Source organism: Epinephelus moara, chromosome 4, assembly GCF_006386435.1.
Source record: "Epinephelus moara isolate mb chromosome 4, YSFRI_EMoa_1.0, whole genome shotgun sequence".
NCBI lineage: Eukaryota > Metazoa > Chordata > Actinopteri > Perciformes > Serranidae > Epinephelus > Epinephelus moara.
Window position 1 is genome coordinate 34491310 of NC_065509.1, and position 72089 is coordinate 34563398.

The window sequence follows — 72089 nt, forward strand, 5'->3', positions numbered from 1 at the left end:
AGCACCTCTGGTTGTGACACAAGATGCAGTCTGAGAGATAAAATATAGCACTGTAATGTATGATAACAGTGAATGTATCATCAAATGAGAAGTTACCGATAAAGGGCATCTGTCACTCTCTCCCAAACACACACACACACACACACACTGTAACATACCGCACACAAGCTCCTTTTTAAGCTGAAGCTTTAATCCAAAGGGTTTTGACATCTCCGGCTGCAGAGAAAATATATGCCGTTATATCATGTTGGACTTTGTTTATATCTCATTTCAAATACAAGGTGGCTTTTTCCTTTTAGCAGCAGAGGGGAGAAAATCAATAGGCAGAATAATGATGCTGTTGTCTGTGCTGCTTCCACGCCTTTACATTCATTGTCATCAATTTACGACACAGCCTTTAGACCTCAACCTCGGTTTTTATTCATCTGCTCTCTTATTTATTTGTAACAGCTGCAGGTGTGGGGGCGAGGGAACGTGTGTGTGTGTGTGTGTGTGTGTGTGTGTGTGTGTACGAGGTGGAGGAAGCAGGAGATGGCAAGAACATGAAGAAACTATTAGAAAATTAGAGAGGAGGAGGAGTAGGAAAAAAGAGAGGAGGTGTGAGAGAGAGAGGAAGTGAGAGATCACAGAAGATAAAGCGTCTTATGAGGTGAGATTTTCTGACAGACCTTTTGAACACGCTACATAACTGTAGCTACAAGCAGGAAGAAAAAACAGGAAGGCTTTGGTTCAAGAGGTTGGCTAGTGGTCCTCCTGCTTGCCAGCCTGCATAATGATGGGAAAAGAGGAAATGTTCTTACTCCGAGCCGAAGATAAAAGGATTTGTAAGGGTATGTAAGTACAGAAGAGGAGTCGAGAGAGCGATCAATAATTAATTTACTTTCAACAGTCAAGGGCAATTAACACGCTTTTTTGCCCATTACCCGCCTAAAAGGCCCGACACTGTGGCTCTAGCCCATAATCTCGCTGACCATTGTCACAATCGAGGATTACACAGCTAACAAATCGATGCACACACACGCACAGGCACAGAAAACACACCCGCTCCCCTAAACACTGGAGACTTGGATTAGCAGCAGTTTTGTATAGTTACAAATGTCGAACATGCAGGATTTTGTTGCATTAACCTCCGTCTCGAAGAACAGGACGGCTGAGCGTCTCGCTGTTTGTTTGCAAAAACAATGAAGGGCCTCTGTGATCCATCACAAAAATGCAATTGCTAAAATGTAATAGCATATCAATATCTGATGTGGCCTGAATATTTAGAGCAGAACGCGGAGAGTCACTGCGGTGTGACTGTATGTGTCCAAGTACAAACACATTTTTGGGGGGGCTGAATGGACTTTTTGCATGGATACTGGCTGCAGGGTGTGTTGGAGTCTGAGAGAGCTTCCCTTTCAGGATAATGAATCTGGGCCAGCCAGTGGATGTTTCACTCTGTCTCTTCTTTATTTACACTGACTCCCTATATGTTCCTACCGATGCCTCCCCCACTGAAAAGGTCTACACATTCAAGAATGTAGTTTCGTTTCAACACTGCTGGAGATCCACATGAAACACAGGGATGGGGGTCCACTTAATTTCCTACATAGTGAGTTTTTATGCATCAATATTTTATCAAAAAAAAGTCTTCTGCTACTTTGATGTTTTTTTATTACGGGGGCACGAATGAATCACCCCACCCAAACTCTATGCCTATGTCAAGGGCGTAGACAAATGCACATTAAAAGGGGGTTTGGGGTCCTCCCCCAGGAAATTTAGAGTATCTTACACTTCAATGCATCAATTTTTGCTGTTTCTGCATTCATTTTTGGTGGTAATATATTTCATTTTGTCAAAATAAAAGTGCCCCCCATATCGTCTTGTTTTTATTGAGGGGGACAAATGCACAAACTGGGGGTTTGGGTTCCTCCCCAAGAATATCAAACATCTAATTTCCTGCATTCTGGTTAACTTTAATGCATCAATTTAGGTGGAAATGTCTTCAATTTTGTCAAAATAAAAGTGCTGAACTACCTTCATGTTTTGCACATGTCTACATAAATCTGAATCTACTCCTATGTCAAGGGCACTGGTTTCATGTCAACACTGACGGAGACACATGTGAAATAGCGGGTTTGGGGTCTTCCCCTAGGATTTTTTTTTTTTTTGGCATCAAATGACTTAATTTCCTGCATTCTGGTGAATTTTTATGCATCGATTTTTGCCTTTTCTGCATTAATTTAAGGTGGAAATGTCTTCTGTTTCATCAAAATAAATGCTACTTTAATGTTTTTATTGGGCGGTACACGAATGTATTTGTTGTATTCCTGCCCCCCAAAATCTAAGCTTATGTTTCGTTTAAACTTGTATGTTTTTTTTAATCACTGTATAATAAAGATGGATGACATGATAACCCCCTGGTGGCTGGCTGCAGTATAGGTCATAATCCCATTTGCAGATCACAGCACTGGTAAATGTTTATCTGTAAAGCAAACTTCCAGCCGACCTCTGCACCCTTCTGTGTGTCAGCTCTGGTAGTTAGCAGCTACGCTCCTCCAAGTGGTTACTTTGTAATGTACCGTGGGTTTTAACAGATCAGGGAAAATGCATTCTCCTACTCTGCAGCTTGGACGTGGAACAAGCTCCAAAAAGATCTTAAATTAGAAACACTTATATCCATCGATGAATTTATGGGCATCATAAAGAATGTGGTGACAGAGACATGTGCTTGTTTTTCTGCAGAGGCCACTAATGTATGAAAAGTCGTTGTTTTATTGTGGAGTTTTGTATCATATGTTGAATTTGCTGCACTTTAAATGTGTTTTGATTGGCTGCTACCTCAGCCAGGTCTCTCTTGTGAAAGAGATTTTCACTCTCAATGGGACTTTGTGGTTAAATAAAGGTTAAATGAAACATAAATAATAATTCTTATCACGCTGGTCTGTTCAAGTGTTCATTTTACTTAGAAGTTTTGTTTTAATTAGTTATTTGATGGCATAAAAAGGGGGTTTGATGTCATGATTGACAGCTGTGTGAGCCAATCAATGTGCTAACGATCCATGGTGCTGTCCGTGGCTGGTCGGACGGATGTTTGGGTGGGAACACGATACCACAGATATTGCTACTGCGCAGACTCTAGCTCCAAATTATGTAATGAGGACAAGATGGCTGTAGCCGTATCCAGGATATTTTGGCTTCAGTTTTGTACAGTGGGAGTAAGCAAAGACGCATCATCCATCTTTATTCACGGTCTAGGGGGAGGACACATATGTTATATGAAACAGGGCGTTTAAGGTCCTACCCCTGGTAATTTTGAGCATTAAGTACCTGAATTTCCTGCATTCTGGTGAAATTTTCTGCATCATTTTTTACCTTTTCTGCATCAATTTATGGTGGAAATGTATTTAAGTTTAGCAAAATAAATGTCCTCTGCTACTTTCATGTTATTATTGGGGTTGGGGGGCCAAACGCACACGTTCTAATTATAGAGGGGAATGTGTCCCCCCAAGTCATCTATGTACATGATAACTGTGTGTGTGCTGAATTACAATACTCCATAAGTCAATTATGTCCTATACTCTGAAGTATTAGTCCTATGAGATCGTCATCATAAGCTCTCGCAGCCAGTGAATGATTTTCTAGATACAGATCTCCACTCCACTCACTCTGCTGCGTTCATCAGCATTTCTCATATAGAATATGTTGCCAGGGAAACACCATTTACGCATGATGAGCTGACCTCAGAGTCAAGATCAAACTCTGCCTAAGAAGCATATTTCAGCAGCTCAGTATTACCTGATGTAAATGTGTTGCAGATTTTTTTTTTAAACTGGGTCAGAAAACCCAACTTGTCCAGGGAGGCAGACTCAGAGATGGATGATACCCAAAGCTTTGGGGAATAGATTTAACATAGACCAGATTCTGGAGCTGTGACACCAGTGATTACTGCTGAACCGACAGGAGGGAAAGCTCATTTAACTAAGTAACTGCCAGGGGATCTTTTTCCTGCCCAAACTGAGCATGTGTACTGAAACCGACGAAGGGGAATGAGATGCTTTTTTTTTTTTTTTCCAAAAACAACTTACTCGCTATGTTACACACATACGCATTGCCGTTTCACCAGATGGGTCAGAGCACAAAGCTGCCAAGAGCAGGTAGGAGTTCATTGTCTTGCTCAAGGACAAATCAGCATGGATGGAAACATTGCTCAGAATATGGAAGAATCTCTGTTTATTTCTCCGGTATAATAAAGACCTGAGGTTGTTTGTTTTCTAACTACTTTCTACCCATTTTACAAAGTCTCATTCCTTCCCTCGGAGACTAATCAGATTTTGTTAGTGTTAATTACTGGCTGTTATTCAGAGGGACGTTTCTTATTACTAGTGGCTCTTTTTCAGCAGGCATACAAAAATCAGTGCTATCGCATTTCATTACAGTTCTTAATGCATATGAAAAAAGGCAAAAGCAAACTGTAAGACCGATTTTGTGGTTACATTTGGTTAATGATATGAGTAAAAGTCTGCACTGCAGAGGAAATTAAAGACTGATTTCTAACATTTAAGATGATTTGTGGGTAAAATATCTGAACTAATTAAAGGATTTAAAGACAGACTCAATGAAGAAGCTTCTTACACTCTTTATTGAGTCGAGATCTATAGAGGCTTGGCCCTGGGCTGCTCACGTGTTGAAGGCTGACTCATAGTATTTTTTTCCCCACTTTGTACTTCACCAGTGTGCGATTTATTTTTTCTTTTGTCATGTAAGTTGTAGCATGATGTTTGTCTGCAGCCTGCTGATTATGATGCTGCTTTCTTGGCCAGCTCTCGAGACAAATGTATTTTTAAATCAATAGGACTGCCTGGGCAAGCAGTGGAAACATACATAAAAAATAAAGCAGCTCTCCAACACAAAATCACTTATAGGGAGCAATACTGCAGTTATTTTGAATCTAGTGGACCTCACAATGAGCTGAACAGACAAAGGTTGGTACTGACGAATCCAGGAAAGTATCGGAAGTAAACAACACGCTGTTACGGTGGCACCTCCCTACAATACGTGCATGTTTGCTGTCCTCAGAGGTTTCTCCTTTTACCTTTACTTTCGATGTTACATCACCTTTAGAGATGCCCCAATAAAAACCATTTTATTGATCCCAGTACCTGACCTTGTGTATCAGCCAATAAAGTATCGATTTTGATACTGCTGCCTGGAAACAAAAAGACATCCTGTATGGATGTGAATTGATCTCTATCATTGTTGTACGGCATGACTCAGGCTGAACCTTTATAAAACATGTGGACCAGTGGATTTGTTCTTTTCGCGACAACACAACACTAATGGAGTACAACAGCAAAAGGGCGGCCATGTCACATTCCATTCGGTACAGTAAACCCTATTTCCACCAAACACTTTCAGTATGGTACCTTTGGAACCAACAGTAACCCTTCAGACATGGTACCTAGACCCTAGAGTTTCCACCGCACACAGTACTCTTTCATGTGGGTGGGGTTGTTGTCACTCACTGCTCCGTCCAACATTCACTGTATTTCCTCATCAGCGGTGACACCGTTGAAAGTCTTGTTTATCGTCCACAGAACGAGGCTGAATGCCGACATTTTCATAACAAAATTGAGCAGGCACAGTGAGAGTCTCTCTCCATGGGATATTTAAAAATAGAAGGTTTATACATTTAGTCCTTCTTAGGAAAACTCAGGATTTGACGTTGATAAGCTGAGTCGATTTAGAAAATCGGCAATCTTTGCTGCTGTCACTGTCAGCAGGCAGCAGTGCGTCGCAAGATGGCAGAAGACACAAAGCAGTCATCAGATTCAGGTATGAAGTTTCATGATGAGCCACACAGACGAATTGAAAATTAAGTTCAACAGCATTACAATGCATTGTATTCTAACTCACATTGGTTTGCCATGCTGTGTAGTTATTAATCAATTTCCCTTTTTAGCGGATTTCAATTACATGAATGATTATGTTTATCAACTCTATGCAGAAGAAAGACTTAATTACACTTAATTGCAGCTGTTTTTTGATGCGTGACAGCCGTGTAGGCGCACAAGCAGCTGTCCGCGTGTAAGCACCAAAGAGGGACGGCCGTCGAGGACAAGCATACTGTACTCTCACGCTACAACTCAGTGAACTGCCGTATAGATTAGCTTACAGTGGCTGTTCACTTCATTGAGCAAAGTCATTTTGCAAGCACAGATACACTTAGTCCATCTTTGTGGTGCAGGGCACAGGCAGCTGACGAACACTACTGCCAGGCTCTGGATTAAAGACATATTAGTGTTTGCCGTTTTACAGTCTGTTCACAGAGGAGGCTGAGATATCTGTGAAAGAACACGGCTAATTTTACCCTACTTCACACATTAGGTTTATTTGTGATTAAAAAAAATATTCAGGGTCTGTGATTAACCATTACTGTACTGCTGACACACACGAAAAACAAGAACTATTGTGGCATCTTCGACAAAATTAACAATGAAGTGCGACACTAAGAAGTGCTTGAATGAACTGAGATCTCGGAGCACGAGACACGGGCAGCACCGACAGCAGCACCAGAAGCTGAGCCTTGTTTGGGTAGCAAAATGCCTTCTGCATACTTGAACATGGCTCTGTTTGAAGCAATTATGAGTGTAAATATGAGCCACACATCCCAGTGTTGGCTGCTTTTAGCCCTGCAGCCTTTCCATTTCCAATGAGTCAAGAAAAAGTTCAATTTATTTGCGAAGCCTTTGCTATCAAACAAGTCTGCCACAAAGTGGTTTACAGAACAAAGCACATCAGTGCAGATTAAAACGAGACAAACATGGGGAAGAACAAGCAAAGTGCACATTTGGGGCGAGGTTCACGGGCTTTTGTACATCGTTTCAAATCATCTGCTTTAATACCAAAATCATTTCACAGTAACAGATGTAACAAACCACATGAATATTGTTTTGATAGAGTAACTGTGACAAATATTTGTTATGCCATGTCTATTTTAGTTTTGAAATGTAGATGTCACTAGACCTGTAAAGTCGCCTGGCTTTTCTTCTTCTAGAAATCCTCAACGATATTGCTGCTCGGCCAAGCGGTCACAAATGTCCATACATGACATCTCAGGTAAAAGATGCAAGATGTGACTATCCTGACATGCACACCAATAGCTGAATGCTTCCTCAATTAAAATTTTGACTATTAACATTGTTATGTAAAGGTCCAGTGTGTCGGATTTAGGGGGGTATATTGGCATAAATGGAATACAATATAATAAGTCTGTTTTCTTTGGTGTATAATCACCAAAAAACAAGAATCATCCAGTTTTCGCTACCTTAAAAAGAGCAGTTTATGTCTACATGGGGAGTCGGTCCTGGTCCACGGAGTTCGCCATGTTTCTACAGCAGCCCAGAAAGGACAAAACAAACACTGGCTCTACATAGGGCCATTTGTGTTTTCGCGTCAGCCACTGTAGTTAGCAGCCCCTCCACGACCAACAAAGGGAGAAAAACACTGATTTTTTTTTTTTTTTTAACATGGAATTGCTGTATTCTGGTTTTCTACTGGTTTAAAATCACCAGGGTTCTCATTTATAAAACAGTGTGTAGGATCCATACTAAAAATGTAAGGACAGACAAAGCCCAAAAATGACGTGCCAAAAATATTCGACAGTTTCGACAACCAGGCTTCCACCTCACCATCTGCGTCTCCAATTTCCTGTCTCCGAAATGTTCATAAGCACAGGTCAAAGTTTCTCCCGTCAACTCTGTTTATACAGATCACAACTTTTCTATGGGAAGTGGCGTACACCTCTTTCAGGCCTCATTTTGTGTGTATGCAGTGATTATAGATGAGACCCCAGGTCCATCTGTTTTGGAGAGGAGGAGACTTCTGCGGATAATTTAGCTCCTGGTAAAAACTTCCTGAATGTCCGGATCTTAAGTTATCAGAGGGAAAAGGTGTGCACACATTAGCAGGTGCTGGGCTAGCAGCCTTACTCTGATGAGCCGAACGTCAGAGAAACACCGATTTGTGATGTAAAACTGCTTTATGCAGTGTTTTTATCAGTTTAAGTTATTTGTTTTTGGGAAAAGGAGACCTCTGCAGATAAAATGGCTCACAGTAAAAACCTCCTGAACATCTGGACCAATTTATCGGAGAAAAATAGATGAGCACATGTTAGCAGTCGTTGCAGACAGGACAAACAACACTGGAGAAATACTGATTTATAATATAAAGCTGCTTAATTCCATATTATTACTAGTTTAAATCACCAAGTCTGTTTGTTTTAAGAGGAAGACACCTCTGCGGATAATTCGGCACGTCATAAAAACGTGAAACCTGAACTATGGACACTGAAAGAACTTCAGAATTTTAGCAGGTTGCAATCTGCAAACTTCGCCGCTAGATGCCTCAAAATCCCCTTAAATTTTACACACTGTTCCTTTAAATAAACCATGATTCAGAACTCTATATTCTCAGTTTATTAGCATATAATTCAGATTTGGGGACTGTCTGAGTCATGTGTCAAAGGTCACCAGATGTCATACTGCAGATGTTGTATTAACAAAACACGGTGCTGTTGACTGCCAAGTAGCAGAATGATTATGTGGTATATAAGCATATTTATGAGACTAATTGATGAAGCGAACCATGAATACATAATCAAAATATTGCATGACAGTGACAAATAGTAGTAATCTATGTTCATGTGAAAATATAACAATATATTTCATACGAATGCCCATGTACTACTTCTACCAGAGAAGAGACAGAACTCCATGCAGCTTCTTTCTGCTTGTTGCACTGATCTGAAAGCTTTACCACATGCAGTGAGAAGCCCAAAGCTTGTGTGTGTGTGCACACACAAACGTGTCTGTGTGATATGAAGGCTCCCTATATACTATTAAATGAGTGGATTCCTCCCTCTGGTTCAGACAGAAAGGTGACAAGATCATTATTGACTCTACGACACGGTCAGCAGCGCCATGGATAATAGCCTACCTACTGAGCCTAGCTTAAGACTCCACAGAGGCAGCTGCTGGTGAGGTACTGCCAACGAGAAATAGTTAAGTGACACGTCCGTCACGAGGCACAGAGGGAATCAGCACCTCCTGCAGATTCAAAGAACTATCTGCAACCTCTTACGCCGCAGCCTAGTCCGGAGTGGTGTCATGTCACTGGGTTTATAACTCCTGCACTTGTGCATAGGAGGTGGTACAAAAACATCAGTCAAGTAGAGGGTTCACGGCTTGACTCTCCCTGTCCCCTTTTGTGCGCCGTACAGAGGCTGGTGAGCAGGAGGTTGACAGTTGCCTCAGGCGATAGGGGGGGAATTGTAATGTGGAATTTTTTTTTTTTTTGGGGGGGGGGGGGGGGGTTAGTATATAAATAAATAAGACACAGCTGCTATTTACAGATATCTTCTTTCCCTAGTGTGTGCAACAGACACACTCACTGGAATCCCAATTTCCTCCACCAAAACGTTTGTGGAGGACTGGAAGAGTGGAGGCTCGAGTCAAGTGTGTAGCTATACTGCCTCCCTGTGGACGGTTTGTGAAAAGAAAAGAAAACCACTGGCACAACCACACAAGGATGTACACTGTTTCATGAATTATTATCTATACCAGCAAAGGTGAGTTGAGATATCTGAACTGACAGATGCTCAGAGTGCAGTAAGGGCCTGTTCTTTATTTATCAGAGGAGGGGGTGGCTGGGGAGTGTCATGTTTGAAAGTTAAAATTTAAGTGCTGAAAAATCCTGGAGAAAAACGTTTTATTAAATCTTCTCATGCATGCTTTTAAGTGCAAATAGTATACTGTCAGTAAAATTTTAAATAAGACATGTAAAATAAAGTCATTTTGATCAAATGTCAGTATTTTAAGCTTAGATTTGGTTACGTTTTTTTCTGATGCAAACGTTCATCCCACATCCTGTGTTCAAGTACCATCAGGGATTTGAAAATCCAACAATAATTTTATGATTTCTTAACAATTTCATGCAACAATACATGGTGTTTTGGCAGTTTTTAAAGACAACATGCCTTCCGAACCTGCTGCTTTAAAGATCAGTGGTAAAATAATAACAAAATACAGCCGTTTAAAGTTTTATGCCCCTCTCCTAGGCCAAGATAAAAACACAAGTCTCTCCCCAGTGCTTAAAATAATATTTGACATGCCTCCCCCTCTTTGCACCACCCCCTCCACTCTCATAAATAACAAACAGTCCCTAAAGGACTTGTTCTCCAAGTCTTCTGGGAGAGAAACTGCAGAGAGGCCTGACTTCAACCACACAATATGTCTAAATTCAAAATGCAGACTGTGAACAGTGGCGTAATGAAGTTACGCTGGGCCCCAGTGCACACTATTATGTGATGGGCCCTGGTGCAAACCATTGTGCAGGTATTGTCTTGACACAAATAGAGACTTGACATTAGACAACATCAGCATACATATTAAATCATCACTGCATAGCTGACACACGTATCAGAGCAAGTAAGAAATGAATCATTTAACTGAATGGTTTTCATAGTGTATTTACAGTTCTTACAATACATACTTATAAGCATATCATTTTGTTTTAGATAGCTACTGACTATTTAAAAAATAAAAAATAAAACCATGACACAGACCAGATCGCTTTTAATGACATATACAGCTTTTAGTCAGGTCTTTTAGAGTATTTTGATTTTTCTTAGGAATTAGTATTATTATAAATTATTATTATCTCCTTTTTTCCAAGACTAATGATAATAGTACCGTCTTATTTTATTTGATTTTATAATATCCTGCTTGTATTTATATATGTAATACTTTATCATCTTATACGATATTTTATGTTTGTCATGTATGGTGTATCCTAAGCACGTTGAGTTTACGCTTATCATGTGAAATGTGCTTTATAAATAAAGTTGATTTGACATGACAGTCTATTTGATTTGATTTATTTCTGGAAGACGATAAGACGAGGGATGAAGGATGACATGCTAAAGTAAAATACTTAATACTTACTGTAATTTGTCTTTGAACACAGGTATATGTCCAAGGTGGCAATCTGAATCACTTGCAAGGGCCTGCCCTCTCTACGGGCCCCTCCACCCAAGGCCCCAGGGCAACCGCTATATTTACACCCTGAGCATGGGCCATGCAGGCCTTGCCGCCCAACACCAGTGCCCATAATGTTCTTGTGGTCAGAGAAGAAACAGTACTTTACTCAAGTAGTAGCCTACAAGTTGTGTAAAAAATCTACTTGGATGAAAGTATGTAGGTCATATGAAAATTGAAGAACATATTTAGGCAAATACTGTGCATTAACATGTCAACATACAGCTTCCATATCACACCACAGTCCTTATGTTCAAATCAACACCTCCTTGTCTGCAGACACTTTGCAGCCTGTGCACACAACTGATTATAATGATACCAGAAAAGAAGTCAACATTCAGAACATAACACAAACATGACAGCAGTAAATAAAAAGGACACCACAGCGGGTGCATGATTAAGCCACACGCTTCTTATATAATTAAGAGCAGAAAGCATCACCAAAGCAAACAACAGAGTCTAACGATGAAAACTCTTCAGCAGCAGCAGCCACAAACACACACATATGAAACACATGAGAGCTGCACAGTTTGTGCACAACGCTTGTGCACACACACACAGTCCTCTGGAGAGTTAACAACCATCACAATTAGTGTGTTATTGTACTCACCCGTCTGAAGGGCTTTCTGTGAGTCTGGTGCACCGTGAAGTCTTCCAGTGTGCTCCAGGTTCAACCCGCGGCTTCATTACTGGTCCGTAGGCTAATAACCGGTCCACTCATCCTCTCTGTCCCACTGAGGCCTGGAAAGTTTACACACATGTTGGGCTGAGTGAAGCTCTGCGGTCACGACGTCGCAGATAAACAGTTATAAACATGAGAGAGGCCTCACACACCTTACTGAAGGCTGAAGCTCCTCTGTGACCGGAGAAACCACCATGACGGTTTTAGCAATTAGCATGTTAGCCACACCCCTGATGCACCTGTTAATCACGGGTGTGTTATTTCAATAGTAGGTCACTTAGCATGCTCGCCCGCCAGGTGGAGCACGAGAGGTCGAGAAATATACTGTCAGAAACTGAGTACAATGTCCATAACTATGTTTTCATTAGTGTAAAATCACCTGAAAATAAGAATTGTCTTGTTTATCCATTCACTAATACCTAGATACCGAAGTCAAGATGGCGCCTGTTCATTCCAATCCAGGCTTTTACCGTTAGCAAACAGTATGACGTTTTGGTGGGCGGGGCTTAGCTGGAGGCAAATCACATACTTCCCTTAGTATACTTCTATGTAGTATACTATGTGTACTACTCATTGGCGTAGTGCGCAAATTTTCAACCAAACACAGCCATTGTTCACTCACCAGAAATGACTACCGCAAATTAGCTAGTTAGAAAACTAGTATGCGTGTTATCGTTCGCGGTACCAAATCATTACAGACTATTAATAATTAATTAACCCAATAAACATACTGCTTATACCCGACAACAGTATAGTGGTGCTTAGTGCAAAAAACACATGTACAATGTAGCGACGTTCACAGTCGCACAGTCCTCGGCCGCCATTTCCAGTTTGAAAAGTGGTCCCTCCCCTTCAGCTACGTAGCCAAGATGGTGACCATTGAAGGGGAGAAGTGTCCATAGTTCCACACTCAGCTTCTTGACTGTTTTGAGTGCACCATCCGGGTACTCATAGTGCACTGCATTTTTCCATACTTCTCAGTGTGAACGCACTTATTCACTCAAAATATTAAGTGTAAGTACAGAGGTACGCGATATGAGACACAGCACAATTCTCCACAGACATTAGCTAGTGCTAGCTAGCAAGTTATGATGGCTTGACAACAGATAAAGGGGAACATGATGAAAGTGGTGCGTTCAGAAATATTCAGTCGGAGTGCCGGAGCGTACTCTGGCACAAACTGGACCGTTCGTAAATTCAGAGCACTTTCTGAATATACCGTTCCGTTATCCAGAGTACTGCACTCTCAGCACTCTGTATTAATATTCTCAGAATATTTGTGGATACGGCCCCTGCCGCATACGCCAAAACAGTTTGTAGCTTCTAGGTTTACTTCCGAGGTATGCGGCCCACTGAATATGAGCAGTAGTGTTTCTCCTATTGTGATGACATCACAAATTTGGAAAACGCTTTTCTTGGCTTCAGGAAAGTTTTACCGCTATCAATCAAATATTCATAGTAGAAAGAGTCATAATTGACCTTGTTTGCAGTTCGAGGTGTCCGGTAAACAGTTTTACAGACATCTATTTCATAATGGTGGCAATGGGGAAAGTGGCCACTGGGATAAATTGGCTGCAAGGCTGAGTTGCTTTTCTGGGGGCCTGAGCAGGTTCTCTTCATGGATATATAAAGAGACCTGGATACAGCATTAAAGGTGGGACCCGTTCATTCTTATGAAAGGTGCTCAGTAGCACACAAAGCCAAAACACATGGCGCATGAAGCCAAAACAGGCAACAAGAAATTACCTGGATAATCAGCGCTGCTTCCACCTCATTGGACCCATAGAGCAAGCACACCAGAAACCTCCGCAGGCCAAGCCAGCTACTTCCTGTTTAGCTATCAACTAACTTGAATGGGGAAAAAATGAAAATGATTTAATCTTGCAGCTCCACTAGACATTCCAAATGTCATTGGACTGAATGGTTTAAATCCTGATAGCAGAATGAATCATTTTGTGGGGGTTGTGACACTCAACAAAATGTATCCACTGATTTACAGACATCTCTATCACAATGTAATTCTATGAGAAAAAGTCATTTTGGGACCAATGGCATTATGTGATGGATCCCGGAGTTAGATTTCCACACTTTGGCCACTACAAAAATTGGCTTGGATGTATTTTTGAAATAAGATATTCAACAATCACATGAGGTCATGAGTATGTGGTCTTGTATAACTTCACCCTGCAAGATATTGAAATGATCAGCTGACCAAACAGCAAAAATGTCCATTAGGGGTCAACACTGCGACCAATCTCTTTCTCCAAGGTCACAATGGCAATAATACAGCCAGCATTAAAGCTTATGTAAACTCCAGCATGCCTGTCAGCCCCTTATGGTTCACATAATTCACTTAGTATGCGCATATGGGAGGAAAACATCATATACAGCATATCCTACGATTGCTTGTGAGCATGTGCTTTTGATCCATGCAACATCCAATGTAAACAGACATCAAAGTATTCTTTGATAAGATGAGCAGTGAACCCAAGCCTCTCACTGTAAAGTCACACATAGCAGCATTAAGTGTGACTTTACAGCAAGACGTGTTAGCAGCATTAGCTAAAAGCTAAGTGAGAAGTGACATACTCATTTACCCATTCCTCTGCTTCAACCCAATTCTGAGGTAGTGGGACCTGATTATTACAATTCTGTGAGACTTCCTGCTCTACTTAAACCCACCTGGGCCTGCTGCAACATTAACAAGCTGCTTACATATTAATGAATTCATAATTTTAAGCCTTAATACACACAATATCCGATTTTACTTTGGTAGAATTTTAATGGAGATTGACATGCTCCTTTACTTATGAAGGATCTGAGTAATACTTCTACCTCTGGCTAAAAGCCCAGATAAGCTGAGGAGTGCGTGCACCTTAAATCAGCCACATGAGAACTAAATGTTTTTCTTGCATTTGCTTATCTTTTGCAACCTAAAGAGAAGTATCACATTCATGTTGCCTGTCAATTACAGGTGTCAGCTCTGGTTAGCGCTTCCATCTGTCAGGACATCAGGGTCATCAAATCCACACACCTCAGATGTCAGCTCTTAACACTAAAAGGTGTTAATCGGTGAAAAGGGGCCAAGACAGGAAGGGAAGATTTTTGCATAAATCAATACATACAGACGCTGCCAGTAGTGGATTGTGATCAGTCTGCATCATCGTCTTATTTAAAGCTTTGAAGTGGCAGGTAGATGCAAAGACAAGCGTGTGTAGGGTGAAATAAGAACTAATGCAGCATGTAGTCAGAGTGTAAAACAACTGGCATCTGTTTTTACATCTCCTTGATGCTACAGCTGAAATATATTCTTGTAGGAGCCATTACATCATGAGAGAAACTAATCAAATTATCCATCAGAAGATGTTATTACATTATCAGACAGTTAATTACATTAACATATTTTATCACATTTTGTACTCATCTAGAGGGGTGTATAAATCTGAAACATAATTGCTTCATGTAACACGCACACACACACTGTGATACAATAAATGGACAAATAATTTCACTGACCTGTAGCAGGAGGGCGTCTGAAAACAACTGAGGCCTGAAGGATTTACTGTACCTGCAGTAAGTTAATTTACGTTAGCTTATGTTACAGGCAAGGTTACCCACACTACGTTGGATTGATTTTACGGTTGGCCATCTGTTAACGAGATACCCAGCACCACATAATCTTTACACATGCAGAACTAATGATAAATATAAGATTACATGGGATTTTACTGACCTTTAAGAAAACAGGATGTGTGTGCATCAATAAAAAACATTGAAACATCTAAAAATTTGTCTCAAGTTTGTTACTGAAAAAAGTCAAATAAATCTAAATAATGTTGTTAAGGGCTAGGTTAGATCTTCTAAAGTAGGGTTGAATGAGGTACTTATCCATAGATTATTACATAAAGTAGATACATCACGACCCCGGCATGGAGAAGCAGGCTGGAGTCCAACAGGAAAGCTAAGCAATGTACTGCTGTGGAGAGGTCAAAACATGTTTTAGTCACCTAAAAAAAATCAATATTGGTTGAAGTGTATGTTATATTTTGAATAATTTTAATGCTTTACCTGACAGTAAGACAGCCCCGCTATCAGGGGGTCAAAGGATGGGATGACCCCAGCCTAAGGTCAAGGGGGGGCCCATGAGAAGGTCTATGGTTGACCTTTCAATGGGATCAAGTACAACAATTTACTCACTGACTTATGTCACTGGAAAAAACAATGGGAAGATGCACCCAAGGAGTCATTTTTAGCAAATATAACCTGCTGAATTGGGCTCACTTTTAAAGCTACATGAAAGACACAGGTAACATATTAAACTAGAGGACTGAAGTCATCTATTGGTATCTTGTCAGAAAGGTGGCCAAATAACGCTCCGATGTTATGCTAAACTTTGGCGTGGAAAAAAGGAAAATTGTGTTTTCAGATATTTCTGCATATAGGGGTCCCTAAACAGTCTTGAAATTGAGTTTGACTGGAAAACTGAGAGTAGACAGTCATTAACTCTTTACACTATTATAGTTCTGCACACAATTTGACTAATAGTAGTTGGAGTAAACATTCAAAAGTGGCAAATAACAAAGTGTGAATTACAGACAGCAACACAACTAAAAAGGCTTTCAACAGAGGCTGTTTGTTGTGTTTTGCATCGCGAGGTAAACCCTTAACCTTACAAACCTCTCGAGACATTTCTGCGGCTCTCTCTTCTAATTTCCTCTGAGTTGTCTCTGGTGTGAAAATGTGCTTTGATTGATCGTGTCAATTACAGACAGGCTAATTTCAAAGGAACAGGAAGGGCTGCGTGGCTATTGCTCTCAAGTAAGCAGTCAATGGATGTCATAGATTACTTTAAGCCCCTTTAAGTCCAACTGCAATTTGTCCGGCCTAATAAAGGTGGAGACCAGCTGAGACATAAATTACTGTAGCTGCAACAGAAATCCCTTTATCTCCCTTAAACTGCTAAGAAGCAAACAGGCAAAAAATCAGATTACAAACGTACCACATACTGACAGTGTAACAAGGAGAGAAGATACAGTAGATAGTGTTAGTGATGATCATCGTTTCAAACAGCCTCCAGAAAACATGTGATTAACGCAGAACATGATTTCCACCTCCCATTACTCAACACGAGCTGAGAGTAAGTATTAAAGGAGTGATGGAGAGCTACTTGCAGATGCTTTGAGATATTATAAATTGCTGAGAAGCCTATTATTAGCATACATATAGAGCGTTCATAAAGCTGCGATGTAAGATGTAATGGTGTATTAATAACAGGCTTGTCTCATGTTTTCAGCTTTGAGTGTAATTATTCTCTGCTTGTAAATGCCATGACGATGATGGAAATATCCTCAAGCTTTTTTTTTTCAAAGATAAGCATCTTTCTATAATCTTATCAGGTATAAATTGGGCTACTCAAATGATAACTTCATTTTTTCCCCCAAAATGGAACCTAGTTTTCCATGTTTTGTGTCTAAAAGACACAAGCATTTTTTTTTTAAAAAACTGGTCCAATATTTAGTGAGACAAAACTGGCTGCAATTTGATCCCAGCGGGCAATTAAACACTGTCGATATACGTCCACTAAATGTGCTTGTTTTGGAGTCCAGTCTCTCTCCAAGGTCGTTGAAATCTGGCACTTAGGCAGTGCTTGCAACATTAGAAACCAGCGAAAAAAGCGCCTTTTAACTTTGGCATGATACACAGCCGGTTGCCGTTATAGTTTAACGGCCCCAAGTGGCGTCAGGGGGAAATGTGGTGGGACAAGGACGAAATTTAAGGTGGCAAAAGTTCAAATGGGGCAGGCGGTGGCAGATCGGTCCAAGAAACACAGATTTTCACCCATGAGAGGGGCATTCGCGTCCCGTAAGATTCTAATGCCAAACCCTGTTCTTTTTTCCTAAACCTAGCCATGCACGTATGCTAGCGCCAGCATGCTAACACACTCACATTGGTAATGCTAACACTGAAGTTTATAAGGTGTAATGTTTGTCATGTTCACCATCCTAGTTTAGCATGTTAGCATGCTAATCATAAACAGTGGTAACAGTCTGTTTTCATGCACTGACTGTACATATACTACTATATACTATACTGTACATACACTAATGAAAAGTAATGCTCTCCAATTCATATATAACCCACATAATCATATGCGATGCATATAAAGAGCGAAACCGGTGCTTGGTCATTGACTCCGGCGTCAGACAACAATGAAAAGTTGTCCTTTAATGTCAGCATGATGCATGGGCCAGTTGCTGTTATAGTTTAATGGCGCCGGGCAACATCAGGGGGATATGTTGCTGGACCAGTTGGGAACCACTGCTCTAAACCACCATTAAATGGAAAATATGGCACGCCATTATGATTTAACAATCAAAAATAATCAGTTCATGATTCAAACTTAATTTTTAATTTTATTTATATCACTCCTTTGTACATCAAAATATAGGACAGGGTGTTACATTCAAGGCACAGTTCAATCCCTTCAAACCTTTACTTTTTTTTGTGTTTGCCACATACAAAACAATATCCGGAGTGGACTATGTACACTTCATCAAAGCAGTAGATCAGTACCAAACTAACAAGTAAACTTTTTGACTAAACATTTCACACTGTAACATGGCTTGTGCACTTGTACGGGAAAAAAGACACACCAAACAATATGTACATTTGAAAAAATATCATCCTCACTATTAAGACAGACTGAGATGCAAAATGCTGCTTTTATCACTGACATCTTTCTGTGCTCTTAAACTCAAAACTCGAGATTCATAAGAGGTTAAAGTATATCAAGAGCTCAGGTATGAATGGCTCACTTTTGCTCTTGTGATAAATCTGAGGCACATAGTTATGATGCTTCCTGATCCATTTTAACAAGAAATTTGTGTTTTGCTTGAGTGGCAGACTTTCAAATCTTGACGAAGCACCACATACCTCAATATTATTTCTTCCTATATTGCACAAGCTGCTTCATGAGAAAGAAAACAGCTCACTTTTAGATATTCTATTTGATACAACAGCAATAAAGTGACTTGATAATTTGTCAAACTGAAAAACAACTGCACAAAGATGTCAAAACCTCTATGACTCTGCTGAATTCAAGTTTTTTAATCCACCTGTTAGTGCTGTTCATGTTCAGAAGATGTGCGTTGAGTTGCAATGTATGGTTAAAAACTCCAATGTGCAACTAAAAGTGCAATAAATCAACACATTTATATTGTAAACTGACTGTGTCACATTACAGGACTAACAAAGAGCTACAGCTGATACCCAAGTCGAAAATGTTTTACTTTAAGTACTTTAAGAAAATAACTGACAAACACTTAAGTGAAGGATAAAGAACAACAAATTCTCCAACAATATGCAGCTGCCATTTGAAACTGAGATATGGGCATCAAAACATCTTTTGCTCATCTTCAGCCCACCAACACACAAAATAAAGTTCAGACAACAGTGCTACATTTCAGCTGCACATCCTCTCACTGTAAACAAAAGCTTTGGTGAAGAGGCAACAAATAGAAACAAACAGAAAGGAAACAGCTTTATCTCTTCTTCAAATGTTTGTTAGTGGGTAAACATGTCAGTTACATTCATGGAAACATTACAGAACAGAAAAAGGCATGGTGGGTGATTCCGGTGTTCAGGCAACAAACTTGTTCTTGGTTGTGGAGCCGCTCTTTGTGGCCGTGTCTGCATGTGACTGGTATCCGATGATCACTTTTGGTGGGACGCCTAATCTGTCTTTGTACACACGCCTAAAGAAAAGGCAAAAAGAACAAACACATTAGCAGATAAACACAGAAAACCATTTCTTAATGTGCCTATAAATGACAACTGAAAGACAGACTGGCCTATAACGTACATAATCCTCCCCAGTGTTATCTCTATTAATGTATCCTGCTGCAGCAAAGTAATTCTCCGAGGTCGTCCAGTGATCCTGTATCTTTAACATATTTTGCCCCAGAGGGATTTTCTTTACAAAGGAGAGAAAAGCTGAAACATGATACTGGGGATTTAAAAGCTAAATGCATATTTAACACTGTACTAGTGAGTAAAATAAAAGTAGGGACGGCAGAGGAGATACCAGCACACCAATGTAACTGGGCTAGAGAGTCGCATAAAGGTCCAGGGGCTGAGATCAACGCAAAAATAGTCAATCTGCCTGTGTCTGCATCTGTTCTGTGAAGCAGTCATGTCAGTAGCACTGATGGTAGTCAAGGACTGAAACGTTTGCTGTTTTTATTCACTCTATCATTTTTTTTGCACTTTGAGCACTTTTTTCGCACAGACATTTAGATAAATGGACTATTTTTGCATTGACTGCAGCTCATTCAAAACTCCACAGCTCTGCTATTAACCAGAACCAAGAGGACAGCGCACATCAGGCCAGTCTGAGCTGGACCAAGCAACACTACTAACTTGTTAACTATTTGCCTCCAAGAACACTGCAAGCATCTGCTGCTGGTTTACTGGAGGTTCACAGCAACAGCTGAAAGAAGATCAGGGATGCAGCCTTTGACTTTAACTAGCACTGACTTCCTGATACAAGTCTGAAACTCTTTATATTTACACTTTACGCTGCTGCAACTCTTTTAAAATCTTACTTGAATTTATAATTTATAGTTTTACAACTCTGATTTTGTGTTCATTCTGTCTGTCTTCATGTGCATCACTCAGTGCTTATGCTGCTCTTATTGTAAAGCACTATGTATGAAAGATGCTATATAAACAGAATTTATTATTATTAATATTACTGATCTCGGCCTGTGGACCTATTTGTTGCTTTCCAGCCGAGTTACACTGGTGTGCGTGTGTGTATATCTCCTCTGCCGTCCTTTCTTGTTTGTCTCTTGTACTGACACACCCAAGACAAACTTGGTAGGCGCAGTTTCACAGCAGCCTTAAGACTTTAAAATACAAGTAACTCATTTAAAACTATCTGGGACTATAAAACTATTTTCCAAGTTAGAAAAAACAGAAGAAGAGCCTTACATAATCTTTTAAATGTTTAAAAATGGTTCTATATCAGGGCTTCCATTGGCACTTCTGACTGTGCCGAGTCAAAGCATGTCACACCGATTTGCGTTTGACAGTTTCAGCATGCCACGCCACGTCCAAAATGAAACATCTCTGGCGTCAGGCCAAAAGCACACCCAACCGCCTCCAAGAGGATAGTGGTGACGTCTTGCCAAACACAGCTATCCCCTGACACCTCCCTTCTCCCCTGTTTCCCCATCAAACAAGCCTGTGTTGTAACACTAAACTCATGTCTGTTCAGGAAACCAGAGAGAAAAATGGTTTTAAAATCCTCTGTGTCTTCAGCTCTCAGTACTTTTGTAGCCTTTAACTGAATCTCTGTGGTTTGGAGTTTAGTTTCTCCCCTGCGTCCCTGTTTGTACTTTTAGATGTCTGCTTTGACTGTTTCATGTTTGCTTTCAGCTGTATAGAAGTCGTGTTGAGCTACTGCTGATAAAAAGTCAACATGTCCTTATTTTGCTGTTTCAAATGAACACTTTTAAATAACAGAAGACCTTTTTTTGAAGAATTTAAAGGATGTGTTTATTACTGAATAGGCAGGACTTTGTTAGCAGCTACTCTTTTATAAAAACAAGTCTACTAATACCAGCCACAGCGAGATGTTAGATGAAGAGCTGCAGTCAACAGGCTCACCTGCATATCTGCCGTGCTGTGTCATGGAAAACCACTTGCAGCAAAATAATGTGGGACCTTTAGCTGTGTATCAGCCTGCTGCTTTAGAATGTCATTGACTCAAGACAAGCATGTTATCAGTTAAAGACACACCGTCAAGCGGGAAGCCCTGTTGTAATGGAGACACAAATCTTTGCCACTCTGGTCTGAGGTGCCGATTCAAACCAAGTAAAGCCATGTCAGCCCATGTATGGAAAAATTTGGGGGGCATTTGGGTTTTACGTGCACTATAAATTCAGTGAGAAAAGATTTCCTTCAGTTGATCTAATGTACCGATTCTTTTTAACATGTTAAGATTTGTCATCAGTGATCGTGGCATCTTCAGGTTACCCTATTTGTGTGATGGCATCTTTGTTTTCGTAGTCCGTGGTCCATATTGCTATTTTATCTCCTTTGGCTCGCACGTTGATCACGGCTCCGCACACGTCATCACTGTAGTCACCAAAAGCTTCGCCCACAAGACACAAAAGCTGTAGGAGAAGCAGGCATTTTTACTGGGGAGCAGTTAAAAGCTGATAGATACAACTTATAATGGGATAGTTAAAGTCACCAATATTCGACAGGACTGAACATACCGTCTCCAACCAGAACCGATCCAGGTCTGCTCTACGCTGCTGCTTGGACAGAGTTATCAGCCAGCGGCCACCTCGTCGATTCCGTGCATCCTCCCACATGGGCTCAATCCCATCCTGTATCCACATACAGGTCAAAGGTCAGAAACACCAAAAAATCCAAAGATATCCATAGATCCATCACTAATAGTACAGAAAGTGGTTAAGTTTTATCGTTGTTCCTCTAAAAGCATAATTTAAGACGTAAGTTAGTGTGGCATTATATTCTGCAAAACAAGATGTGGCTGATATTTGCATATTAGTTTCTGTTATGGATAACTATCAATACTCCTGCCAGTACTATATCACCAGTACTAGTTCATTGTAAAGTTTGCTATCATATATCAGACTATAACTGTTGTGATGTGACCGCTGTCATATGTATATGAATACACTTAATTGACTTCTTCTGTCTCAAAACTACCAATTTCATCCATATGTGCCACTGTTTAATTTGGCCGCTCTCCCCCTTGTTAAGACATCCCGTTGGGCTTTTCTTGATGCTGAAGTAAAAAATCCTTATGAGAACGATGATGCTAGGAGTCACTGTAGTGTATATTTAGGTATATTTCTTTTAAAATTGAAAACTTAAAAACTGATTCACTGAGGGCTCTAACCTGCAAGTTGCAGTTAGACAATTAATGCAGTCACTGTATATAGATTATGTCACTTGATAAAAGAGACACGCTCTAGATTCAATTTGTGTGGACTTGTGGCCAGCTTTGACATCTTGATATACAGTTCTGTCTGGTTTGATCACATTCTCAGTTTTTAGCTGGAGAAGCATTTTGTGGCTATAATCCAGACAGAACATGGATGTGATAAAAAGGTAGAAACATTGATGTATTCGAGTCAAACCAGGAGGAAAAAAAAGTCAAACCATCCCATATAAACCACGCAAATGAGAATGGGTTGTGTGGTTCCTATTAGACAAATAAAATACCTATGATTTTAGATTGAAGGGGTCAACTACTGCACAGAAGAAACAATCAAATATGCATTCCCAATTTGTCTAAAAACAGGAAATAAGTAAAGTCCAATTATTTTTTGAGAAAACTATTATCTAAAGAAAAAAATATTTCAGAGTTAAAGCCATCAAATATGCTAAAAAATATATATGTTCCTGTATATTGTAACTACAACTTAAAGGGATAGTTCGACATTTTGGCAAATTCGCCTATTGCCGTAATCCCTATAGTCATATGGGTAGGTACATTACCTTTAATTATCAGTGCCTGTTGTTCTGAGATCGGTGGGGCAGAGCTGCCTGCCCCATAAAATGTGATGAAGTTTTGAACCTAGTCCCCTTTTATGTTGGGATCAGCTGCAGACTGACTTGACAGAGATGACTGCCATCTTGTTTTTACATGGATTGGAGTATTGTGCTCTTACTACCACTAGATGGCACAAAGTGTCCAGAAACAAGGACAACAGGTCTAAGTTAAGTAGAATGAAGTATAAGGTCAAGTAAACCCAAAACGTGATGTTCTCAGGACACAGGGTCTCAGGAGGACACAGGTCAAGAAATGACACCAATACCAACTGATCAGGTGGGCTCAGTCTGCTTCCAGACTGACTTTGGACAGTTTGTGGTGAGAATAATGCGGCAAGAAGAAAACAAAGACCCTGAAGACAGGAGATGTTGCTAGAAAAATCAAAAGACTCAATCAAAGTTATGGGTCTTCAGCTTTTCCCACTCTCCTTTGATATGCACCCCCAAGCCAGCGCCTCACTACAACACGTTTGTTTTCTTTAGTTCTTCAGGAATGTACCACAAGAGCCTTGCCTTCTATGAATTCAAAAGCCGAACAAAACAAGTGATTATATGATTCATCTGCTGATCATGGCAACTGCCCAGAAACATGTTCTCTAGTTTGATATGCATTTGGTAACCATCCCAGCATGTACATGCAAGGATTTTCCTCCACTGTATTGCGGCAAATCCTCATTATCTGTGAGTAAAACCTAAGTAGCAACCACCTTCATCTGACAGCTATAATTCTGCTCCATACTGCAGCACAAGATGACACATTTCCATCTTGTTTCTGTCACATTTATGACAGATAAGATCCAGTTTCAGTCTTGACTGATGCTCATAACCAACTCTTTCTTTCATAAGCTCTTTGTGGCCACCAGAGAAGATAAAGTGAAGTTCAGTGAAGTGCAGCCTGACTTTCTGCTACTAACTGAAATAAACTGTTTTGATTCCCCTCACCAAATGGGTACATGTATAACTGATGATGGAGAGTCACAAGTCTGCAAAACTCACTCACATGAATGAAATACCCATCAAGCCATGTCACTTCATGTTTAATACTCTTGGTTCCTTTGTAATGAGATGGCACTAAATGGACCAGAATCACAATACACCAAAGCCCCATTTCTACCAAACACTTTTGTTAAAGTACCTTTGGAACCAAAAGTGACCCTTCAGACATGGTACCTAGACCCTAGCGTTTCCACCACAAACAGTACTCTTAAATTTGGGCGGGGTTGTTGTCAGTCATTGCTCCGTCTAGCTTTCGCTGTATTTCCTCATCATTGGTAACACACAGAAAGGTCTGCACCTTGTTTATCGCCCAAAGATTGAGGTCACACACCGACATTTTCAGAACAAAAAATATCAAGCTGGAGAGAGAGTCTCTCCCGATGGGATATTTAAAACTAGCAGAAGTCGTCAACTCCTACATTTAGTAACATTACAAGTAAATGTCGCTGGCAGTCGGCCCAGTGAATTAAGTTATTTTTTCTCTGTCTATAGCTGATGTGAGAGGCAACAAAACATCCTTTCATTTTATAGTCATAGTTTACTAATATATTTAAAACTCTCCACAGTATAAACAGTGGTTACATGAGTTTCAAAACCAGCCAAAACTCAGCCCTGAGCAGAGTGACCGTCCTCTACTGACCAATCAGACTGCAGTGTTCACAGCTCCATCTTTTAGTACCAGATCTGTGTGCTAGGTACCCCAACAGAGGGGGGACCAAAAATGGGGACAGTACAGAACGGTTGGTACCATCCACAACTTTTCATAGTAGAAACGGGGGGAAAAAAGCGTACCGAACTCAACTGAACTGAACCATACTGCTTGGTGGAAATGAAACTTAAGGAAATTTTTTGTTTTGGTTCTGAAGATACACCTGAACTACAGATGGCTTTAGAGAGAGCATAGATAACGCTGTAACCTCTGGAACAGCTTTTTGGTCATGGCTGAGTGGGAGCTTCCACCTGACAAACACAGAAAAGAACGCAGATGGACCCGCCCTTTAATGGATATGTTGTTCAATGATAAAAGCACACTTACCTTAAACAGCGAGTAGTCACAGCCGGACATCAAATTACTTGATAGCTGAATGTGGTTGTATAATCTGGGAAGGATGGACAATATTTTATGTTCAACAGAAATATGGTGTAATATGAATTTTAACTTCAGGCATTTCAAATAACTGATAACTGATCATCGAGCAAATGTATCCAGTGTCACAGTATATTGACTGGAACAGGTGTTAAGAGTACAACATGAACAAGAAAACTACATTTTAAGAGTTATTTTCCAGAATGTTACATTGCTTTTTGGTGGAGGAACACAGGTTAGTAAATTAAGATGATTAATATGGTCTCCAATATCAGCTAATTGAGGATGCTGTGTCCTCACATTCAAATTTAACTTCTCCTCCATAATAGCTGAACCAAGTCTGCAGCAAATTGTTTTATGAATAAATAGGTTTGATTTAGTAGAAATAATATTATCCTTACGCCCAGAAGTCTTCCACAGTGTCGAATTTTGAGATGAGACGCAGGTTGGCTCGCCATGTTTTGCTTTTGTCATTCTTGAAAAACCAAAGAGCCCACCTGCAAATCAAAAGACGAGTTACTACAGACAAACTGCACGTGTTCCCTCATTAGTCACGTTGCTCATTAACAACTCCTTTCACTGGAAGAGATGCACAAAAATCCACAAAACTATTGTACCTGATATTGAGATGAGACATAAACCTGCTCGACTCTGTTGTGATAAAAAGAAAAGAGAGATAAACAGAGCTTTGGTCTTACTTGTTTTGTAATGGATGCTTGATATAGGATTCAGGACTCAACACCTTTGGAATGGTTGTTACACATTTTTCCTTTTCAGGATTAGTAGGGACTGAGGTTGACACCTAAAAAAAAAAAGTTCAAAGATGCATTTAAAAATACAACAAAGAAATGTCAAAAAAGAACATTTTTACAACTGCCATGTTTCTTATCTGCCATCTGTGATGATGGCTACTGGCACTGTTGCGCTGTTACAGCCTATTTGAACCTTTGTAGTTTTTATTGTCATAGCTTTGATACTTTAAAGAGTATGCAAGAGGTGTGTGTGAGTAGATCGTCGACTGGGGGTATTTTTATTTGGGGAGTTTTAATAGTTAAAAAAAAAGGGAACTCATTTTCAAAACTCATACATGTTATTCCTGTGGTTTAAAACAGTCCAAAAATATCAGTAAACATGAACAACTTTATCCTAAATCCAAAGAGTAGAGTGATTAAACTCAAATTTTGTCATCAAGCATTAGAGCTGCCCCACAGACAATGCATGGTGAAAGATGTTATAGATGACACAGAGCACCCAGGGCAACGTTCTCAGTATATGGGTACATTTTCTGTTTCAGGACTGAGAGCATCTCGGCATAAAAAAGAAAATTATTTTGTAGGTCCACTAAGTCAGGCATTCGCGGTTTAGGGACCAGCTCCAGACTTTATACCTGATGACATCACAAGAGTGAGACTTACTTCTGGTTTCTGGCTTTGAGAGAGTAGCTCATGTTCACAAGTACTGATTGAACTTTCCAAGGCCATAGAAATAACATATTGGAATTCTTTATTCAGGTAGGGAGGGAGGACTACATGACACAGCACCCTGCGACAGGAATGTACGTTTTATTTTAGTGTTACACTGTTCCTATTCCTATTCATTTTTGTGTATTTTTTGGCACTTCAAATGAATTTCCTTCCCTGAATAATAAAGTTAAAGTCGATATGATTTTTTACACCTGTCCTTGAGACTAATATCACAATTAAACAAACATTTTACCCTGTTTACCCTGCATTTGTATGGAGGGCTTTGGCAGCTAATGTCATGAACAAAAATAAAAAGATTATATTTACGCATATAACCACTAAATGTAACAGGGGCAACTTAGAATCCAAGAACCAACAAGCTCAAATTTAGTTCGTATCCCAGGGTGTCTGGGTACCTTTCCAAGATAACTTTTAAACAAATTTAAAGACTTATTTTTGGGCAAATCATCTTTTTCTAATTCAAGCTGCACTTCACTGCAGTGAAGTATACAAGTAAGAAGTATATATGTGGTCCTGTGCAGAGGCAGGATTTATGTAAGAATACAGAGTGAGTTAGGTCAATCTAAATTTTGCAAACAGGTAAGTGCACACAGAATAAAAGACAGTATTATATTCAGTGGAAGGTTTAAAGATTTGTAACATCAGAAATGTGGACTGTTATGCAGAAGAGCCAGACTCATTGTGACAAAAACAAGTAAAAAACAGATTGATGAAATTAGATGAGATGTTTATGGCAATTAAGACCAAATTCAAAAGGGACAGTTTGGATTTTGGCATGCCCCCAGTTTGGCGAAGCAGGCAGGATTCTGACACAGAGGCTAAGCAATGTACTACTGTGGACGCTAGTCAGCTAAAATACATATTTTAGCCACCTAAATAAAGACCCAGTTTAAGTGTATGCTATACTTAGAGTATTTTCACCACTTTACCTTCCTGTCAGGCAGCCCATTCTGACGGGAAGGCTGTGAACGGCTTCAATTCCCCATCAAAGCCACCAGATTTAATTCAAAAACACAGTGATTTCGCATTGCTGAACACAGTAGTTGCTGGTCTACCACTGCCTCGATCAGTTAGTTAGTTTCTTGTATGACTTTGGTGAATCTGAACTAATCCTTTTAAATCACCAAAATCACACAATAACTTTTCAAGGCAGTGGTAGACTAGCAGCCCCTGTACTCAGCAATGGTAATCACTTTTTCTCAATGGAGTCTGGCTTTGAAAAGAGCACTTCATTTACCTGTAGGAAACTGTCTGACATTAAGGTAAAGCTGTGAAAACACTCTAGATATGGCATACACTTAAACAGATATTTAATTTTTTAACTGGTCCATCTATGTCCCAACCCCCACCTTTGGTCATAAGCTTATGGGTAGGGTAGTTTATGGGCATAGGTTGTGACCAAAAGAATGAGACCGTGGATACAAGCAACCGAAATAGGTTTCCTCTGTGGGGTGTCTGGGCTCAGCCTTAGAGACAGGGTGAGGAGCACAGACATCTGGAGGGAGCTCAGAGTAGAGCTGCTGCTCCTTCACGTTGAAAAGGGGTCAGTTGAGGTGGTTTGGTGTTCCAGGCACCCAGAATGCACTGGAGGGGATTACATATTTCATTTGGCCTGGGAACACCTTGGAGTTGGAAAGCACTGCTGAGGAGAGGGACGTCTGGGGTGCTTTGCTTGGCCTGCTGCCCTCGAGACCTGGTCTTGGATAAGTGGATGAAAATGGAAGGATTTTTTTTCTCTAGGTGGCTAAAACTCGTTTTGTCGCTGACCCCTCTACAGCAGTACATTGCTCAGCCTCCATGTCAGACTCCAGCCTGCTTCTCTAAACTGGGGGTGTGCAAACTGTACACTCTACAATCTACTGTATGTAATACACTGACTATGGAGAAATACTCCACACAAACAGACTTCAAACAATCTGAACTTTCCGTTTAAGACAATTTAATAACTTTTAAGGCCTAATATGTGGAAAAATGAATACTTTTTAAGGACCTGCAGATGCTCTGATATTACCCACAGTGAATAACATCAACTCCTGATAAAGTTAAATGTCCTCGTGCAGTGAAACCTCTTCACAAACAGTAGCATTTATGGCAAATTCGTCGTTTTACATCGTATAACAGGTGTTTTGGTAACCTGCCAAACCCCTGACTTGTCGCTATAGTAAGGTAAAATAATTACCCTCGTATTATTATATTCATAATGCCCGTTAGAAACGTTTATCTGTCTGTTTAAGATCCTATCCGACGGTTGACTGGGAACCGTTAGCGGCGCGTGCGTTCATTCATCCAACATCAGAGTTCATCTCAGGGGACCGACCGAGTTATCCACCCGGTCTACACTGTGTCTTCACCGGGCATCTTTCCCCCGCTCTGACACACATCACCAGCAGTGGTTGTGATTTGTACGAAGGTTAGTGGTAGGAATAATCTAAAATAAAAGGCGACTACCGTCACAGTTAATCTAGAGTGCTGCTAATTAATATTTGTGTCTAGCGAGTTGTGTTACCTGTCAGAGGTAGTAACAGGAAGTTCAAACAGTGACCGAGCCTGACAAGTCTCTGAGCCGTCCTTGTCTTTTAACGTCGGTGTTTAAACTGTAGTTAAACGCACAGCTTCTGGAGTTACATGTGAAACTCAGTGACTTTACTACAAGTGTGTTGCGGTGCACTCACCACCAGAGCGGTCGCCATCTTCTAGAAATCACTCTCAGATTTTTTGGCGTGTGGGGGTAAAATAGCTGATTGGGCCATCTGGTGCTCTCTTGGCGCATGCGCAGGAGAATGGACAGGAGAACAGGTTGTTCCAGATTCCAGACCGTGGGAAACAATGTCATCTTCCTCCTGTTATTGATGATTGATAATGGGTAGAGTATAAACAATAAAGTAACTAGGTTAGTAGTAAACAATTGTCCTTGGTAGGAATAGATCTGATCAATTGAATTATTCCAATGGAAAATTAAGCAATAAATGTACTTTAAGTAAAGGTGTACCTGTGATCATCATCCTTAACTTTCTTTTGTGGCATACAGAACAACAATCGAATATAGCTCCTGTGATTGAACCTCAGAAATGAGCCATTAAAATAATACATAAAGTTGGTTGTCATGAATCTACTAATCAATATGTAGTGTTTCTAGCATCCTACACCTTAAAATTTCCAGACATTGTGTATTAAAAAACATTGGAAATACTTTTTCCAGTTGTGAACAAAGTCCTTTCTGTCTGTGTTTAAAAAAAAATATAAAAAATTCACTGAGAAATAGAAATTATAATTCAAGAGGGGTGTTTATTGATGAAGTATGTAAAGTGAGAACCAGTGTAAAATACAGATGTGTTTCAGTTTTGGGAGTCAAGTTATGAAATTAACTATGTGCTGATTTAAAATTGTGTTGCCCTCTGTTGAGTTTTTAAAAAGCCTTACAATGTTAAATGATTACAGATTCAGCTTATTCCTTCTCCGGTTATTGAGTGTGAGAAGATTCGTGTAAATAAAGCTTTGTGAATTATGTGTGTATTTTATTGTAGTCTATTTTGTGATTGTTTTTAATCGATTCATTCATTCATAAAACTTTTTTCAGTATGATCAGGCAGGGGTCCCCAAAGCCTATTCAGCAAGAGAAATATGGGCTCTCCATAATCTGATTCATCGCAGTCTTTTAGCAGCATTGCCACTTTGTTACTGTCACAAATGTCAGTGTGTTACATGTTGTCTGGATGACCTGCAATGCCAGGAGATTGTGGTACGATGTACATATGTGTACAGATTTCTCAAACAACATACCTCTTATTTCTTACATCTATATGTATATATTGTGAGATATTGTAGTAATAACGCACATTTTTTGCTTACTTCTTATTTCTCTTTTCTTCTAATTTCTCCATGCCTGTATGCATCCTAAGAGCAACTGTAACATGTCCCAATTTCACCCTGGGGATCAGTTATGTATTTCTTATTTCTGAGATCAGATTACTTACATAGCCCTTGATTAAAATGACAGTCTAAACCAGGGGTTGTCGATCTTTACTATCAAAAGAGCCATTTTTGACCAAAAATAATAAGGAGCCACAGAACATATTTGAACCCTATAATAAAGGAAACACAGCATATTAAGTCTAAATTAGCCAATCAACACCACTAATACGTCTCAATGAGCATGCATTAACATATTTTACTACAAGGTGGCTCCTCTGCAGTGGGCTGTTTGTTATTATTTGGAACTTTAACTCTGCAGAGTTGGTGGTGAAAGCAAATGGAGCTGTCCAGGAAACTAATAAATTATTTCTTTCCCATAGCTAGCCTAGCTAGGGAGATTTAAGAGTAGCCACCGCTTTTGAGGTTTGGCAGGAAAAGATGTTTGAAGCACACTTTGGTTGATGAAATGTTTAAAGGCCACAGGGAGCCACTGAAGAAGCGCGAAGGAGCCGCATGTAGCTCAAGAGCCACAGGTTGCCTACCCCTGGTCTAAAAGATCGTCTCAGTGGACATGAACCATGCCCTCAAACAGCAAACGTCACTTCTTTAAATGTTTAAACTTAAAAGGCACGAAACATGCCACACAACCTGTGGCAGTATAATTTGGCAAAACATTCATAATTTGTGTAACTGATTGTCTGATTGCACATACAATGTTATGTACATACGCTGGAAGTCGTTAAGAGTGAAGGCAGCATTAAGAAACGTTTGCAAATGAAACCTTGATGCTTATTGTACTGCACTTTGAGGTTATATGGCAAAAACACACAGTGAACCCAGCATCATTCTCAGTCTGTTTATCACCCCTGTTGGAGCACGCTATAGGCTTTGTTTACTGTGGCCATAAATTTCATACATATATTTTACAACATGCAGGCTTAGTGGAAACGGGCAGTGATAAACCATGTTCCTGTGGGTGATAAACAGTCATGAGGTTCACACATGAACAGCAGATACATCATGTGTGATTAATATTATCTTTTACTCAGGATGAAGCCTGTGGTCCTATCAGGCTGCGGTATGCTCTCTCAGAAACTGTGATGACCTTACAAAGAAATCAATGTAGACTATATTTAGGTACATTTTCTGACTTTTTAAATATTACCGTATGTAAAACAAGTTCTTATGTGTGTATTTTATTGTGAGATTCAGCACAAAGGAAGTTTTTTTCTGTGTAAATTGTGTTACATAATGAGTACTTAGTATGAATGTGGGGCTGTGTACTGTAACTGTTAAGTAGCATGAATAACTGCTGTTTTCACACTATGAACTCTCAAAGGAGTGACTAAATCAAGCTGAAAGACTCATTGTTGCCTATTCTTAGTAAGAGCAGCAGCCACATGACTTTATGTATGAATGTAATATTTTCTTTTACATCACATCAGTCTGTAAGTGAGCATCAAAAGGAAATGCAGAGAATAAATTAATTTTCAAAAAAAATTAATGACACCTTTTTCCATTTTAATCGTGTGTTCTGTTGTTAATACTGAAAGCAAAATAAGTGCAGAGAAAATAAGTGCTGCAACTATGGAAGGAGATTGTTTAAAGGCCGGATGTGAAGGACGTCTGTGTTTCAGGCACTTCAGAAGGTCAGCACTGTGCGGATACTGCAGTGAGGAAAACAACACAATTAGGTTCGGATACTAAAAAAAAACTAGAGTCAACAGAGCAGCAGAAAATTAAAATCCACTGAGTGCATAAATTATCAGTCCGCACCTCTTCCCAGCGTGCATGAGGTCAAATCCCTCGTTGATCTTGTCAAACGGCAGAGTGTGGGTCACAAACTCATCCACCTTCAGCTTCTTATTCATGTAGTCTTCCACCAGTTTAGGAACGCTCTCCACACTCTTCCACCCTGGAGGTGAAAATCAAAACCACTTTCATCACTGGGATTTTCATTTAGCCAAAATTAAACAAAAGAGAGCTAATGTTTCACCAAAAGGCCTCGGGCAAGGCAATTATTCCCCAACTAAAAAAATAAATAATAAATGGCGGATCAAACTTTATTTGGTAGAACAACAAAAATACCTGAAGTTATAATAAAACTACAGAAGATTACATGCTTTTTTTTTTTTTTTGGAGTCAAATTGTAGAAAGGAAACTTCAGCGCCAGTTAATTATGGTGGACAAAAAGTGGCTTTAGCATTAATAAATAAAACGTATAAACAAATATCAGAATGAATAAATAGATACATAAATAAATATGGAAATAAATTAATTAGTAAATAATATATAAAAATACATAAAAGAATAAAAAAAAGCTAAATACAGAAGAAAATGCATAAAGACCTTCTGCCTCATTAATATACAGACAGAAATACATAAATTGATAAATGCAGGTGAACAAAAATTAAATATATTTAGGACATTTAATTATTTATATCTTATCAACTAATTTTTTTTCATTAATGCATTCATTTATTTCAGCATTTACTATTTTTTTTCAATTTATTTCTGTATTTATTTCCATAATTACAAATTTTTTTCTGTATTTATTTGTTGTTCATTTATTTCTGTATTTATTTTCATATTTATATTGATCCCTGTTATTTACACACTTAATTATTTATTTCCATATTTATTTATTCCTGTATTAATTTATAAATTCATTCATTCATTTATTTATTTATTGATTTATACTTTAGTCATTTTTCATCCTCAATATTTGAAACTAAGTTTAACCCTAAACTTTTCGCCTGATAAAGTGAGTGCTAAAAAAAATGCTAATTACCCGTAAAATATGCAACAGACTTTGAACTCGCAGAAAGCTTGAACAGCAGCCAGACCACATTACATTCATCATACCAAGTAATTATCTAATACAGTCAGTCACCTCCAAAGGCGGTGCCCCTCCACACTCGGCCTGTCACCAGCTGGAACGGTCTGGTCGAGATTTCCTGACCAGCTCCGGCTACGCCGATGATGACACTCTCACCCCAGCCTTTGTGGCACGCCTCCAGAGCAGATCTCTGAAACAAGGAAATGGAAAATGGTCATTTTTTATGAGTTGCTAACTTATGAAAACTGTTTCATAAACATGTGTAACCTGTGGAGTACAGTGAAGACTATGTACATCTACAGACCAACTGGGATAACAGATTAACACAGTTTATTTATTACAATGTTTGATATGCGTCTCACCATGATTTGCACATTTCCAATGCACTCAAACGAATAGTCCACGCCCCCGTCAGTCATCTCCACTAGCACCTCCTGGATGGGCCTGCTGTGGTCTTTCGGGTTCACAAACTCAGTGGCTCCAAACTCCTTGGCTTTGTCGAACTTTGCAGGGTTGATGTCCACACCGATAATCCTGGTTGCCCCAGCAACCTTGCAGCCCATAATAACAGCCAAGCCGACAGCTCCGAGGCCAAACACAGCGCATGTGGACCCAGGCTCAACCTGAGTGTGCATGACGAAGAACAGCAATGTGAGAATTCAAATATCACTGAATAAGTTTGCATATAACAAATCTACTCTATCTTTTGGCTCATGTGGCCTCATCACATTTAATTATACACATATCAGAGCTGGGTTTTGTTGCATGTTATATTGCGCTTTACTGCAATTTCTATTTTTCAATGTATGCAAGTGCTAGGGAGAGTGACAACTCTCATGTCTGTAGGGTCTGATGTCATACTTTCTGTTCACATACCAATAAATGATTTTTAATTTTCTAATTAATTGTGAACACGTCAAAAACAGACTCTTTTTTGTTCAAAATTATGTCACTATGAAAATATGCAAAACAACAACAACAACTTGGAAGCAGATCCCCTTGGCAACAAATCACATGCACATAAAATCTGCATCATTAATAAGGCTGACCCATTTTAGAGTCTCTGCTCATTGTATCCTTTGGGCGACACAAGCTTGTTCTGCATAACGAGCTTTAAACAATAAAATGTGACAACAGTTATATGCCTTAAACTCAATAAAACAAACTCATGCACAAATGCTTTTGTAGTGTGATCTACTGTCTGTGACACCCACCTTGGCGGTGTTGAGAGCAGCGCCGTAACCTGTAGAAATGCCACATCCAAGAAGGCACACTTTATCCATGGGAGCCTTGTCGTTCACCTTAGCCAGAGAGATGTCGGCCACTACGGTGTACTCCGAGAAGGTGCTGGTCCCCATGAAGTGAAACACTTGCTTTCCCTTGCAAGTGAAGCGCGAGGTCTTGTCGGGGAGCAGACCCTGGCCCTGGGTTACTCTGCAGGGTGGAAGCACAGAGAAAAATTCTTTCTTTTCATGTATGTATGATGAAACTCAATGGCTCTGTACTTCAATACGGGGCTTGGCTGGTTGGTTGCCCTGAGGTGATGCACCTGGGGCTGTGAGTTCAACTATTCTGCAATGAAAAATTCAGTTTTATAACTAAAACCAGACAATCTTCACCAAGTCAGTGTTGCATTAATGAGTCAGACAGCATTACCTGATTTTCTGGCAAAGGTTGGTCTTGGGATTTTTGCAGAATTTGCATTCACCACACTGAGGCACATACAGCGGGATGACAGTATCACCTTGGTGAGAAAGAATTTTGAATAATTAGAAGTCAAAGAAAGACACGGATTTCCATCAAATGTCAATATGATGCCTGGCAGCTCTTTACCTGGCTTGAATTTGGTGACACCCTCACCAACGCTCTCAACCGTTCCAGCACCCTCGTGTCCCAAGATGACAGGGAAAAGTCCCTCGGGGTCACTGCCGCTCAGAGTGTAGGCATCTGTATGACACACCCCTGTTGCAAAGAGCTGAGAGGCACAGTGTCATTTAAAATTTATGTCAGATAAAGCTGCTAGATGCAACAGAAGAACAGAAAAGACTTAAGGCCTGATATTAACATGATCTTAATTATATAATGTCTAGGTTAAAGGGATAGTTTGGATCTTTTGAAGTGGGGGTTGCGTGAGGTCTTTATCCACCGTCAGTGTATTACATACAGTCGAGGTCATTCAGCATGCGATGGAAGCTAAGGACAGGTCAGCAACGAAACATATTTTATCTACCTAAAAAAAAAAAAAAATCAGTATCAGACTGAGTGTGTTTGCCCTGCCGCAGTCAGCAATTTCCGACAGGAAACTGAAGCCATTATATCACTCTCGTCAAAGCCAGACTCCATTGAGAAAAACAGTTGTTTAACATTGCTGAACATAGGAGCTGCTGGTCCACCGCCGCCTTGATCTGTCATTTTATTTGTGTTACTGTGTGAGTTCGGCTTTTAAAAGGGTTTGCTCGGATTCACCAAAATCACACAATAACAAAAACAAACTTGCTGACAGACGCATAAGTAGATTAGCAGCTCCCGTGTTGGGTGAGCTAAAATTACTGTTTATGTCAATGGACTCTGGCGGCTTTGACGAGAACATAGATGGGGAGATGAAGCAGTTAACAGCTTCCCCATCAAAACAGGCTGTCTGTGGCACGGTAAAGTGGTGAAAACATATTTAATATAACATACATTTAAACTGTTTAGTGCAGCAGTACATAGCTTAGCTTCTGTGTCAATACTCCTGTCTGCTTCCCATAGACTGTAAAAATTATGGATGTAGCCACCGTGACGGTACCCATTGGTTTGTGGACTGCTGTTTTGAAGCCTCGAGTTTGGCATCTTGGATCTTGGATTCTGGAGCCAGACATGCAAATATTTGGACGAGAGGGTGGAGATGTGGAAGAGTGACGGGGAGCCAGAGGACGCTACATATGTCCATCAACACCAGCAGTCTGACTGAACACTAATAAAGTTAACTTCCATAATTTGAGATAAACTTTATAGAGAAGTATTAAAGTAACCTTAGTGACATTAGCATATTGCATACATGTCTGCATCTGGGACATACTACATATAAGAGGAGTAATACTAACCTTGTAATGTTACTGAAGCGTTAGCTAAAGATAACATACTGCTATGTTACAGTGCGTTATGTTGCTGCTTCCCCAAACTGAGGGCATGCCAACAGACATCTACTGTGTGTAATTCAGACTATGGAGAAGTGCCTCATTCAACTCCACTTCAGAAGATCCAGACTAAATTAGCCATCAGTGTGATTCCTCCAAGGTAGGGAGTCCAAAATCTAGTAGCCACTCTGTAGATTATCTTTGGTTACCTGGCTGGTGAACAAAACAAATCTGGCAGCCACTTACAAACCTTACCAGCTTGTGCTAATTTCCAACCCTGGTTCTGTTTACCTTGATGCGAATTTCATGGGCCTTGGGTGGTGCTACCTCCACCTCCTCGATGGTCAGAGGCTTCCCAGGTTCCCAGGCAACAGCTGCCTTGCACTTAATGACCTAAGGAGAAAGTACAGTATTTTTTTCAGTAACTGAGTGACTGCAGCCATGACAGAGGCTCTACAGTGTGTGTGACAGGTCGAGTTAGCTGCAGTGTACTTTGCCTCTGTTGCAGTCTCCTTTAACACATTAACCCAGTGTAGCTTCTCAGCTACTTCATATTTTTGTTGCTAACTGAGTGAGAGGTGACTGAAACTTACTGCCATCAAAACACCTTTCCACGGCTACCTAACTACTCAGACTCTCTGGGGTGAAGCATTGCAGCAACATACAGCTGACCAGTGGCGACTACGTGAGCGCGTGCACGCCGGCTGACAGAATGTCTCTTTTTTACGCTACAAACGACAGTTATGCAACTTATAAAGTCACAGTTAAAATGGTAATCATGCATTTTAAAATGTTCATAGTGCATTTTGTGGGAAATGTACTCACTTTTCCACCTGTCTCCATGTTGCTTCCTTCCGCACGAGAGGGAGGGGTGGAAAGCGCGCGGCCGTAAAGGAGTTACCGCCGGGACCAATCAGAGACGAGCACGCGCGACGAAAGCATGGCGCAGGCGCAGTGGAGAAAACAGTTTCACCAACGGTTGATAAAAAAACCCTCATGATCCTGTTTCTGGACACATAACATGGACTAAAGGACAATTCTGTCCAAATAATTATTGATTACAGACAAAGAGATGTTCTGCCTTGCACTTTTATTGTGTGTTGCCCCTTGTGGTATTGTTTTGGTACCAATATTTTATATTTGACTTGTATATTATAATATTTGATGCTTGTACTTGTTATTGAAAATAATTTGAAACAAGTACATTTATATACACAGATCTTAATTTGCCAAATTGCACCTTTAATTCATTCTTTTTGGTGGATGTTTTACTGTAGTCTCTTGAACATGTAAAACAAGAATAGAGAATTCACCATACAACAATGATAACCAGCTATTTGTCTGAAGATTTTAAAAATGCTCTGTTTTGTTTATGTCCTTATTGTTCAATCTCAGTCTGTCTTTTATCTTTCTGACAATATGTAGTTTCTATTATGTCTGTAACATTTATTTTTGTTCAACAAAGTACCACAATAACAGTTGGAAAATATATCAAAATATTTTTCTTTCTTTCATTTAGGGTAGGGGTGGACAACCTTTACTGATAAAAGCGGCATTATTGGCCAAATAAAATTTAAAAAAAAAATCCGTCTAAAGCTGCAAAACATATTTAGATAAAAGGTAACACCCTATAAAGACTAAATTAGCCCCTCAAAATTAGGAACAGGTCTAAATGAGCATTCATTAATATGATTTACTACGAGGTGGCTACTCTGCAATTTACTATTTATAATTATTTGGTACCAGATAATTTTATGTCAAAGCCACAGGAGCCACTGCAGAGCAGCATCTGGCTTTGGAGCCCCAGGTTGCCTACCCCTGGTGTAAGGCATATGAACCAACATTAGACTTTTGATTTTTTGAGTTTTACAGTAAGTGTAACTCAACATCACCAATTCATCAGAATTTCTCACTATACTATATGTGGGTTGGTGACAGTATTGATTTGTATAAAAAAGTAAAGATTAGCTTAATTTTGTTGATGTCAATACAGATATCATGATAATTAATATTTTGTTGAATAACCTTGTTTAAAAAAAGAACCTAAAATGATATCTAGTGCTTTTCCCTCATATTGTCATAATCTATGAATATTTATATACTTTTAATTTTTACAAGTCTAACTACGGGACACAAAATGTCTCATAATTCACTGAAACCAGTGTACAGATGTCCACTATAGGTTTTCAAGTTTCCCCTTTGTACGATGATTGGCTTTCAAACTGTACCTCCACAGCAGATGTATGTGAAACCTTGTGGTGTCAGTGTGGAGTTCTGCACAGTAATGGCCAAACCTCACAATGAATCAACAAGTAGTAGTAAGACACATGCAGGGAGAAATATTTTCTAGCTACATTTAGACACCTGGATAAACCTTTTTTTCTTATTCCCCACCTCCCCTCACCTCTTCTCCTACTAAGACCTAAAAAAATAAAACAAAGACACAGCTACAAAGCACCTTTTAATCAAGGCCTTCAACAAAAATGTGACAACATTCTGCTCAAGATTTTACAACTTATGGGTATTAAAATGTTTTAACTAACAGCATATAAATTCTGATTTCCCCACATATTTTCCTGAATCGCCACATCGGAGGAGATGAATACACGGAGGTTTGTGAATGTTCAAAGGGACAGAGTAACTCTCCCTGACAGGCTGAAAGGTCCCTGTTATGTAACACACAGGCATACATGAGAACCTTTTAAATAAAAATCATCCATCATATTTCAAAACTGGTACAAAAATAGAACAAAAAAGGGAAAATCCATTCAAGTTCTCTGAACAGAGGCAATGTCCATACTCTGAGTCCAACAGGCCAGGCAGTGGCACAGCCTTCTTGCTTGTGTAGCACAGGACAGGCATGAGACCATCACACCACACCATTGCTGTCAGATCATCTCCCACCTACAATGAAGAGCCGAAAAAAGTGTTACCTTCACACCAGGGAAGACAAGTATAATTTGAGAATGCAAACACTGAAAAAAGGGCAAACCTCTGAATCCACGTCCTCCTCCACCTCTTCCTCTGAAACCTCCTCCTCCACCTCGTCCACCTCCAAATCCTCCGCCGCGGCCGCCTCCAAATCCTCCACCGCGGCCCCCTCGGAAACCGCCTGAAACAATAACAGAATTAATCAAACCACTCGTACAAGCCGTGCTCTGAACAGACACAAAGGAAGCACACTTTAAAGCCACAGCAAGTCCGACTGACAGATAATCACAGCATGAGCGTCCAAGTGGAAAAAACTGTGTCGGGAGCTGCACATTCATCAACAATAGGAGACAGGATTAATTAAAATGAGACACAGTTTGGATGCCTCACCTCCACGACCACCGCCTCTTCCTCCACCTCTACCACCTCGGCCTCCTCTTGGCGGACCCTTCTCTCCTGGCGGCCTGGGGAGGAATCTCTGCAGCGGGAGGAGCTTCATTGGATCTATATAAAACTAAAAGACATTGCAAATTACAAAACAGTGTAACACACAAAGGCACTGAAATGCTTTTCAGTATGCAAATGCACTACTTTAAAATGTTAAAACAAATTTTATACCTTCTGCATTTTCTTAAATGAAGACGCCTTCATGTTTTCAGAGAGTTTGACTGAAAAATACTGCAAGGATAAGTTAAGGAATTAACAGGATTTTGAGCACCACAATGATATTAATCAATGATATTTAATCCACGGAGGGAGGCTGATATTTGCATTTTTCCACTTCAGGTTGTTTCAGAGGGTCAGAGGCTGAAATAAGAACAACAGAAAGGATACAAAGTCCCGGAGCTGGCCGAAAATCTCATCCACCTTCCCGATCTGCTCCTTGTTTTCCAGGTACACTGGGGCGTTGAAGTAGGGAACTTTGTTTTCCTCTGTCGTACACTTGCACACAATGTCGTCTTCACATGGATGCATAAACTCTCCCAGTGCTGCACAGAAACAATAAACAAGTGTTAGCTGGAGGCAAAAACTGTACCCAGGCCCAGTATCAACATCCGCCTTTGGTCGACTTTATGAGCCCTTTATATGACTCCCAAAAGTTTGCAACTGTTGAGATATGGAAGATTGCCAAGTGTTTTACAGCTTTCAGAAAACGCTAAGATGACTGCATGACTGCAGAGTCACTTGCATGAGTTTCTTGCTTTCCAGGAACTTCTACATCATTCTGTCCAAACGCTGATGTTGACACACACGATATTTAAAAGTTGAAAACTAATTATGGCAACTTTCTGATGACATCGACTCTCATGATTCAGGTGATGTCATTCAAAGTGTGTGATGGCTTAGTGTTTAGTGCTAAGAGCTAATACCAGCGCTGGACCCGACAGTTTGGGACATTTACAGGCTGTCAGCTTCTGCAACATCTTTTCAGCAGTTCTGGTTTTATGATCTTACCGACGACATATTCTGGAGGACCGTAGTCTTGTTGTCTATTAAAACCGCCTCTGCCGCCACCACGTCCAAATCCACCACCTCTTCCTCCTCCTCCTCTGAATCCTCCACCTCGGTTAAATCCACCTCCTCTGCCTCCTCGTCCACCACCTCCTCTGTAAGACATTTTTCTTCAAACCCTCTGTGAGAAACACAAAATGAGAGAAAACAAGTCAGAACAAAACACATGACAAATCATAATTAGTAAAATTTAGCATGGTTGCTTGTTTGTCTCCGACCTTTATTGAATACATTAGATACATGGAGGATGCACATTCCAGATTTTCATTATAAAAGTTGTAGAAAATATATTTCGGATTATAAAATAATTGAAAAAATAAATTTGTTGCACAACAAATAAAAAAATGCAGGGAAAAGTAAGAAACATGACGAAAACAAAAACCTGCAGGGTCTGCTTAACAATGATATGAAATGTTTAAAATCAGTGGTCCCCAACTAGTGGGTCCAGGTCGATTCTGAAAGGACTGCAAGTGACTCACAAATGTGTCAAGTTTGTACAAAAGAAAATTTATTTTGAAGTACAGAGAATTTCCCGCACAGAGCTTTTATTTTAAAGTGCTGTTTCCTGCTGTTGAGTGAGCACCTAATAAACAGCTATTTAACAGAGACAGCAAACTAGCTCGAGGGCATGGCCACACACAAGTATGACGCTGAATGAATTAAACTGTGTGGACCTTGTAGTAATGACTAGGGAGAAATCTGGACCCTGTGGCTGGACCAGTGGGGAGGGATGGCAGGAGAAATACCTGCACACCAGTTCAATTGAGCTGGACAGCCACAACAAAAAAATAAAATAAAAAAAATTTCAATTTAGTCAGAACATTTGTGCCCAAAAAAGGCTGCTCACGGTGCAAAAAATAATTGACTGATAAATGATTAAAAAACAGCAGCAAACGTTTCAGTCCTTGACCATCATCAGTGCAGACGCACCCAAGATAAAACTTTTCTGTTGCCCTAAGTTTCCCAGCAGCCCTAAGACTGGACCAGTTGGGAACCACTGATCTAAATAATGTAGTGGTTTTTGCCATTTTACAATTTTTGAGTGTTAAATTTTTAACAGTGTTCATGTTTTAAAATCAGTATCTAGAAATATATAAAAAGGACAGTGGCCTTTTAAGCCAGTGGTTCCCAATCGTTCCTGCCATGGGGTCTAAATTTCTCCTTTGTCATTAGCTCAAGGTCCACACAGTTTAATATATTCAACATCATACTTGTGTTTGGCCAGTTGTGGAGCTAGTTAGCTGTCTCTGTTAAGTAGCTGTCCGTTAGTCACTCATTCTACAGCAGGAAACAGCACTTCCAAAATAAAAGCTCTGTGCCGGAAATTCACTGTACTTAATTAAATTTCTTTTTCACAAACTTGACATATGAAAGTCACTTGCAGTCAATTCAGAATGGACCTGCAACTAGGGATGCACCGCTCCGATATCTGGATCGAATATCGGCCCCGATATCATCAAAATAGATGGATCGGGTATTGGAAAATGCAACCTATACCTGAGATGATCCTTTCCCTTTAAATCTATTGCGACGCGAGCCACGTCATACGTCATGGAGCGAAGGAGAGAATCTGCTGTGTGGAGGTATTTCACACTATTTCAGCTGCTGTTGCTGTTGTTTATTTTTGTAAAAAATAAATAGTTCATCATTGCATTAATCTGTTTCATCTTGTTTCATTTTATCTTAGGAAAGAACTGTGTAGTCATTAATGCCTGGTGCCTCTAGTCTTTTCTGTTTTACATGTAAAGGTATATAGCTTTTTAGGTCAACCATGGTATCGGATCGGTATCGGGTACCGGCTGATACTCAAAGCCACAGCATCGGGATTGGTATCAAAACTGAAAAATCTGGATCAGTGCATCTGTACATGCATCCCACTTTTGGACCTGGACCCACCAGCTGGGAACTATTGATCTAAACATTTCAGCTTCATGCCGTCTGTTTCACAGACCCAACTGGTTTCTTTCTTCTCCCTACATTTTTTAACTGTTGTGCAACTTTACAGCTGGAAAAGGTACTTCTTAATATAAATCATATGTCAGAAATTCACTGTCCTTAAAAACAAAGTGTGTATTCAACAAACTTGACACATTTGCGAGTCACTTCCGGTCCATTCAGAATAGATTAGCGACCCACTTTTGGACCAGGACCCACTAGTTGGGAACTGCCGTTTTAAGCCACATTACTTTTTTGAATAAAGCATTTTGATAAAATAATAATAAAGTAATTAAGTGCCTTCGATCAGCCGTGAAATTGGGATTGTTAAAAATGACTATCTATCCTTGTTGACATCTTTTTAACGTGTTTTGACCCAAAAAGAAGTGGCATGAAAACAAACTACAAACCCATATATTCAATCGTTTCCTTTTCACAGTTATAAAAAGTGCATCTATTGTTCATTTGGAAATTAAAGATATAAGCTTTAACTGGGTAGTATCCATTCAACGAGCTAACTGTGAATTCAGCAGCACTACATAACTGCTAGCTAACATGCTAGCTCACTTTCGTCATTAAAACTCCACAATTCAGCCGCATTTCCGCCACAAACCAAAACGTTATGTTTTCACTTCAACGTGTAACCTTCTTTAAAAGTCTGTAACATTATCTACACACACTTAAAGCACATTACTCACAAAGTTTATCGGCTTGCAGCTGCTATTTACTCCGAGTGACTTCCATGCGATGACAACACGTGTGGCTGAGGGCTGCCGTAAAGCTCTTCACCACTGTCGGGAAGTGTCGTAAAGTCATGTACGTGAAACACGATCCATTCGCGTCCGCGTATGCATATTTAAAGGAGCAGGCGGTCAGCTGGTTGACTCATACACAAGGCAAAGATAAGAAACACGGTCAGTATGAATTTACGGACTTCATTATAAAGATAATAAAATCCCAAAGTTATTTCTGTTAGACTAGCTGATGTGCGCATGTGTGAACACTCTGTTAATGTGATTATTTTGTTCAAATGCAGGGAATTTAATTATTAAACATCACTCAACTATGTCGACAACAGGTCAGGTAAGAAAATAATCCTCCTTTACGATACATAAGAAGTATAAACTGGTTATTATTATAGTACTGGTGTCTTTATTCTGAAAACTAGTTGAGTTTGATGTTACCCCATTTTGTGCCTCACCTATGTTAAAGTAGGATTACACTGTCATGACAGAAACAGCTGCCCCACCCAAGTGACTTTTCATTTGAGACGGGCTGATGAACACGATGTAACCGCCAACCAAACAACACACATATGTTTTTTATTTCTCCCTAAGGTGATTAAATGCAAAGCAGCTGTGGCATGGGAGCCTGGGAAGCCTGTGTCCATTGAGGATGTGGACGTGGCCCCGCCTAAAGAGCACGAAGTCCGCATCCAGGTCAGCTGCTCATCACAAGCTTGTCTGCCACGCAGAGAAAAATGTCCAAATTTGGTTGTGAATGTGGACACTCACACTGCAAAGTTTCCAGTGTTAACAGTTGGCAGTGGTGTTAGATTGTATCTGGATTAATATAGGAACAACAATTTCTCACAGTGATAAATAAACCACGCTTCATGCAGATGTTATTTCTTGTTTTGACTTTGATCATCACACAGGCCCCTGATGCTGACAGGAAACATATACATTCAACTTCCTCTGTATCATTTTGCATCTTGTTGATATGAATATTACATCCTGAGACTGTCACACGAGTCAGCACCACACCTGTTTGTGCAGGTTGTTGCCACAGGCGTGTGCCACACAGACTGGGAATACCTGTACGAGGCTGGAAAAGGGATGAAGTTCAGACCGTTCCCATTGGTTCTCGGCCACGAAGCAGCAGGGATAGTGGAGAGTGTCGGTCCTGGAGTCACCAAATTCTCACCGGGTAAGCTGTACAGCTCACAACAAACAAGCCGACATGACCTAACATGACCTAGCATGACATGACATTTAACCGTGGCTGATGTGGTTTGTCTGCTTTGTCTTTTGTTGACAGGCGACAAAGTTATTCCTCTTTTTCTGCCACAGTGTGGGGATTGTGATCGATGTCGGAGTCCTAAAACCAATCACTGCCGGAAGAACTGGTGATAAATAAGTCACCACATGTTTACCCACACAAGTCACCAGTGTTGTCATGGCATTTCACTGAGTCATTGCTTCCTTTTTTTGTGTCTTTTAGGTCATACACACAAGTGGGTGTCCTGGCTGATGGTACAAGCAGGATTTCTTGCAAGGGGCAGCAGGTCTACCAGTTCCTCGGCGTCAGTTCCTTCTCCCAGTACACTGTGGTTATCGACACCTCACTTGCGAAGATAAGAAGTGATGCACCGCTGGACAAAGTGTGTCTGCTGGGCTGTGGAGTCTCCACCGGTTATGGTGCTGCTATTAATGCAGCCCAGGTAAGAGGATACAGATCTGCTGTGTACACTCAGTTCAAATCATACTTTGAATTTTCACCGTCTCTGATGCGAACCTGTACTTGTGTGCAGAGTCCTGTCTGTGCTTAGACCTACATGGATGCTATGAATTTACAAAGACGTAATTTATAAACAGTTTAGCCTATTATAACAAAATGGATTTATTATATGAAGGAAAACATCTTTGCTGCAATTTGAATTTGACATGTTCCTAAATTGCTGCCCGATGAGGTTACCAGTATGTTGCAGGGCTGTAGTTACTTATTTTCCCCACTAGATGTCAGTAAATAACATGAGCGCCACATAAGTGGACTTTCTGGGTTAAAAAGAATTCATTAATCCAATATTCTGCTCCAAATACCACACAAAGGAAGTTTTGTAGAAAAGATCAAAGGTCTGTAGAAAATATAAAGGTTTGCAGAAAGTTCCCTCAAATGCAGCATAAAGAAAATGATCAAACTTGTTTTTAATATTGCGCAGACAGCATTGCTCAATGGCAAAACAAAGTGGAAGTGTGAATAAAACTAGAATAATGACAAAGCAGTCTTGCACGCCTGATAAGAATCAGTTCTTTCAAAATACTCCAGCTAATACAAAATTTAAAGGATGACTACGGCATTTCTCAACCTGGACCCTGTTTCCCTGTTTCCCTGTGTAAACCGGTCAAAGAGACTGTTGTGAACAACAATGTTTAAAACTGGTCCAGTATTGAGCAAGCTGACAGCAGCCAGCAGCCACGGGATGAGCTGCAGTGGAAGCACATGGGATAGTTGAGCACCATCACTGTATGTCTGAGTGGCTCAGATTTTTATTTGAAGTCTCTGAAGTGTCTCTTTCCCTTTCACTTGATCTGTTTGTTATTGCCTCGCTAAGCAGTCCACTCTTCGTGCGTATACTCCGGCTCACATAAATACCGGCGGCGGTCAAATTCAAAAGCCTCATCCACAAGATTGAAATCAGGTGAATAATCATCCATGACACTATATGTCTTCACACTAAACTATGTCTACTGCAAAATACTTGCTCTCTCCAGGACCCACACACATTTCCACTGTTGTCTTTCTGTGACATCTCGTGATATTTCAGAGCAGACCTCCACTTAACGAGGCAATAACAAACAGACCGGATCAAGTGAAAGATAAAGAGTAACTTCAGATAATCAAGATAACAATCTGAGCCACTCGGTGGTAAAAAATAACCACTTTTAATGGACATACAGTGACGATGTTTAGTTGCCTCGTGTGCCTCCACTGCAGCTCCCATAATACAGGAGCAATTAAAAAGTTGTTGTTCATATCAGTTTACACAGGGAAAGAGGGACCCCGTTGAAAAATGGCGAAGTTATCCTTTAAGCAAGGGGATCGTAAAATTAAGTTTTACTCATATTTTTGATACGTAGAGCATGTGTTGTTTTTAAATCAAGCTATGCAAATCTATTACAAACAATAATTAAAGCAAATACAGCTTAAAAACATAATAAGCAAGGGCATAGGTTTCATTTCCACATTAAGGGGGGAACGACACGCAAGTGTGGAGGAGTCAAACAAGCCCTTAATTTGTATGCATCAGGTCTTGCCCTTTCTGCAGCAGTTTATGGTGTAAATGCCTTTAATTTAGTCAAAATAAAAGTCCTCTGCTACTTTAATGGTTTTAATCAGGGAGACAAATGCACATGTAAATATTGAGGGAGATGTGTCCCCAAAATCTACGCCTATGTCAAAGCTGCCTTGCATTGACATAGGCGTAGATTTACACCATAAGCTGATACAGAAAAGGTAAGACCTGATGCATACGAACTGTTAAGGGCTTGCTTGACTTCTCCACATTGTCAAGTTGTAGGTTTCATCTAAACATTGAATAGGGGGGGTGGGGGTCTGGTGAATTTTTTGCATCAGTTTATGGTGTAAATGTCTCTAATTTTGTTAAAATAAAAGTCCTCTGCTACTTTCGTGTTTCCATCAGGGGGGACACATGCGCATATTCTAAATATTGAGGAAGATGTGTCCCCTGCGTCACCCCAGAAATCTATACCTATATGTATGAGAATAAAATGGGCCAATTGAAGCGAAAAAGAAAAGAAAAAAAAGTGTATGATGGGTTTGTTTTGAAGAAAGAAGACAAACTGCTCTGTATGAAAGTTGGCAGTGAACTTGATGAAGTGATCTCATCAGATGTCTCTCAGACAGCTGTCGGTTGACCGACTCCTAAATGGTGTGCATCCAGGTTGAAAAGGATTCCTCATGTGCCGTGTTTGGGCTCGGAGCTGTCGGACTGGCGGCCATCATGGGCTGCCAGGCTGCTGAGGCGAAAAGGATCATCGCAGTGGACGTCAACCCTGACAAGTTTGAGATAGCGAAAAAGTTTGGAGCCACTGATTGTGTCAACCCCAGAGATCATGAAAAGCCCATCCAGGAGGTAGTGGTGGAGATGACGGAAGGAGGGGTGGACTACGCTCTGGAGTGTGTTGGAAGTACAGCTATTATGGTGGGTTTCTTGATGTGTTCAGAAACATTTTAATATTTAATTCCTACAGGTGCAGCAGGACGTCTGTACAGTGTCACCACAGAGTAGGTGTGTAATGCAGTATGTGCACATAGGTTTGTTAAGAAATTACACAATCTTTCACTTACATAATTTGCTGTGTAATTGTCATGTCTTTACATTCTAGTTTAATCACATTGTGTACTTTTGTGTATTAAGACAACTGATGCTTTGTGTTGCTCCAGAGCGCTGCGCTTGAGTCTACAATAGACGCCTGGGGCACCTGTGTCATCGTTGGGTGGTCAGAGACGGAAGCCATGGAAGTCGTGGTTGAAAAGATCCTGATGGGACGCACCTTGAAGGGGACTTATTTTGGAGGTGAAATTAAAACAAGTTATCAGGCCATGTAAAAATGGGCTTCTGTAATGGTTCAGCAACAATTCATGGTAATTAGAATGACAGAGATATTGAGTTATTCAGTGTATCATTGTTCATTGAGGCAGGTTGCAGCAAACATCTGATATGCACTAAACATCTAATATATCTAACATCATAAAAGTATCCAAAGGAGGGGAATTCTTGAGGCCAAAAAATGTGCGATTACAAGAAAAGATGAAGAGGAAAAGTGCCTTTCTCAGGGGCTCATGAAAGATCGCTATTTTGTAGTTCTTGAGGACTCAGTTCTGTTGTCCTCTTCCATAGGCTGGAAGAGTGTGGACGATGTGCCTAAACTGGTGGATGCCTACATGAACAAAAAGCTGAAGCTGGATGAGTTTATCACCCACACCCTCCCTCTGAAAGAAATTAATGTGGCCTTTGAATATATGAGAACCGGGACAAGGTAAGACCTGATTTATTTGTGACATGTGTGTGTGTGTGTGTGTGTGTGTGTGTGTGTGAGTGTGAGTGTGAGTGAGTTTTACATTGGGGTGGGGGGCAACAATACAGTAAAGGGGGACCCTACTTTAATGTCCAGTGTGTAAGATTTAGGGGGATTTAGTGGCATCTAGTGGTGAGGACTGCATATTGCAACCAGCTGAAACTTCTCCTGGTTAAAATTCCTTTAGCGTTCATTGTTCAGGAGGTTTTTACCGGGAACTGAATCATCAACAGAGATCTCTTCCTCTCCAAAACAAACAGACCAGGGGCCTCATTTATAAAAGAGTGCTTAGGATTCATACTAAGAGTTGACGTGCGCCCAAAAGCTGAAAATGGCGTGCGCCAAAAAATAATCTGATTTATAAAACTGTGCGCACGCACACTTGCACGCAATGTTCTCTTTATAAATCACAGACCTCCTGGAGTTGTGCGCACCCAGATCCGCCTCATATTCCGCCCTCTACACGCCCTAGTTCAACCATAAATGGTCATGCAAATCACCTCATGAATGCGATCTGCATATAAATAAGCCGGCATGCGAGTGTTCTCTCGTTGTGAGTCACGGCGACAGGTGTGAGAAACGAACCAAAAAACGGAATTTCTCCGAGACTGAGCTAGAGACCCTTTAACGGGAGGTGGAGGACTGAAGAAAGATTTTATTTGGTGGCCACAGCAGCGGGATCACTAATAAAAGAAAGCGAAAAAAAGTGGCAACACATCAACGCTGCTGATGCTGTCAGCTGTGTCTGTGGGACTGCACAGACAGTGACAGAGAAAAAAAAAATGGTCTGATCTAAAGGTAGACCAAATATTTCTACTCCTTTACCAACATGTAGTTAATGTGTTGCTTTTAAATTTGAGGATGTTTGACATTGATGTGCGACATAAAGAATCACATTTATTAAAGGTGGAGGCAAAAAGGAGTATGTGCCAGTGCCATCTTGCGCAATTACGCACGAGGGTCACCGCAGTATTTATATGTTTATGGCAATTAGTCTGATCAGACACCCGGCCTGAATTACAGCATGAACCAGTGGTATCCCTGTCCCAAAATACAACGTGTAATTTGAAATACAATTCAAAGATGAAAGTGTAATAGGCGAACACGTTTCTTCATGCCGGTTTTGTCATGAACAGCACATGTCTAAGTAGGGCTGATGAAATGAGTGTAACGGTTGTGCTTAATGGCTGTATTTCGAGACATGATAAATGCACTGGAAATATTTAGCTAAATAAATAAATATATTCCATGCAGTCGCGCCATCCTCTCCCCCTCCTGCGCTCACAGAGTGGACAATGAGACGTTAGAGGCAGTGCGGATTAAATACGTATTTAGAAAGAATTTCAATTCAGGATTTGAGTTGGATTTTACAACGTTTTTATGAAACAATTATCACTCACTCCAAGCGCAAAATAAGGCTGCTGGATTTAATTTCAATGATAACATGGATCTAAGGTGGATATAGCGTGACATTAAATTTGTGGGAGACATCAATAAAAATCTGACTCTACTTCTCCACCTCGCCGTCTGCGTCGCCACTTCCCAGTGTCTTCCAAAATGTGCACACGCATGACTCAGAGTTTGCTTACAGGTGTGCACATTCTCCCGCCAAGTTTATTTTTATAAATCACAACCTTTGCGTGGGAAGTGGCGGACGCCACTTTCAAGCCCCGTTTTGTGCGTAAGCAAGCTTTATAAATGAGGCCCCTGGTGATTCATGCCAGTAAAACACTGAATAAAGCTGTTTAATGTTAAAAACAAATTGTGGTTTTGTGACACTGGTCAGCTCAAAGGGGCTCTATCAAGAGTCAATGTTTGGCGTTGCTGTTCTGGGCTACTGTAGAAACATGGTGGTGCAACATTGACTTTTTTATAGATGAGGACCTGCTGCCTGTGTAGATATATCTTCTTTTAAATCCCTCTTAAAAGTGCACTTTTAGAAGTGTGCTTCCACAGGGTTAATAGCCTGAACTCACTTTTATCTTAAGTCACTTTTTACAACCGGTTTATATACAAAGGCATTGTCTTAACTATTATTTTACTGATTGTTTTTTTTATTTTATTTTGTCTTATTTGACCTATTTAACACTTTCTCATGTAATGTTGTCCTGTGTTGCATAACTTTTAAACTGGTTTTATTGTTATTTTTTATCATTATCTCTCGTTTTTTGTTTCTGTAAAACACTTTGTAACTTTGTTTTGAGAAGCACTATAAATTAAGTTTATTATTATTACAATTATTATTATAAAAGGCTAATTTTAGGGCTGTAAATATAGGCAGTGCAGGCTGTGCGGTTGCACTGGGGCTCGTGAGGTGGGGGGCCCATAGAGAGAGTGGGCCCTCCAACAATGTGTTGGGTGGAAAATTGGCCCTTATGAGTGACTGCTACCTTGGAAAAATGCCCGAGTTCAAAGAAGAACTTTTGTTAAATTAGAAACAGTGCCAAATTATATGCTGATTCTAAACTATGATAAGATAATAAAATTGTTCAATTAAATTAGAGATATGAGAGATATACAGATATGCAATGATGATTGTTGGGTTATATGTATCTTGATGTTATCCAATGTCAAGTCTCTGTTTATGTGACGAGACGATGTGTGCACAATAGCGTACACTGGGGCCCGTCACAACTACCTTATGCCACTGGCTCATTCTGAGGTAACAAAAACACAATCATTCTTCTTTTCAGGTGATGACACACTAACAAAAACATACCTATTACATTATATTCCATTTCTGCCAATATGTCCTCCTAAACCCTACACACTGGACCTTTAAATTAGGAATATAAATGTTATTTACATGGCGTAGGAAAGTTCAAAAAGTCTCAAAACTTGTCATGTAACAGGGTATTAAGTCTGGAGCTGCTCCATACACAGTGAATGGGAGCCAGATTTTATGGACACACATAACGTTTTTCTTTTTTATACCCAAATGATATATATAGATTTTTTTTATTGCAGTGTTCTCAGTGCTGAAACAGAAAGTGTCAATGGAGCAGCTCCAGATTTAATACTTAAAGATGTCACAAATTTGGGTTTCAGCACTCCAGCTTTTGGATTTGAGAGGGAGTTAATCATGTTTACTGATACTGAGACTATAGGAATAACATGTATGAATTGAAAATGGGCATAGCTCCCCTTTAACCTTTACATGTACAATTATATTCTTGTAATTTTTCCTCTTTCATTTTTAGCATCCGTACTGTGATCAGTCTGTCGTAAGAGGAGGCTACACCCACAGTGGCTGCCTAACAGGATGACAAATTCAGTGTTATTGTAATGATACTTTGCGTAAAACTCTTTACTCTTTCTGCTCTTTTTCCTAAAAGATATAAAAAGTTTACCTTGCTTGATTTTATAGCAGCTGAGCACATTATCCACTAGAGGGCAATGTTATATCATGTAAGAGCTTCTGTGTATGTGTCCGTGTATATCATCTAACTTTATAAAGACATTGCTTTTCTATCATGCAAAGAGTCTGTATTTTTATTCACATTAAATTCTGAGTTTGTTTCTTGTTTATCACAGATCTGAGCTAAAGGGAGAAACACTATGTTCAGTGCACTTGTGTAAAATAATGCCGGGTGTAATTCATAGATATAGACAGCATCTGCAGTAACACCAAGACAAATTCTCTCTACATCTGTCACACTTGGCAGCTCCACTGATTCTGGTCCTGATATGAATGTGAAGTGATAGTTGGAATTAAATACCCTTGTATAGAAGACGGGGTAAAAGACACAGGAGACAAATGGCTGAATCTGTCATCGGCCGCGGAGAAGTATCTGCTTCATGTGGTCAGGCTTACCAAATTTCGTCCTTGGTAATATTATATATTGATTTAATGGAGAGTCTAGGAGAAGGACTAAAATAACAGTTGCTGGCTGTCAGGACAGAAGACAAAAGGTTGTTTGGGGAATGCCTCACGGTGAGGAGCTGAAATAGCTGTCGAAGGAATTTGTTTTATTGAAGTTCCGTTCAGATCAAATAAATACCCTTGGCAGTTTCCCCCGCTTTTCCATCTTTATTTAAAATGGAAAATAAATTTGTGCTCTTCCTCTTATGTTGGTCTCCTCTGCCTGTGTGCTATCAATCACAGATTACACAGCTTTAGACCCCCTCCTCCTCCTCCTCCTTCTCCTCCTCGCAAAGAATCCCAAAGTAAAGAAAGTTTTCAAAAAATAGAGAGCAGAATAATACAAAGAACGGAGCAGTCGAAGGAGATAAGAGAGGAAGATCAAAAGAAAGAGTGAGACACGTTTTGACAGGTGGTAATGTGACTGGGCATCCTCAGCTATAAATGTTGGACATGCTCTCAGATTTATAAGGCTTTCTTGGGGACATATGTCTGAACGTCTGCCTCATCTATGGGTGTGACGACCATAAGTCTCCCACCTTTTTCCCCTCCTTTGTGTTTGAACTCTACCACCTCTGGAATTGTCACAGCTTGGTGAAACCAATCCAGGCCAGACATGCTATCTGAACTACACCCACAGCATTGTACACATTTTTGAAAGTCCTGAGCGTCCCATCTCGCCATGCTTCACTTACACCTGTGTAACTTTTCTGCAGATATCTCCTGGATACGAAACCTTGGCAACAAGAGCCACGGAGTCAACTCGTGGAAGAGACAGCTAACATTTGCGAATGGGGAAACCATATTTACATTTTTATTTTGAGGTACATTTGTTTTTCCGTCTTGCTGTCATCACTGCACTGAGACAACTCTTTCAGGCAGGAGTCTTGGAGAGATCATTGACAAACAACAGAAATGCCAGATGAGGTAAATGCCATCACACAAATAAAGGCATGTCTGGAAACAAATGCCAAAAAGGGCCACCTTGCCTTCAAGAGATTTCATCGAATTCAATAAGGTATATTCCTGTGTCAGAGACAGACAGACACAGTGACCCGTGTCAGCTTTGTAATATAAAGTAAAACACACTTTATATTGAAGTACAGTGAATTTCTGGCAAAGAGCATTTATTTTTACCTGTCGTTTCCTGCCGTAGAGTGAACTACATGACAGAGACAGCAAACTGGTTCGACAACACGGCCAAACACAAGTCTGAGGCTGAATATATTAAACTGTGTGGATCTTGAACCAGTGACTAAGGAGAAATCTGGACCACATGACTGGACCAGTTGGGAAACACTGACTCATGATAATCCACAGACCTTGTTGTCATAAAGTTACATGAAGGTACTGTTTTCTTCAAACTGTCCCTTTTAGATGCTACACCTTGAGCAAGGGATTTTTTTTGTTTCTGTCTGGGGGACCTTCTTGTTAATGTAAAGGCCCTGACACACCAATCCAACAGTCGCTCAGTCAATGTTGGGACGTTGCTGAGTGTTCATGGCCCTCGTCAGTGCAGTGTGTCCCGCACCATTGGCCCTTGTCAGCGCTGGTCAGCTTTCTTTCGCCAATTCAGCATGTTGAACTGGCGTAGGTGACAGAGGAGCCTGTCGGTCGATGAAATCACTGACTAGCAGTTCAGCTCAGCACACAAGAAGAGAGGGAGTGAGACCAAAGCAAACTTTTTACATAAAGTAAGATTTTTTTTTTCTTTATTCAAGGAACTCTTTAGCAGAAATATTTCCTTATGGTTTGTGTTATTGTTCACTGGCGCACGGTAAATGAAAGAACAAAATGCTTTGTTCTTTCAGCACTGGATTGTGTTGTAAATGTGCTAACTGGCTAACTAGGGTCAAAGCGTTTTGGTTTTTTTTCCCTTTTTGAATGACGATTACAGCCTACCACCATCTGCTGGTGTGAAGAGTTATTTCCTCTCACGCAAGTGCAGAACGTAGGTGTCTTTGAGGAGTGTTCATGTGCAACTTTTTGGCTGAGACAATTTGGCGTGAAGTGACGCAGCAGGGGGCTTTAGTCACTACTAGTTCTCTGAAGTCAGTTTGGTGTGCCTGGACCTCAACATGTCTTTTTGTGTTAATAGTTGTTTGCAAGCCATACCTATGGTTAGCCTACAGCATAATAAGTTTTTTTCACAGACGACATTTTGACTAGGAGTGGGAGAAAACAAATTGATACAGCATAATATTGCGATATTTTTGTGTGACCATATTGTATCGATACCTGGCCCCCAAGTATTGATTTTTTTTTTTTTAACAAATAAATTATTAATACTACAAATACATGTTAAACCTTTGGTAGCCTACTAGAATAATTAAATAAAAAATAAATAAATTGCTTTTATTGATATGAACAGACTGAGAACTTTATCTTATGAGATAAAACAGATGTTGACAAAGTTTTCCTTTGAGGGCATACAGTAATGAGCAGCTAAAAAATGTAATACATGGCAATTTATCATGATACATTTGATCACAATACTGTGCATATTGCACCATGTTTTAAATCATAATGATAGTTTATCATGACTTAAGTATTGTGATAATATTGTGTTGCAGGACCTCCGGTGGTTTCCATCCCTGATTCTGACAGATGATATAATAAAAATCTAGTTGTTTCAGGTTTCTCGTCTCACTGTCATCTTGTCGTGACTGTGACATTTGACTCTGTAATACTTACAATGACAAGTCAAAATATCTGCTGTGAAAAAACCCCCATTTAATTTAGGCTACCAGATATAGGAACATTTGCTATTTTAATAAGGGCTTATTTTTATTCTTTTCCCCACACATACATGTGTAAAATGACAATACTGTGCTTTTTGAACACCTGTTGGTCTAAACAGTTGCTAAAATCACATTAACCAGTCATGAAAAGGACTGCATTAACATCTCTGTGAAGTAAGCTGGAGGGGAAAGCACATCTGAAAGAGACACAGTCAGTTAGACAGAGAGATAGAGGGATGGATATACTGTATAGCCCCAACGGCTATGGAAGAACGGCCCACTTAAGTCACTAAAGACTGCCAATGTGAGGCCCCTGCTTTATCAGCAAATCCTGGCCATTATACGGCTAATGCCAGGCATTGCCTGTGACATCCCCAGTCTTTCTCTGACACGGTTAGCTTTAGCTTCTGTGTCAGTGGAATATACCCGGCTTCACTAGAGGACAGCACAATACAGTGCTTAGTGTTCTGGAGAGGCAACTAGTTTTCTGCTGTGGAAGTGAACTGAGCTGTAACACATCTGACACAGTGGGGTAGTGCAGGAAAGAGAAAGTCTATTTTAACTCCAACATATTAATAGTTCTAGAAATTAAGAATGTTCTAGGCTTTATAACAACACATATTGACATTACAAATGCCCTTAAATGGTTAAGCACTAAAAACTTTAAAGGGTTACTTCTGTATTTTTCAGCCTGGAACCTGTTTTTACTAATTTATTTCTGTGTCAGTGTGACTAATGGAGACAACAATTTTTGGAATTTGTCCAAAGGTGAGCAAGAGGTCTGAAGCTAGCAGCAAACCAGGCTCAATGTTACATTAAGGGGCAATTGTGCACCATCAATTTACATCCACAAAAGGTCCTTGTTTTTGCCACTGACAGGCTCAAAATATTATTTTAAGAAAAAAACAACGACTGGCCAGCCTACTCAATGTAAAAGTCCATAGTACAGGCAAGCAGTCCAAAAATACATCTGAGGCACTCTGACTGCAGTTAAAAATCCTTAATTAATACATGGATAACCAACATGTTTCGCAGAGAGAGTCTTCATCAAGTTATAAAATACATTGGAAACACGTAGGCCTATGTAATTGGAGAATTCATGTGAGGGTCATGTGGCACAGGTCACATGATATATTGGTATAGCCATACTAGACAAAAAACCACATGACAGAAATTGCAAATGAAGATGACATAAATGTATACTTTAAATAATCAACATATTTAGTGATGAGAAAAAAGGTTCAATGCCAAATAAATACAAAGGAAACAACAGTTATAAAGTGTCTAACTCATTGGTTAGTTATCTTGAGTTATAACGTGGCAACATTCGAGGAGAGGACCCTACAGAGATAGATTTTATTGTTAAAGAGTAATATCCTTTTTGTTTAACCAGAAACATTCCCAAAATCACTATCACCAAATCCACCAGACTCCATTTAAATAAATGGTAATTTTATTAGCATTAAACACACTTCATTCAAAGTCGACAGAAACTAAATAAAACTCACAAATACATCCTGGTTTATCTTTCCACTCTTCCAACAATCACCAACTCTGGTTCGGTTTAAATGAACCCTTAATTCACCCAGTCAGATGTGAAAATACACTGCCTCTATATGTGCTTAAATTACAGGTTTTTTTAATGGAGTCTGGTGGGTTTGCCAACAGCAATTTCTGGTTCAACAAAAAGGATCTTACTCTTAAACAAAAAGGTCCATCTCTGTAGGAATCCTTTCTATAAGTTGTCAGACACTTAAAATAATAATGTGAGCCTGTCAGTGGCAAAACAAAACACTTTTAGTGGACGTAAAGTGACAGTGCACAAATGCCCCAACGGGTTACATTGCCTGCTGCAACGGTCTCACTTAATACTGGACCTGTTTCAAAAATCGCTGTTCCCATTAGTCATTCAGACACAAAAACAAAGGAAAACAGGGTCCAGGTTGAAAAATACAGAAATTATCCTTTAAATATTGAAATAGCCAGTACTGAAGTTTGTTTTTACAGGACAACAGTTGCCTACTTTTACACTAATGTACAGGTGAACTGTTTCAAAAACAGTCCATCCTGATATCACATATGACAAAAACACAAATAGCAATATGGGCTACTGGTACTTCATACATCAAATATAAAAGTCTATGGTGTCACACTTCAGAGGCCTTCTTGTAATACAAACCCCCCTAACCCTGATAATGACTGTATCACGCTCTCCTCATTCAGCCACGCACCACCATGTGTTCCTTATTTTGTAACTTGCCAATCATATTGTGTCAGTGTTTTATACTTAAGTTGCAACAGAAATAGACAACAAAGAACAGGATTAGACAGACCACACATGGCTATTACCAAAGAGACACACCAACACACACACACATGAGAGGCTGTATGCGTGACAGCTCTAAGCTTTTGTTGTGTTTTGTCTGACAGCGGCAGTAAAGTAGTAATTGAGAGATTAGCTCTAAGGTGCTATCATGGCACTCCTTTGTTTGGTCTCTGCCTCATTGGTCACACAGAACATCAGTAGCATGCGTGGGAAGGAGTCATACATCGAGACTGTTCGTCAAGGTTGCCTTATTTGAGCTCTTTTTAACCTGCTGTTGATGCGGTCCAAAAATGGCTTCCATAGCTAAGACAATGTAAAGTATAATGTTTCGATAACAGGTAAATTGCAGAATCAGATTGTGTGTATGTATAAAAGTCAAAGATTGATTAAAGTTCCCTAAAAATGGTTTAATGATTGAATATTTGACCTTGTGAGCATGACAGAACTCATCCATGACAGACTTGGACGCGGCCCTATCCCCTCTCTGCCACAATGCTTTCTTCCGTGTGCCAACATTGAGTCAACAGAGTCATTTCATGTGGTTATGGGCTGAAGGTAGGGGGAGATATTTCTCTCAGACCCTGTGTGTTTACCCCCTAATCCCTGAGAAGAAGTTCACAAGCGTGAGGAAAGTACTGGGAGCTTTAGCTACCTCCCAAACCTGCTCAGTTTACCGCTCCCCGGTTTTCCACGGCCACATGGGGCTCGGGGTAATTCCTGGGAATGTTTGTGAAGGTTTTTTGTGTGTGTGGTTGTAAGAATATAATTGGTATGAAATTGCTGGTTGTGTTCTTATATGGAACAATCTACAATAGTCTTAACACTATACAATAAGAATGTGTGCTTGTTCAGCAATGCTGTCCAAAAAGAATGTCTTCTAGATTGTTTTTTTCCCTCGGGTGTAACTATGAGCTATAAAACTTTCAGCTGAGTTCTATCCACCTTCTATCATGCTCATAATGCATTGTAAGCATACCTATTATGAATATTTACAGTTTAAAGAAGTATTTCACAGCTGGAAAGATGGTCTTTTCATAAAAGTGGGCTGTCTCTGCAATCAGACACAAATACTTTTGAAATTGGTGCTACATGACCTGAGGAAACAGAGAGAAATAGCTTTGGTGTCTGCTTTAGCTCAAATAGTAGTGAATCTATAACTACTACAATGCACTACACCTCAATAGATCAATAAATGCTCCCACTGGAGCCCGGTCTCACTCCGAAGTTGTCGAAATCTGGCGCTTCGGCAGTGACTTGCAGCACCAGCAACCAATGAAAAAAAGTGTCCTTTAACGTTGGCATGATAGGCGGTCTAACCCCTAACCCTAGTTTAACGGCGTCCAGTGGCATCAGGGGGAAACGTGGCGGGACAAGGATAAAAGTTAAGGCGGTGAAAGTCCAAGTGGGGCAGGCAGGAGGGGTGGTGGATGGGTCCAACAAACACCATCTTTCACCCGAGAGAGCAGTGTTCACATCCCGTAAGATTATAAAGCCAAAACCTATTGTTTTTTTCCGAAACCTAACCACATGCTTTTAGTTTTTGAAAGAAAAAAAATCGTCGTTTTGAAAGAGACTGTATGTATACGTTAAATTTCCTGTGAAAATGGAAGTGTATCTTGAAAGAAGAAAACTTGACACGGCGTCCCAGAACATCAACAACCAACGCACCCAGGGTACCTTGCACGTCGTATGTGGACGTGGAAAGTCCATGACCATAACGTCAACATGTGATGAGGTGGGAGTGAGAATGTGTTGCCCACTGCGACTTGATTTTTGCCGCGTTGTCCGAAAACAACATGGCGGCCAGTTCGTAACAAACAATCTTATACTATAGTTAAACAGAAAGCTAAAATATGTTTTTGAAATCATTTGAGATAAAAAATAAGCCACGCAGTGACAGAATCTTGGTTCATATTTTATCAACACAGCTGATCTCAGCCTTTGTTTTCACAATATAGGAAACAGTATGGCGCCCGCTTCCTCAGGCTTCTGTAAGGCTCTCATTAACTCTCACATTACAGCCAAACAGTGCACTAAAATATGTTCCTAAGTACATTTGATCTGAATTAGGTCTGAATTTAAGAGAGAGATGGGGTATAACACGGGCGCAACGTAACTTGAGCTGCGATGCTCTTTTTAGCCTCTTTGTGCTCGGCTTGAAAGAACTTTTTGGATATCCTAGAATGAAATGGTGGCGGATATACAATAGAACATTTGATAGCATTTGCTAACCTTTTTAAAACTTGCAGAATTGTTTCCATATCTTTACTTTTCATATAAAATATATTGTGACTCAAGGATGACTGTGGACACTTCAGTGAAACTAATCAATCATCTCCAAATGCACCCATGGCTGCAAATTTAGGCTGTAGAAACTTTAAAGGGAGCCTTTTCTGCTGATCTAGCATAAATGTGCACTTCTCTACATATGGCATGGAATATAACTTATAGACAATCCAAGTCATGCCATATTAGTGATAAATTTAATGTTGAGCTGTATTCTCAAAGCCAAAAAAATGGTACTAAACCGGTGTAATGTGGTCCCTTCTCTTACTTTCAGTTAACATCTTTAAAGCTGCATTTTGAAACAACTGCAGATGATTTAGTGACTTTTTTTTACTGCACAGTGGTGAACATAGAGAGCTACCAAAATTAAATGAAGACAAATAAATTTATCTCGGTCAGCAGCTAATAGAAATGTTTGGTTTTATTGCTACCACTGCTACTAATAATAATGAGAACAGTATTTTTGCCTGTATGTGTCTGCTGCTCCTCTCTTTTTAAATTGCTTTGGATGAGAGTGACACCAAAATGGCTAAAATACAAGTCTAATCTAAAAACGTCTAACAGTAAATTTCTCCTGTTTTTGCACTTGTTGTGTTTGGCCCAGACAGATCTTCTGGCTCTGATGACTCCTGAGCTGTTGCGTCTGGTTTGTTACATTTCTGTCTTGCTCGATTTATCTCCCAGCGTTGCTTCAAATGAGTCTCAAGGTTGCGGTAGGACAAGAAAAATCAAAATGAGTTTGTGGTGATGAGTCATAGTTACCTTGTTACACCGCCACAGTAAAGTACATCTCTCTGTTTTTCTCCTTCTCCTCCCGACAACTCACTGTTGTCCAAAGATGAGGCTCCCAAATCACTGCTGCTGGCCCGCTGCCAGGCCACAGAAGGACTGGGCCGGTCCCAAAAAATACACTTCGAAGTGAGCACAGTTGAAACACTTCTTGGGATGGTAATTGTGGTAAAAGAAAAGAAACCTGAAATAATCCATTAAAAGTGCCTGGGACTATTACTCATCCTAAAGCATCCCATAGTTTTCAATTATACATTGGCAGAAAGGACTGAAGTGAGTAATGCTGAATTTACATTTATGTATATCATGTAGCTGGAGGTCTTTGCAGGAGTGAAGTATTCTGAATGATAAAGAGAATATTCTTTGTTACCTTAGCATCACTCATCTGAGTTTACACAGCTGACACAAACTGAGCGTCACAAACAGTAGATGTGATAATAGAATTACATGAGCTCTTTCAATCAATCCAAATGATATGACTATTTTTGTATTATTTTGTTATAATTGTGTATCACATGTACGTCGTCAATTTGATCATTTTTTAAAAAGTAGTTCGAACTACTCTTTCTAAGCAGCTTTAGTTCAGCAAATTAGATTCTCCCTTGGGTGACGTAGTTGTAGTTTAACTTCTTACAGTGTGAAGTAATTGTTATCTTGCAAAGCTGTGCTCTCAAGGTATCAACACTGAACATAATGAACCTAGTTGTGCGACTCCACAGGCCTTTTCTTTTTGCATGTCTGCTGAAGTAGAATTGTGACTTGTTTCATGTCACAGTGTTTTTTTTTCTTTTTGAAGATCATATTTTGGACAGGACAGGGGGGCGACATGCAGCAAAGGGCTGTTGGCTGAAATCGAACCCGCAGCCTCTGCTCAATGACATTGCCTGTGTACATGGGGCGCCTGCTCTACCCGCTGAGCTACTGGACACCCTTAAGTCAGGATATCTAGTTTATGTAGAAGTCAGAATATAAATATACACTTATAATTATAATACACTATAGGTATAATAGTGAAGATAAGAATTAAGAAATAAACAGTGTTGTTTTGTACACACAGTGAAGAAGCCAAAATATCTCAGTTGGGAAAACAACAGACTGAAGATCTAAAGGTCCCTGGTTCACTCCTGGGTTTCGGTATTTCAGCCTGTTCCAACTTCCCTGGTAGGTGATACAGAAGACTGTACTCTAAAACCACCAGGCACAATATAGTTTCTAACCACAGACCATCACTGTAATAAAATTAGTCATAAACGATGTACTTACAGTCTAAAATAACACTGTACATCCATCACTGTGAAATATAAAACCTATGTATACAATACTAACATGATCTCATCCTAAGTCCTCACATATTGTCGCTTTGTCAGTGGAATTTCAGAGCTATTTGTATGTTTCATGCTAGGTATCCTACTGCGTTTGCTGTTAAGATTCTGGGACAACCAACAATAGGCCCTCAACAAAAGCACATGTTTAAGTTTAGAGGAAAACATCATGTTTTGGCTTCACATTCATATGAGAGACGAACACCATGCTCCTGGGTGAAAGTCCGCGGTTCATTGGACTCATCCACCGCATAGAGACTTTCTAGCTCTTCTTTCTTAGCACCACCACAGGTACCGTACGGCTGACTGGCAGCGTATCATAACACTGTGAAAGGTTCTGTACGGCTGTGTTACAAACTGACACCACCTGACGGCGTATCATACTGCCACAAAAGGTGGCTTTTGGCGTTCGTGTCTGACACCGAAATTACTGACAAAACGGCGGTAATTAATGACTTAGGAACACAATATGTAGCTATACATACATCATCGCCCACCTCATGTATCCATTTGTTATAGGCTCACCGTTTTCCTCTTTAGGGGCGGTGGCCTTGTGGGTAACCTGTGAGTGTGTGACGTGTGCTTCAAAGTGTGTTGAGGGAAGCAGGTCTCTCTCTTGTAAGTGACATGGTGAAGACTGCATGTGGCAAAGAGTGATGATAGCGGCAGAATTAAGTGTCTAGATAAGCTCAGAGCTGCTGTTCAACCTCATGAGAAGGCCATGTTTATTGTTTTGTGTGCAGACTGCAATAACGTCACTGTTAGTGAACGACACGGAGTTACCAGCTAATGACGAGCCAAGTTAAATTAATGCAAATAAGCCAGCGTGTTCACAACTACAGTTTGGAGCCAGTAAGCTGTCACTGAGAGGTAACACCTTCTATTTGTTTCTTTGCACTATTTATATGCTTACAATTTACAAAATACTTGAGTTGTATATAGACATTGTTTGTTGTGCATCAAGTCAATACGTGGAGCGTTTGATAACCAGTGTCTGTAGCCCTATGTTCACCTTTGGGGGTACCCCACCTATAAAGGGGTGTCTCCAGCCTTACCTCTCCCCTTTTGTTGTTGTACTCCATGGGAGAGGTAAGCAACATTGCTCTCCTAGTAATTTCCACGTTTTAGCGCTGTTAAGCTGTTTATAAGTTTATTTTATGCTAACATATTCCTGTGCCACTTAATTTTTGTAGGGACGGCTGGAGTTAATATGGTTGTAATTGATGGAAGATTTTGTTTTTACCTTTTGCTGTCAGAGTTGTGAGGAATAAACTAAGGTCGCCTCCAACGATATCCATGGTTGGGGCCTCACCATACAAACACAATGCAGACATCACTTAGGTCCACCAGTTAGTAACATTGCTGGCCAGTGAAAAAAGGAATCATATGTCTTGCATGTGTACACATACCAATAAAGCTGACTTTAATTCTGATACAATAAATGATAGATATCGAAATATAATATTGTGTTACTCAGTACAAGGTGCAGTCATGTTGTTTGTAAAGTGTTAATTGCTAATAGCCACAGGCTCTATAGTGACTTGGTTATAATGTTTGTATATAAAATGTGGAGTTCAGGGACAAAAAGTTATTGAATTCACACAATCACTAAGTAAATACAGATAGTTGACATTAAAAATGTACTTTGTATCACCTGCAGTTATTCTGATATTTGTCATATTTATTTCATAGTAACATGACCCCCTCTTACTAATCTTGTCTTGCGTTAGCAGAGCAGCAGAAATCCCGAATGCCTTTGAGAAGTTAGTTTTTAACAAGGTTCACATTGTAAGGTCAACGTCGCTGCCAGCAAAACACACAGCTTTAAACTTTGGGAGCGGATTTAACATCAAATATGTAATCCTAACCAGGGAGGTTTGGACATGGACAATATTCTCACAGCCTCACACTGAGAGAGCCAACAGTTCGCTCCTGCCACCTCGGCGACGTCGCTTTACCAAAAGTCTCTCTGTCGCCCCTCATCTTAGCTGGAGTCTCTGTGTGCGCCGTGTTTGCCTATACTTCCCAAATCCCTGAGAGCAAACAGGAGCATGGGCAGATTAGCTTAATATCATCCATGGAACTAAATACACAAAAATGAAATGTCATCCGTGTCCCACCAGGGTATCGTCAAAATAATAAAGTCAAACTGGGGCTGCCTTGATATAGTGCAAAGGGCAACATCTATCTATCTATCTATCTATCTATCTATCTATCTATCTATCTATCTATCTATCTATTGGTTATAATAACCACTCTCTCTGCTGCTGACAGATGCATTCATGTGGAGCCATAATGAGATTAAAACTAGGAGAAAAAAGTCAAATTGGATTTGAATCAATAATCTGGCTACTTCTTTGTGGATGGCATGTGAGTCCTGAAGAATAGGCAAATGACTGGGAATGAGAGCTAAAGCTAATAAGCAGGCCATCGCTAATCTCTTAAACAAACCTCCTCTCTCCCTATGTGGCCTTCTCTCCTGCATTATAAATAATGTATATTTTGCCAGCCACACACACACACACACACACAACACAACACACCCCCTCAATGTCTCTTTTGACTTCTGAGTTGCCGCTAGAGTTCAATCTGGTCCTTCCCCCAACCTTATTGGTTTACTTTAATTAGTGATATTGAAGGCAGGGGCAAATGAGGAGGGGTGGTGGTGAGGAGGAGGAGGAGGAGGAGGAGGAGGAGGAGGTGGTGGCGTAAATACTGAAAACAAACAAGAGAGCTGAATGGGAGGATGGCGGCGGGTGCAGTCCCGATGCCGCTGTGCAGACGGAAGGGGACACATGGTGTAAGCAAACACTCGTAATTGCATTAGATTCCCCTGGCACATGGGTAATCTAGCCTTCCTCTGTCCCAGAACACAACAGGACACATCTCCCGCTTCTCTCGCTCCTCTTTGTCACTCTCTCCGCCTTCACAAATTATTAATGTAAAACCTACAGTGCTGTCATTGATCATTCAGCAGGCATGATAGAGGACTAATTATCATTTGGGAGACTGAGGTGTGGAGTGTCAGCCAGCTCACAGATTCACATGCTTGTGTTTGAGGAATGCATTGTGTGTTTGAATGCATGTGTGCGCGTGTGTGTGTGTGTGCATCTCATTTAACAGTTGTCCTGTTTGATATTTCATTCCTCAGCCCACATGTCTTGAGAGTATGAGCAAACACATTTGCTTGAATGGGATGTTCCCTGAGCAAACGGGGAAAATCTGGCCTTGATATGAATATCAGTGACAGTCAATGATAATTGGGACGGGATGTTTTTGCTCCTTATTGAGACGTCCAGCGCACAGAGACCTTATGAAGTGACATGCATGGTCTGATATGATCTTTTAAATGATTTAGTATTGATGTGTTTCAGGAGCTGTGTCTGCTGCCCTTTATTTAGGGCACTGAAGTGTCTCCTGTGGCTGTAAAATCAACAAGATCCACTAGGTGGTGTTGTTATATCCACAATAACCAGAGCTCCACACATCCACATTATAAATACTCCAAGTTAATACTATCAAATCTTTTAAAAACATTTGTTTGCTACGGCAAATACGCAGAACTTTTTAAAGAGTTAGTACAACAAAAAAGTCCAGATTGCCGTGTTTACTTGAGTTTAGTTTGTTAATCTATCTATAAAACTATACTTTGTCTATTATTCAAGTGCTTATGTACTCTGTATTTCAACAGAACTCCAGCTTTACATTGACATTTTCCACATATTCCTCTTGTATTTTTCAGCTTTAAATTACTGCTCTTAACCAGACTAGTTTGAGTAACAGCAAAACAAGCTACAAATCCTAAATTACAAACATTAAAGCGAGTGCGTCACAGACAATAGGTAACGAATCCTTCCGGGCCCCGTGGATGTGTGATTTCTGCACGGCAAAAGCTGCTTCCCCACTCGTGAATGAAAGTGGTGCCAGCGAGGCTGAGTCAGGTCACCTACACAAACATTAATGAAAGGGACGGTCGAGGAAAAGTCTCAGATCTCTGATGGTATTTAGCGGATATGTGGGGCTTTGAGGGAAAGCCGCAGTGCCAGAGGGTTTAAATTTGTGTGGCCCCGGGGCCAGTGTAACAGAAAATAAACAATGCTTCCCAGTGATTAGGACTTTATTAAGGCACACAAAGCTGAGATGGGGTTTATGTTTGAGGAGTGGGCCCAGTAACAATACCAGTTGATCACCAGCTCTGGTCAGAAATGATTAGATTAGACTCTCCGATCAGACGGCTGCTTCAGTGACAGTCCAGTGTCATGTTTTTATTCATTTGAAATAAGCTGAGAAAGCCCTGCAACACAAGATGACTTCATCATTTAAATCCGACTGATTACGTTTGCGTTATTAACTCCACAGTGCACACAATTAGCTCCCATTGACCGCCCCTATAATCACTACCACTCGGATTAAGAACCACTACCCACACAAAATGCCTGATCTCTAATGACTGACAAACAAACAACCAGGAGAAGACAGAGCGAGAGCACCGGGAACACCCACCAAGTTGCTTTTAAAGTAATATCCCTAAGCCCTGGACACCCCAACAAAGTCTGTCATGTCTAACCTGGCTCCTCACCTGTTTGGAGGCAGCTAAACAGCCCAGGGTAATCCCTCATCCCCGGGGCACTGCAAGCAGATTTACCCACCTCAGAGCTCCGTCCTGCCCTGACAAGTTGGTGTACTGCAGGGGCTGCTGGAACACCCACAGCCACCACTCACCGCTCATTTAATGGCATTAAGCAGAACCAAAGTGACTTTAAAAGTTCCTTAAAGGAGAATAAACTTCAATAGCAGCATGTCACAGGCAATAAACCAGGACAGCCATTATAATACATACTGAGGGGGCACATCTCCTCAATTTATTGATAAAAAAATTGTTATGCTACGACAGGCAACCACATACTTAACATACAACTTTCAAATTGCCATTATTATTACTACTGATTCTAGTATTACGGTTTACTGCAGTTTTGCATGTGGTTTGTCCAAGTGGTGTTGCCGTACTCCAGCAAAAGCTGTTGCTCGACTGCTGTGGGTACAATTAATGTCAAACACTGTACTGTCTCTCTTCATTACTTTTAAATGTATTAAAAAATGGACAGCTAGAATGAATTATGAGTGTTAAAGTGTCGGTCGTTTAGTTTAGTTTAGTTGCACATACATAACACAACAAATTATAAATTCATGTTGCGCTGCATGTTTAATTCAGGTCGGCCAGTGGTTGTGAAAGGGCAAGAAAAATCTCAAGGCACACCTGTATTTATATCTGTGCACAGCAGCTTCTGTAACGTGTGTTATCACTCTTGTCATGATATAAAACAATAAAAATAAGATAACATAAGACAGGTAGCTTTCTTGATACTGTCTACTGACTGGTGCCATATTGTAATTTGCTCCGTACAATAAAGCGATCCATCGTCCCACTTACAGATTTCTCCTTTTAAATGTTATCATCCCTCACACTGGCTGCCAATCAGGGCTTTTGATGTGTCACACACTTTAAATTCCCAAGAGCAAATGGCAACACATAGAATAGAATAGAATAGAATAGAAAGAACTTTATTCATCCCCGAAGGGAAATTATAAATAATAATTAAAAAAACCTACTTCCCCTCATCAACAACACCACAGTGGTATTAAAAGAGACATAAAATAAAATAAGTGCATAAATAGAAAAAGAAATACAAATAGGTTCCCTGTGAAGGTCTTTTAAAATTAAATTATTATTATTTTTTTAGCTAGATTGCCTCTTTATTAGGTGATACTGGTACAGCTAATTAAAAATTCATTCATAACTTTTTGTATAGGCCCAGTTTAGTATTGCAATAATAATGTGTGGTTATCACAAAATCCTTCGGCACACCTGGACCTGTATTACAGCAAGCCAGTGTGCTGCGGCACACCATTTGAGAACCACTGATGTAGATAATAGTAGCTTTAAGTTACTGCATATTTATATAGTACACTACAACTGTATTCGCTTCTGATAAATAATATCGAATATAGAAAATAGGAAAAGAGTTTGCAAATTTACCTTCTAGTCCCCCTCACAGATTTGGTCCCCCCAGATGTTGACTCCATGGCTACGGCCCTGCAATAAACAGCAATATATGCCAGTGTAAAAGGCACAGAAGCTTGATTTAAGATACATAAAAACATCCATGTAAAATCTATGGATGGAATAAGTATCCGGATCACCAACTTGCTGCAAGTAAAACACTATAAAATACTCTATTACAAGTCCTGTATTTACAATTATACACAAGAAAAACCACAGAAGTATATGAGTGTCACAAGTGCTACTAAATAATACAGAATAAACAGGGTTAGTGTTGTATAATTTCATTTTTGCATCATTATTATTGATTTAAAGTTGTAGTATGTCAAGACAGAGCAAATTTTAAGTACTTTTTATACTGTAGGTAGTTTAATTCATATAGGATGCATCATATTTCATAAACTGGTCATGTTTTTTTAATGTAAAAATCCTAATTTAAACGTATTTATAACTGTGAAGTCGTAGGAAATGTCCCCCTTAAAGTGTAGCTGACAATAAAGTAGCAGTAAAAAGAAAATACTGTAGTAAGTACAAGTACCGCAAAACTTTCTGGTGCTAAGGGTCTAGAAAATGCCTCAAAAATGAAATTACTGTTGGGATTACTGTATGTGTGTGTATGTGCTCTATTCTGTTCTATCCTACTGAGTTATTGGGCTGGGAAACAGCAGGCTATAAATTAGGAATCTGTTAGGAATACATACATTTCTAACTGAGTACAACTTTATATATGCAACTCTGTATTTATGTAGCAACACATCCACCATTAATTTGTGGGTGGCACGGCTGTGTGTGAAACAGAAATATGACTGAGCAGTGGGAAGGGGAGCACATTGATTTTATTGCCTCTGTGTGTTGCCGTCCCACCTGGTTAGCACACAGACAAGGCCTCACCTCTCGGCTCATTAAGAAAGCAGGTTTAAGGGCTGCACAGCCCGGTGGCAGAGGGATCAGCACTCTAACCACTAATTGGGCTGTTTCAAGGAGAGCTTGAACTGGAAAATGTTGCTTAATGATCAGTTGCAGCATCGCTCTTTGAAACACAGCGGTTGATGTTCGGAGGCATAAAGGGAGAGATTTGCCCAATGGTTCCTTTTTTTTGTTGGAATCTACAACTCTGTGCTTGTTCAAAGCTTCATAATGTGTTTGTGTTTTTACAAATCCAACAACAGGAACATCAAGAAACAACCAGATCTGGTTGTGTCAAATATAAGTGTACAATTCAGTTTTTGTTTTCTTGTAAATGCAGTGGAGGTGGAGCTCCACTAGGGGGAGCAGTGCTGCACAAAATCATGTGTCACTGCAGAGACAAAGAATCTGGTGGAGCTGAGAAGTACGTCCACTGACTGAGACAGATCATACAAAGAAGCATTTGTTTTTTATTTTAAGATATGTTTTAGACTTTAACTAATACATCAGCAATTACTATAAAATATTTTGTCCCACTGACCACTCATATGATGGATCAGCTTTGCTTTTATGGCAGATAAATGACATTATCACACATTACTATAAATGATGTAAGAATAATAAAACCATATTACATATACTGTGAGACCTGTCATGAATGTTTTATGGCTATTTCAAATTTAACTTTCAAACAGTCTTAAAACTTACAAGCCCTCCAAATTATTATTAATGAGATCTATATATACATTCTGTCATTTTTTTTTGTTTGGCACAATATATTCTGAGCCATGTGTCCAACTGCTGTTATGTATTGCGACAGATGATGTGAATGATGGATTACTTAAATATTTGTGGGATAATGTAATCAGCACAACTGCGGCACTGATCATCATCATCAGTTTGCTGTTGTGCAGGTGATTAAACAATTAGATGTTATGCTGTACAAACAGAATTTATTTAAGTCATAGATGCAGGGGACACATTTTACTCAATATTTATAGTACATGCATTTGTCCCCCTCAATACAAACATGAACGTAGTGAACGATTTTTATTTTGACTAAATAAAGACATATGCATCATAAACTGATGCAGAAAAGGAACAAATTGATGCACTAAAATTCCCAAGAATGCAGGAAATTAAGTGTTTGATGCTCAAAATGATCTTGCAGAGGACCCCCAACCCCCTGTTTCATATGATACCCCCCATATGTGTCTCTTTTTATTGTCTTCCCATGGTTCTTTGTTATTGGCTCATTGTGTACGATCATATTGATCATACTGTGCAATATCTTTACTCTATACTCCCATCAATAATGTGAAATCAGCAATTCAGTCTCTTTATTATATTCTGCTTCTTTTTGATTCCTCCTTATTATATTGCTTTGTGATTTTGTACAGTTTACTTATTTTACATACTTATATATTGCTTTGTATTTTATCATTTATTCATATATTTTTTTCTACGGATGCTTCCTGTTTGCACGCTCCTTTTGCTGCTGTAGTGTTGCATATTTCCCCACTGTGGGATGAATAAAGGATTATCTTATCTTATCATATTTCACTAACAGCAAAAGTTACAGTGAATGAAAATGTTTTTCTTTGTTTGATTTTCTTCTTTATTCAGTTTGATTTGTTGAAGTTTTCGAATAACATTTGCACAAATATAAAACTAAAATGTCATACCATGTTTATACTTACATATTTATTTCCAAGGGTCTAGGTTTAACAGTAGGGGGAACACATATGAAACAGGGGGTTGGGACTTAATGTCCTGCATTCTGTTGGATTTTTATGCATGTTTCTGTGACCTATCAGCACAAGTTTGGGTGTAAATGTCTTAAATTCTGTCAAAATAAAAGGAGGAGATGTGTGCCCTGTGTCTCCCCCGAAGTCTACATCTATGACTTAAATAAATTATGTTTGTACGGCATAAAATCTCTCTCTCTATATATATAAATATAGTTTGCTAAGAAAAAAATAGGGACAGAAAGTGCATATTCTCTTAATTTGGAAAACAATCTACAAAACCTCCATGACAGGTCTGACAGTATATGTAATGTGGTTTTATTATTCTTATATCATTTGTGTGAACTATCTGAATCAGTTTTCAATATAAATGTCTTAAATTCAGTCAAAATAAGAGTCCTAACCTATTTTCACGCTTTTATTTTGAAGGACAAATGCACATGTTCTCCTTTTTGAGGGGGATGTGTCCCCTTCACCCCCCTGAAATCTACACCCCTGTTTATTTCTTTAAAATTCACAATTTGTATTTTATAATTGACTGTCTAAAAACTCTAATTATGCTCTGTAAGTTTTATATTATTCATGTGAGTCAGTTGTGTTACATTTCTCACACTGTTGAAGGAAACTGTGAGAAAGCCTCGGGGTGAACGTCGACTGTCAGGGTGCTGTAGAATTGGCAGCTCTTCGGAGCCATTAGTCTCCCTCTTATCTGCCAGCCGTACCCACATTAATCATGTGGCTGCATTCGAGCTTTTAAATATTATCCGAACCTTCATGTTCACAATTTGTTTGAATGGCGCTCAGATAAGAAATGAAAATTAGAGCAGCATTAAACGGAGCCTGTTCAATTTGCTACAGTCGAAGCTATTTATCTTGATTAGCATGAAGTGACTGTGGGCTCCGTCACACCGCTCTATCTCTGACGGGCCCTTTTGTGTTTGTACGTGCGAGTCGGTGCACGTGCACAAACACTGCTGAAGTAAAATTTCAGCTGACTCCGTCTGAACTTTGTTTTGTTCGCACCATGTGTGAAATTGATTTCCTTTCAGAGATTCTTCTTTG

At 39.9% G+C, this 72089-nt stretch overlaps 4 protein-coding genes across 5 annotated transcripts; 1 reads left to right on the plus strand and 3 right to left on the minus strand.

Annotated features, from left to right (window-relative positions):
• Positions 1–18848: 18848 nt before the first annotated feature.
• Positions 18849–29860, minus strand: LOC126388807 (eukaryotic translation initiation factor 4E-1A-like). Its single transcript, XM_050042097.1, has 7 exons — positions 29589–29860; positions 26131–26234; positions 25834–25929; positions 25382–25445; positions 22041–22154; positions 21796–21935; positions 18849–19511 (listed from the first exon to the last, which is right to left on the minus strand). Exons 1-7 carry the CDS (start codon positions 29604–29606, stop codon positions 19397–19399), a joined length of 651 nt encoding a protein of 216 aa, XP_049898054.1. The 5' UTR covers positions 29607–29860; the 3' UTR covers positions 18849–19396.
• Positions 29861–32328: 2468 nt separating this feature from the next.
• On the minus strand, positions 32329–37721 carry LOC126388806 (alcohol dehydrogenase class-3). Of its 2 annotated transcripts, none has more exons than XM_050042095.1 (9): positions 37612–37721; positions 37078–37179; positions 35501–35642; positions 35324–35411; positions 34882–35101; positions 34030–34290; positions 33722–33857; positions 32605–32743; positions 32329–32495 (listed from the first exon to the last, which is right to left on the minus strand). In XM_050042095.1, exons 1-9 carry the CDS (start codon positions 37627–37629, stop codon positions 32471–32473), a joined length of 1131 nt encoding a protein of 376 aa, XP_049898052.1. In that variant the 5' UTR covers positions 37630–37721; the 3' UTR covers positions 32329–32470. The 2 variants fall into 2 exon arrangements, with proteins under 2 accessions (XP_049898052.1, XP_049898053.1); XM_050042096.1 differs by lacking the exon at positions 37612–37721 and adding an exon at positions 37380–37400.
• Positions 37722–39234: 1513 nt separating this feature from the next.
• Positions 39235–43970, minus strand: gar1 (GAR1 homolog, ribonucleoprotein). Its single transcript, XM_050042651.1, has 7 exons — positions 43863–43970; positions 41173–41350; positions 40552–40706; positions 40336–40395; positions 40108–40231; positions 39779–39898; positions 39235–39690 (listed from the first exon to the last, which is right to left on the minus strand). The coding sequence occupies exons 2-7, from the start codon at positions 41333–41335 to the stop codon at positions 39680–39682; spliced, it is 633 nt and encodes a 210-aa protein (XP_049898608.1). The 5' UTR covers positions 41336–41350; positions 43863–43970; the 3' UTR covers positions 39235–39679.
• On the plus strand, positions 43964–52455 carry LOC126389142 (alcohol dehydrogenase class-3-like). The gene is made up of 10 exons (XM_050042649.1): positions 43964–44078; positions 44201–44247; positions 44502–44603; positions 44943–45093; positions 45205–45292; positions 45388–45607; positions 47849–48109; positions 48352–48484; positions 48809–48947; positions 52187–52455. Exons 1-10 carry the CDS (start codon positions 43979–43981, stop codon positions 52212–52214), a joined length of 1269 nt encoding a protein of 422 aa, XP_049898606.1. The 5' UTR covers positions 43964–43978; the 3' UTR covers positions 52215–52455.
• The last annotated feature ends 19634 nt before the right edge of the window (positions 52456–72089 follow it).

Bases quoted from the DNA above. Each gene is read 5' to 3' on its own strand.
- LOC126388807 (XM_050042097.1), bottom strand. The intron at 25,446-25,833 runs GTAAGGATAATA...CATCCTTCCCAG, and splicing joins ACTGTGGAAGACTTCTGGGC to ATTATACAACCACATTCAGC. The intron at 21,936-22,040 runs GTATGTTCAGTC...CTTCTCCTACAG, and splicing joins ATCGGTTCTGGTTGGAGACG to CTTTTGTGTCTTGTGGGCGA.
- LOC126388806 (XM_050042095.1), bottom strand. The intron at 35,412-35,500 runs GTAAAGAGCTGC...TTTCTCACCAAG, and splicing joins TGTCACCAAATTCAAGCCAG to GTGATACTGTCATCCCGCTG. The intron at 33,858-34,029 runs GTGAGACGCATA...TCCTTGTTTCAG, and splicing joins TTGGAAATGTGCAAATCATG to AGATCTGCTCTGGAGGCGTG.
- gar1 (XM_050042651.1), bottom strand. From the start codon at position 41,335: ATGTCTTACAGAGGAGGTGGTGGACGAGGAGGCAGAGGAGGTGGATTT. The intron at 40,396-40,551 runs GTATCCTTTCTG...TTATCCTTGCAG, and splicing joins TCGGCCAGCTCCGGGACTTT to TATTTTTCAGTCAAACTCTC. The intron at 40,232-40,335 runs GTATAAAATTTG...AATGTCTTTTAG, and splicing joins CATTTAAGAAAATGCAGAAG to TTTTATATAGATCCAATGAA.
- LOC126389142 (XM_050042649.1), top strand. From the start codon at position 43,979: ATGTACGTGAAACACGATCCATTCGCGTCCGCGTATGCATATTTAAAG. The intron at 44,248-44,501 runs GTAAGAAAATAA...TTTCTCCCTAAG, and splicing joins CTATGTCGACAACAGGTCAG to GTGATTAAATGCAAAGCAGC. The intron at 48,948-52,186 runs GTAAGACCTGAT...TTTCATTTTTAG, and splicing joins TATATGAGAACCGGGACAAG to CATCCGTACTGTGATCAGTC.